Consider the following 66,577-nt stretch of genomic DNA (forward strand, 5'->3'; position numbering starts at 1 on the left):
CATGGAACGGTTGCCAGGGAAAGAAAAGGAGTGTTTGGTGTTGGGCCTGTTGGTGCATACTTTGAAGAACTATGAAACCCAGCCTTGAAGACGCGTACACGAGGAGAGAGTAGACAACACATACGCTGGTGTGACATTCACGATTTTGACATTGACAAATTTGACAATGCTCTGAGCAACGCTTAGGTTGATGGTAGGTTGTGAAGGTATTCAGGTATGTTGACGACTTTTTCATTTTGATAAGCCTGATGAGCCCTGCAGACTTAGAAGTAGTGTCACGTGGTGTTTTTAGCTCTTTTAAAGCCTGTGGAAAAGCGTTAAATTTTACGAAGGAACTCGCTTCACAGAATGAAATAGCGTTTTTAGACTTAAAACTAACCTTTTGTAATACTGCACACGTGTGCTGGATGTACGCTCCCTGCACTAAGAAACAACTTTTACCTTTCGAGTCTTCCCATTACAAGTTAGTCAAGCAGGGCATAGCATCACTGTGTTTTAGCAACGCCCTTAGGAAAAGCTGTCACCATTCAATGAAACAAAGTTTTGGCGAATAAGTTCAGCTTTTAAAACTGCCCGGTTTCCCTGATACTGTTTTGAAGTCGGTAGCCAAAACAAAGTTAAACAAAATGAAAAAAGAAATCGGGCGGGAGGATACATGCACGTGCTTTTGAGGACCATAACAAAGGGGAAGGAATCCCGTACATTCACAAGATATCGCACAATATTAAAAAAGTGGCTGCCAGACATTGGGTATGCGTAGTATTTCCGGCACCATGTGAGCTGGCGAGCCTTTGTCCCATAATTGACAAGCGCAAACCAAAGAACATGTGCACAGGCCGCCATGCCACAAAATTCACGAAATGCGCGACAAGTGTTATCTAACGCATACCGCTCAAGTGCGATAAAGTGTATATTGGGCAGACGGGACGCTGTCTAAACGTTCGTTTAAAACAACATGAAACTTTGGTCACGTTAGGCGAAGGGCCAAACTTGCCTGCCCATTGCCGAGGTTGTGGATGCAACCCCTCTTTGACAAAGCAAATAATTGGTAGGGAACCACAAAGTGTGAGCGGGAGCTTATCGAAACTTATCAAATGCGAAAGCACGGTTTGGATAAGTGCGTGAGTGTTCCCTCACTAACGGTATCAGGCAAAGAAGCTCAATATTTGAAAAAGAGCCAATTTTGAATTGCGTCATCAGCTGACCTTCTTTAGTTTTTACGGCGCACGCCCTAACCTTGCTTTTCATTCGAAATTTTATTCATTAAACTGTTGCTAGTAACACAGCGTGTGTGTTGTCTACTCTCTCCTGGTGTACGCGTCTTCAAGGCTGGGTTTCATCGTTCTTCAAAGGAAAGAAGTTGACCAAAACGATGGGGGGACTGCTGCAGAACTTTGGTTCAGTCACGCCCGGACTAGGCTGAGGGCGAGCGATTTAAAAAAAAACCTTTTTGGTCGGGCCAGTGGTGCCCGGACCCCCATTTGAGAAGCACTTTCCTAGAGTGTCCTTTTTTTCATTTCAAGCCTAATTCGAGGTAGTTGGGTGATTGTGTTTACTCTTGCAATCAATGTGTACTTACTTAAAGGGGTCCTGAAATACCTTCCGCCGATGCATGGATGTACATGTACCCAAATAAAGCAATGTAGTTGCAATCTCCTCCCGCAAGAATTTTGTTAAAGCGATGATTATTAGCTGAGAAATCGTAAATCAAAAACCGCACGTTATCGTCGCTCCGCGTTTCCTCCTCCTTTCGACTTACTCTCCGCTGTTGACGGCGCGCGAGCCTTGCCTCCCATGATGCTGCGCTCCGCAGCGGTGACGTACTTCCGCTATTGCGCTGCTCAGACTGTCGTCTCCTACGGGAAAGCTTTGTTGACACCATGAATCCAGCTGGCGTCGGATAGTATTTTCTTTTTATATAGTAGGGACAACGACGGTGCGGACTACGGACGTCAACGCGGGTGACATCGTGAGTTACTGAAATTCTCTGCATTTAAAACCGCGCTGTGCGTATGCGCCAGCGGCATCCACCCCGCAAATATCCCCTTGTATACAAAAATATAAAACAAAACACCCTTCCTCAGTGCGTGTTGGTAAAACGAGGCTCTAGAAATCCTATAAATGCTACCAAAGAGCGATTGCGGCGCGAAAACAAGAGCAAACTGCACAAAAAACTGCACCGAGCGGCCCGAAGCGTTGCGAGATCGTCTGCTCTGAAGCAGCCAACAAAAATGGCGGAACCGCCGCGGAGATAAAGGGACCGCGGCGCCGCGGGTGAGGAAAAGAAAAAAGAGGAGGGCAGCGGAGAAGGAGGGAGCAGTTGGCGCTACCTTAGTAAAATTAGGAACCTTAACATGATGATGATGATGATGATTAGTGGCTTTCCCTTTGAATCGGGGCGTCGGTTGTCAGCAATCGACTTGCCTGTTTTATTACGTTTACATGCCCTACTCCCAGGTTAACCTATAGATTTGCTTCCTCCCTCCCATTTCTCCCTCTTTGCTGTTTTAAACTCCTGGCCCCCACCCCCCTTTTTTCTCCCCTCGCTGTTCTAAATTCTCGTCCGCATGATTACTCAACCTGCGTACCCATCCCTTCCCTGCTTTTCCTCCACCACCACTCCAGTCGCCTCTTCGCCACCTCTATGGCCTTGAAGTTGAGGTTCCCCCTCGCCCCAAATCCCAAAGCCTCCGCCAGCGTCGTTTCCCCCTCACCCCACGGTGGCCGTATCTCTGTGCAGCTCCTGACAATATGTTCTATAGTTTCTCGATCACTGCCGCAGCATGCACACGTTTCATCCTGCTGCCTGTAGCTACCCGTGTATGCCCGGGTTCTCAGGCACCCTGCCCGTGCCTCGAAGAGCAACGCACTGCCTCTCGTATTGCCATAGAATCCCTCCTTCTTAATTTCCCGTTTCTCTGTCCTATAAGTCTCCAGGGTTTTTTTCGCTTCCATTCTCTCTGCCCACTTCGTCGTCTCTGCTGCCTTTACCTGCTTTTTAACTGTTGTGTAAACCCCGCTTTCCCCTACCGACTTTCCGTACCGCTTGGTCAGCTGTCTGGTCCTCCGTCTCCACCGCGTGTCCACGCTCCTCAAATACAGGTACTTAAACACCCTCGCGGCCCATCTTTCGTCCTCCATGTCACGAAGTCGCTCCTCAAACTTTATCTTGCTCTGCGCCTCCCTCGCCTCGAAAGACGACCAGCCCATATCCCCTTGTACCGCTTCATTTGTAGTTTTACTGTGGGCCCCTAGGGCCAATCTGCCTACCGCCCTCTGATTTACTTCCAGGCCCGCTTGGGTCTCTGACTTCATGCACAGAACCGAATTAGCGAAAGTTAATCCTGGTACCATGACCCCTTTCCAGACTCCCCTTACCACCTCGTATTTGCTGTATCCCCAGAGGGCTCTATGCTTCATTATAGCCGCGTTCCGTCTTCCTTTCGTCTTAAGGTGAGCCTCATGCGCCTGCGTGTAATCTTCGCTGTTGTTCAGCCATACTCCTAAATATTTATACTCTTTCACCAATGGTATTTCTACTTGCTGCACTGATACTGTTTTGTGCTCCTCGCCGTCATTAAAGACCATGATCCCCGATTTTTCTCTGCTAAAGGATAGCCCTAGGTGCGTCGCTTCTTCACCGCATATATCCATCAAGCCCTGCATACTTATCCGGTTGTCCGCCATCAACAATATGTCGTCTGCATACATTAGTCCCGGAACCCGTTGTTCCACCACCTGCCCGTTTTTCATGTAGGATAAGTCGAACCCCATCGTGCTGACTTCTAGCTTCCTTTCTAACCCCGTCATGTAGATCATGAACAGCAGCGGAGAGAGAGGACATCCTTGTTTCAGACCCTTGTAGGTGTATACAGGCCTATTGTATGTTACCCCCTCCCACACTATTTGCACTTGGTTCTCCCGGTATAGCTCCCTGAGTAAGCTAATGAATTCTGCCCCAACTCCCTCGTCCTCCAGGATACTCCAAAGCCGCTCCCTGTCTACATTATCATAAGCCGCTTTAATGTCCAGAAAGGCTAACCACAAAGGTCGGTTTTGCATTTTCGCCACCTCTATGCATTGGCTTACCACGAATAAGTTGTCGTCTAGTCTTCTGTCCTTTCGAAACCCATTTTGAAGCTCCCCTAATATCCTATTTTCTTCCACCCACTGCTCTAGTTCGAACTTCACTGCCTGCATTGCTAACCTGTACAGCTAATGCTAATGCTTACAGCGCCATCTTTCGAATGTTTTGCGAAATGAATCGCCGGCTAATCTGCTAGCGGAGTGCCGGAGTGCTTGGACATTTTACGACTATCCGAACAATTGTAAACAAACGCTTTGCATTGGATGCAACATGGCCATAACACGACGTCAATATTCTCTTACCTGAGTACGTTCCATAAAGAAAGCGTTTAAGCCCCGTGGCACTTTCGTGCAATCGCAGAGAACGCCTTGAACTGAATGCCCTGGTATGACGCACACATTTTAATCAACTTCAAAACAATCCAGAGATTCGTTTCGAACGAACACAACGTCACAACATGCTTTGCAAGTCTGAACCGCGATTGACAGGCGATCGGTTGTTTGCCTCCTCCCGCCCGTCGTGAATTAGGCACTCAACTTGCGCGCGGTTTGGAGACGAACAACAGGTCACTCAACTACGGCGTGCAAGCCGAGAAGGCTTTTAGCCACGCACACTGTACATATCCGATATGAGGTTGAGTAGTGCGTCGCTCGAGAAAGATAATCAAGACCATGGGAAGCACAACGTCGCATTTCATGCAGAAGCACAACGTCGCATTTCATCGCGAAGCGAACGCGTTTACAACACACGCACACGCACACGCACACGCACACGCACGCACGCACGCACGCACGCACACACACACACACACGCACGCAAACACGCACACACGCAAGCACGCACACGTATACGCACACGCACATGCACACGCACACACGCACGCACACACACACACACGCACGCACACGCACACACACACACATGCGCACGCACACGCGCGCACGCTCACACACACAGCTTCGGTCGCTGGCTTGACTGCAAGCTTCATTCGGATCAGCGATGTTACGACGATAGAGAGCTGTGCGAAGGCGACGTGCTAACCACTCGACGTATTTAAAAACGCAGGACCATATAACTAGGTCCATCTGAAACAAATTACTGTCCACAGAAGAGCGGAACCGTGGATGGTTGCCTCGCTACTTGCCGCCATGTTGGAAACGCAGAAGCGGCTTAACGTACGCCGAATGCGCAGTGCGAACTACGCAAAAAATAGCGTTCGCTAACGGTTTGCGTACATCTGCGTACGTTATTCTAAAAATCTCCAATACCTACCTGGTGAGTTGGTAATGTGCGGAGGACAAATGTCACAAGATAAGAACGAGGACTGGGATCGCGGCAAGTCGGTATACTGGGCTGTATAAATGAATCGTACCCTGCAATGTTGGATACACCGTGGGTTTCCTGAAGGAGTATGATAGGTGGAGGGTGTGGGAGGGATTGAAGGTAAAGCTTAAAGCGCAGATTTTACGGCGGAGTCCCCGACACTTACATTGCACTATAAGTGGCGGAGCCATGTCCAGTTAACAGTATTTGTCGAGTCCATAGATTGATCGAAGGTCACGTACCCAGTTCCTGACAGTCTCAGGAACACCAGGTGGGGGTGCGTTGCACGGGAAGGGGTGACGGAGCGGGCAGTGTTACCGCCAGAAGCTGCGGCGGCAGGCAGGTGACCATTCTTGCGATGAATGACTAATTAGCTCTGGACAGTACGGGGAATGCGGCGCTTCAACGTAAAAGCCGCGCGGATGACCTTAGGTAAACGCACCCACCGGCACGTGTGGCGGTTTGGCGGCAAGATAAGCCGCCGAACGATTCCGCGCCGTCGTGCAGTAGCGCCAACAAATTGTAGAAGTTGTACTGTGCCATCCCTTTCTCCCGTCGTCCATCCACGTCTTTGTCGAACCCGCAACAGCGTCGTGTGTACATTGCAGGTGGTCAGTCCTGACGTTCGTGCACGGCGTGTAAGCTCTCCGAAAGTGGCGAGGAAAGGGGTGTTTCTATGTAAAACGCGTATGGCGGCACGTTAGCTCAACGCATCCAGCGGAATGTGTATTGTGGTGGCGGAAGGGCTAGCACGTGGGCCAGGTCCTTGAGCTTTAAAGCATAGAGCGAACGATGCCGCGGCGGCGTTGAACATCCTGTAAGGTAAAGCTGTTGCAGCGTGTCCCCCCTTTTCACCTATTTCCTGCGTTTAGCCGTATACCGGCAAGGGCATTGTGTGTGTGTTTGTCGTGGGTATGCAGACTTGCAGTGCGCCCAAAGCGTATCCCCCTTTTGAGGGTGGTTTCGTGATGTACATATACGTTATAAATCAGCGAGTTCAGCTTGTACAACCCTGCACTACTTCGCACAGGAGCACGATGGCGACCGGCCGTGCTACCGGACCGGCAGGCAGCGCTCGCTACGGTATGTACCATTCTGTACAAATATTATCAGTTCGGTAGGCCTGTTTAGTGTTCCTCTTTTGGACATAGACAATAAGTCACTTATACACGCTAAACTACAAATTCCCTGGAGCATTCACGCAATTTGTGAGCTAATGTGGTCGCCATTTTACATTTAGGTTTTGGAAAGGACACTCTTATCAATTTAGCCACACGTTCCCCTTGATTCGTGAGTCGCAACAGCCTGTTCCGATCTTATGTTTTACTTCCTCCGATCAGCATGTAAAAGCTTCGGCATGTACTTTTAGACCGAATTAACTGCATAAAGATTCGTGAGATACTTTTTTAGAAGCAAGATGCATCCGCGCTAATACCTCGATGGACGTGAACGGAGAACGAATAAAGAAAGTTATGATATAAAGTTCTCATTAAAGAGCATTGCTGGTACCCGGTAAGAAATTGCAAGTTTATTTAGCTAGGTTAGTAATTTTAAATGATGTTTGTTTTCATTTGTTTTGATGATTTAATATTTCGCTTGAAGTAAAAAAGGGGGTTTTGTTGCCTTTTGATCGTAAGTCTTTATCGTAATCTTCTTGCACCTGAGCTGGAATTCTATGGTATCCGAGGTACGGCTTTGAGCCTTATTACACATTATTTTAGTCATCGTTCCAATTTTGTGACAGTAATACAATTGCAAGTCGATCATTCAGAAAATATGTTCGGGTGTTCCCCATGGATGGCAGTATTCTAGGACCGTTCTTATGTAATATTTATATTAATGACATTGTGTAGATAGACCCGCCATTGAAGTTCGTAATTTACGCAGACGACACGAGTTTGTTTATCGCAGAAGTGGCTAGCGAGAGATTACTCCAACGATGTAGTGAGGCCATTGGAAAATTAGTCGTATGGGCTTGTTGCTATGGGTTCTTGAATGACACTGACAAATCTAAGGCAGTTATTTTTCGTGAAAAAGGTAAATATGTCAATAAAAACCAATACTAAGTTTTAAATTGGTGTCCAGCCAGCTTTAAGGCCTTAGGAGTAGTTTTTACCGAACAGACGCTTCGGGAATTGCACGTTGACCAAGTTGTCAACAAACTGTCGAGAATAACCACATTGCTTTACACAAATAGTGACCTACTTCGGACGAATACAAAGCTACTTATTTATTATTGGCTGTTCCTGTCGTGCGTAAACTATTGTTTTCTTCAATAAAAAGAGCGCTAAAAACCTTGACAAAAAAACGAAGAACGACGAGACGGATGCGGATCTGTCTCGTCGTTCTTCGTTTTTTCTGTCTTGGTTTGTAGCGCTCTTTTTTTGAAGCAATATGCTCCAAGTAGCCCAACAGCGTATTTTACTGGAGTATTGTTTTCTTGTTTGGGGCCCAACCAAGGTTACAAACATGCCTAAAATATCTTGGTTGCAAATAAAGCTTTTCGATTTATACCCAACGTTGCAGCAGATATCTTTGTTCAAATCGTTTCGTTTAGTCATCACGAGCAATTACTTTAATTACCGTTTATGGGAGGCGTTGGTTGCTGAGGGAATAAGGCAAACAGTTACTATTTGTACTATGTCCAACCTAACCGTCAAAGAGCATTTATACAACATGAGACGACCTGATTATTGGACACTCCGTCCCAATAGAACAAATTATGGCGACCCCTTGATGCAAAACATTGTCCCGACTTCGGATGTCTTAATGAGCCGTGGAAATCGACTTACATTCAAAGATGGGCTTCATTTATATGTATAGCGTAGTGTTTGTGCGCCATTGTCGCTAATAATGTAGCGTTTGTTTTTAACTGTATTAGCGTTCTTATTCTTTTTTCATTTCCCTTGTTTGCGAGTTCTACATCTCTTATGTAGGGGTTGTACAGGTGTTTGTAGCACGGAAATTTTGGTTTTTCTCGGATGTGAATAGCTCTGCTTGAATTATTTAGGATTTTCACTGTTATACGCCATTTTTTCTCTCCAAGTGTGAGAACTTTAACAGTATACTTTGTCACAGAAGCATCCCGTGATTTTCTCACATATGTTTTTAGGAGAAGGTGGAGGAGGAATAAATTTTATTTCTATATTAGTTTTTGCAGTAGTGGCATTGGGAGGTCTTCTCAGTCCAGAAGACCCGGGGCGTTCGCTGCTAGGCGGGCCCTTTCAACGAGATGAAGCTGATCGTCTGGGTCCGGGCTGGCTAGCATGCCTTCCCACTGCTCATGGATGGGGGAAGGAATAGGGGGGAGGGATGGTGTGTGGGAGCACGCCCAAATCATATGGTAGACTGTGCAGGGTTGGGGAGAGTACTTGCAGGTGGCGGAGTAGGAGGTGGGATGAATGGCGTGGAGGAGGGTGCCATGCGGGTAGGTGTTGGTTTGAAGACGGCGGTAGGAGGTGGCTTCTTCCTTAGTCAACTTGTCGTGGGGTGGGGGAAAGATGCGGCGTTCGAGGCGGTAATGTTCGAGGATGTCTTTGAATTTTTGAAGCACAGAATGGTGGACTTCCGACGGTGATGCTGGAGTGTTGGAGGGGAACGCCCGGTAGATATGCGCGCGGGCGGCAGCATGAGCCGCCTCATTCCCCTCCTGAGACTCATGTCCCGGGGTCCAGAGAATATAGAAGTAAGGAGGGTTAGGGATGGACTGTAGGATGCGGAGGGCTAAGGAAACTATGTGATCGGCGTTTATCTTTTTTAGTACGTTTATTCATGTGGTATAACAACTATGTAGCTGCTGACTTTGTGATCCGGCCGAAGGGGGGGGGGCAATCTCAAGCTACGAACGTTTCTTTTTGCAAACAATAAATAACGTTCTCTGCCGATGTTCATAACGGCCACCACTTTGGGGGTCTCGGGGCCTTTGGGCTGTTTTTCACATTTTTAAATGGACCATAAACTATCCCGAACCCGAATTACCGAATTATAAATACTTCCTTTCTTTCATATTATAAGAGCCACATGCTACTTGACATTTCCTAATTCAAATGCAATTAACGTTCCCATTATTCAAACTGACATAGCCCTCGGATTACGGATCACCGCTTTTCTAGAAGATAAAATATTTTGGCCTTTATATTTTCCTTCGTACTACTCACTAACGGTTACAAACAGAAGAAGAAACATAAAAAGAAGCAGAACAGAGCTCTATCAACGCAGAGCTTTGTTCAGCTCGATCCATGTGGCACTGTTAGTGCGGCTAAACCAAACGAACTGGGTCAATGACCGACGTGTGTTAGGTGTGGGCAGCGTATAAAATCTAATGGCTCTTTTATTTGATACAAGCCCTCACGCAATGCCCGGCTTCCACAGAAGAATCAGTGGTATCTTTCTACAAGATCCAAAGCGTACATGCATTGGTAGCGGAGATTGTCAAGGTATAATATTCCTCAGCTCTTTGTATTTCATCACGAGTTCCATTTGTGTGAATTCCTCCGTTCAACAATTCTGTTTGCTTCATCGTTTTTCTCTGTCGCTAGCAGATACTTCTTCTGAAAGCACGGGACTGTAGTGTGATCGCGCAGAGCAAGGGACAGGCCATGATGGTAATACTTGATATTTCATTGACAAATTTTTGAATTTTAAAAGTGGCATTTTGAGACGTTTAAGGACGGTGGGAATTTTGCAGAAATTGGTCAATCCCGTACCGACAACACGAACTCCGTTGATGCACAACCATCACCTGACGAGAGAACCCGTCCTCGAGACCTGTCACCACTGTCAACTGATCTCTCAGCGGGTAAGTAGTTCCTGTATAATCAAACTAAGCGTCTTGCCTATCTGTTATGCCAATAACACTTTTCTTGTTAGGCATAGGCTAGGAAAAATACTGTAAACTTCATTTCGCACATTTTAAAAACCGAATAGGTACAGAAGAAGCAATGAATGCTTTTTATTTTATTTGTAGAAGCTCAAACACCGCGGCCTTCGAGCCGGACGGCAGAAGCAACCAGCTCGAAAGAAATGAGCGATCCGCATTAGCTCGCCTACAAGAAATCTAGAGAGAGAGAGAGAGAGAGAGAGAAAGAGAGAGAGAGAGAGAGAGAGAGAGAGAGAGAGAGAGAGTGAGGACGAGTCAACGCTGAACGACCATCCATCACTTGTGGCAGAAAAGTAGAGGTTCCCCCCAGAATTTCACCATCTTCCCTGAGGGGAACCCTGAGTAGTATGCGAAGCAGCCATGGGGTCGTCTCAAGTTCCCATTAGTTTTCAGTTCGATCGCGGCGTTGCGGGAGAAGAATGAGGGGAACGGAACGCTCGCGCGCGTCATTTATACCGGGGAGCTACGGTGGCGCCCCCAGCGGAGTATGCAGCGGCTACCGTCGCGTCTATAACCCTAAGCTGCTTCGCATTATCGCGCAGGGAGCCGCAGGTGTTGCCATTCATTGCGCAATCCTGGAGAGGAGAGGAGCTTTGTAGAGGCGAGAAGGAATGTCGGAGAGGAGAGGAGCTTCGGGGAGGAGAGGAGGAATGCCTCGCATACTACTCAGGGTTCCCCAACGGGAAGATGACGACGGTGGTTGAACGCGAAGCTATCTCGTGATGGATTCTTTGGTTGGCCAATTCCTAGGGGCATCCTGCCACAATCATCATCAGCGGTGCCTGGCCAGACATGCGCAGTGGGTGTGCGGATGGTGGACAACGACAGCGACAAGGGAGGGAGGGACACAGCCCCGAGCATGAGATGCTTCGCATCTAATCCAATCCCTGGGGACATCCTGCCACAATCATCATCAGCGGTGCCTGGCCAGACATGGGCAGTGGGTGTGCGGATGGTGGACAACGACAGCGACAAGGGAGGGAGGGACACAGCCCCGAGCATGAGATGCTTCGCATCTAATCCAATCCCTGGGGACATCCTGCCACAATAATCATCAGCGGTGCCTGGCCAGGCATGCGCAGTGGGTGTGCGGACGGTGGACAACAACGACAAGGGAGGGAGGGGCACAGCCCCGAGCATGAGATGCTTCGCATCTAAAAACAAACGAGGGAGATCATCTCAACGTGGCTGCTTTGAGCGATTTTTTTGGCTGTCCTACCAAAGCAAGAGCGACTAGTCTCTTGTTGCGAGTGCCGTCGAGATTTCAAGAAAAAAGGGGAAAACGATAGAAAGGTGGAACTAGGTTTTGTTAAGACTGGTTTAGCAATTGGAAAAAGGCTATCGAAAGGTTCAAATCGCCCTAAAAGAGCCAATTTCACGTTGACTCCGTGAGCATGAACTTGACACACCAGAGGGGCATTCGTGTGGTGCGTCTCTTTTCGCAGCTATGCAACAAACATCCGGAGGATGCCAGGGCAGTACTTCGCGTCATAGTAAGCTCTGTTCGCTATCTCTGCCGCACAGGGCAGCCTCTTAGAGGACAAGGTCAGCTGGGTGGAAATTTTCTCGATTTGCTTCATGAGAGATAGGAGGATGTCCCGATCCTTAAGACGGGGATGGCTAAGAGAGACAAATGTGTGAACGGGGACGTGCAGATTAAGCTTATAGACAATTTCCGAAAGACGCGCCACGCGACGGCCTTTTCCGGAACTAGACTCAGGCGGCCATGTTTGATGAAAGATCGTTCGTGCGATATCGCGCTCCCTGTTTTTTCGCGCGCTGTCCAGCATGCCCGTCAACTGCAGTGTTCCACTGTGCACACAGTACGGTCGGTGCGACAAGTCCGGAAAAAAGGTAAGCACACGGTAAATGCTGTCCGCGCGTAGCGTGTATGCATTGCCTAGCCCTGCCTGAATGCGCGCAGATGCAAAAGATGACAACTTTTTCTTGCGATTTCCCACTTTGTCCTGCGTGGGTGTAGATTGGTTTGGTGCGAGGTCTTTTGGTACAGCACCCCAGCGTGTGTGGCTGGCTCTCTCCTTGTGTACGCGTTATGAAGGCTTGGTTTCGTCTTTTTGTCGAAGTGTAGATGATCCTCAACTCTCAGTACGGCTGCCGGCGTTTGTTTTTTTCCTAGTTAATCGCTCTCAACGGCGTCAGTTGCATATTGCTAGCCCATAAAATAAGGTTAATAGTTTGAAGTGCGCGTTTTTGCAGTGCGTGCACACATCGGTTGGTACAGATTGGCGGAAAACGAGGGCCGTAAGCTGCGCGTGGGAGCACAGTGGCTGTGCAACGCACGCCTTTCGGTTATACATGACTAAATTTAAAGGGTTCTTGCTTTCGTGAACGGGTAAAGCGCGCTTTTAGGTTCTGTCTAGGTTTTATTTAGATGTGTAGCAAAGTGAAAATTGGGCTAGTTTGTGTTTCCTGAACTTCGCGGTGGTTACTACCGCTGAAAAGAAGACGAGCTGCGGGGATGAAAAAGTGAATAAAAACAATATTTGGCCCGTCATATGTAAGCTGCGTGTATATTTTTTGGAGATCATCTGTTAATGAGAGTGTTGTCTCAATCAGAAAAGCGCTAAGTCTAACGTTAGACGTGTAAGCTGTTTGTGGTATTTCAACATTTTCCCCTCTATTAACCTGTTCTGCAACCTGTGCTAAATTTGAACATGTGCCTCACAAATGCAGATCACTTATAACGGATTTCCTGCTGATCCAGTGATCGCAGCCAAGTGGATCGCAGCCATCAAGCGTGATGAAGGGCCACTTTTTACAGTTTCACGTTCTACTAAAGTCTGCTCCCATCACTTCCTAGAAACTGACTTTGTTGCAAACGTTGCCAGTGGTCGTCGGTACCTGCACGAGTCTTGCGTCGCATCGCAATTTTTCTTTCGCCCAAAAAAGCCCCTAAGGAAATCTCCTCGCAAAAGACAAGTGACAGCTCCACCGCCAAAAAAGAAAAGCAGGAATGAAGAAGTCCAGAGAACAAATGCTGAAGCGAGTGCGACTGGTGAGGAAGACACCACGAGACACAGTCCTGCGGAAATGCAGCATGCAATTTCCGACAGCGAGGACCCGGTTCAAACTGCCACCTGTACTGCGTGTTGTGCTTTAAAAGAACAAGTGGTTCTTCTAGAACGCCAACTTACAGAAAGTAAAGCAAGGCAGCTGAAAGTTGAGCGAGAGAATGAGCGGCTGCAGCAGCAGCTCCAAGCGACGACGGCTGAAACTGCTATGCTTCGTGTCGAGCTTTCAAAATCCCAAAAGTGCTTGAATGAACTTGAGGAGTCCATTCCATTTGGTATCAACAAGTTCAAAGAAAATGACGACGAGATGGTGTTTTATACAGGTCTGCCCAGCTACAGTCACTTCTTGTCTCTTCTGCACTTCCTCGACCCTGGACAAAGTGGACAGAATATCCTGCGGACGGAGAGTGCCACCAGCAGCACCCGCAGCGAACAGCTGCTAGGACGACCTCACAAGCTCAGAGTGGAGGACCAACTGTTCCTTGTCCTTGTAAAGCTGCGGCTGGGGTTGTTTCACCAGCACCTTGGCCACCTGTTCTCCATATCAGTGAGCACTCTTTCAAGAATGTTTTCTGTGTGGGTAGACTTCACGTACCTGCAGCTTCAAGAATTGGAAGTGTGGTACTCGCGAGAAGCAGTTGACGAGGCTATGCCTGCTGCTTTCAAAGAGAAGTATGCCTCAACACGTGTGATCTTGGATGCAACTGAGATCAGGTGTGACGTGCCTTCGTCATTTGTGACACAGTCGCGCCTGTACTCCCACTACAAGTCAACGCACACCTTCAAGGGGCTTGTTGGCATAACCCCCAACGGGCTGTTGTCGTTTTGCTCAGACCTGTTTACAGGAAACACCTCTGACAGGGAGTGCGTGCTGAGAAGTTGTTTTTTGGACTTGCTGTTCAACCCTGGGGATGCTGTAATGGCTGATAAAGGGTTCGTGATAGAAGACTTGCTCAAGGAAAAAAATGTCAAGCTAAACATCCCACCATTCCTCAGGTCTAATCAGTTCACAGCAGAGCAAGTGGAAGAAACTCAAGAGATATCGGCAATCAGAATACACGTAGAAAGAAAAATCAAGCGCATCAAAGCATATTACATATTTGACCGTTCCATCCCCATCACTCTTGCACCTTTTGCGAACCAGATGTGGGCAACATGTGCGATGCTGACGGACTACCAGTCGCCACGTATTAACGACATAGACGATGAAGAATAGGATACAGAAAACAAAAAGTATGAAGTTTCAGTTGGCCGCAGCTCTTAACCTGTTTTTGTTCAATTGTGAACATCAGACATGTCAGAGAAATTTCTTAAGATATGTTAAAAAATACTCGATGGAATGCAATCCTGAACTTCTCTGAGGTCCCTGTATTCATGTGTTTTTCAGCGTCGTTTTTTCCTCTGGAGATTTGTTGTACTCAATATTATTTTCTTATACGTGTATAACGTTACACACGTACATTTTCTCGACCTTTCCTAATGGAGTTGCAGTGTTTATTTGGTCTGTTTTTGTGTATACGATATGGGTGAGGATGTACTACCTGTTTTGTAACGACATGTTTACGCACCTTTTCAGTCCATTTTTTTGTAGTTGTTCAATAATGGCTCCTAAGCTGCTTCCAAACTGCAAAAGGAGCCGAGAACTAGTCAGGCCTCGTGGCCTGTTGTCTGAGCTTCCTCTTCAGCTTCAGGAAGAAAAACTTGATTGCCAACTTGCCAACATTGGTTGGTGATGCGTTCATAAATCATTGTGCAGAGTGACCAAGGGCATTCATCAGAAGTCCTCGATGAGATTTAATTCTATTAAATTGTCTTTGAGAACTGCGAAGTCTACAGTGATTTTGTTTTGGTAAGCGATGCCCAAAGCCGTTTTTCCACATTCCAGACAATGCATGATCTTCCTAATAGCGAAAGCAAAAAATCATGCACCCTTTATCTCACGATGATTAAATGAAAGTGAAGCTTCTCCATGAGGGACTCCTTGGTTGGCATCTCGAGTTTGGACTTAGATTGCTTGTCATCTGAGTTTGTACTTGGACTCGCACAGTTTGATTTTTAAATAGCAGCGGCTTTATCACTGACCGTGTTATTTCGCACGAACAAAGCTCCACATTCAGATGTCGTCATTAGACGCAGGGGTGCATTGTTTTTTTATTCAACAGCCTGTAACATCCGGAGGGATGCCAGTTTGGTCATCTCTTTTTTTTTTTGTTCGCTCATGCACCCCTTGTTTCAACCTTGTCAGAAATGGCGCATTTGGATAGATGTCGGCTTCATAACTTTGAGGTTAAGGTTCTATTCCGACCACTGAATGCGTATTTTTTACCTTACTCAGGGTCACCATAATATAAACTTGGCTTTCCTGCAGTGCGTTTTCAATGTGACATATGCCGTTAGTGAAGCATACAAAGCTTCGCTGCATTATTTCGCTTTATGCAAAAATGAAGCGGTGGTGTGCCTAAGGAGGGCCCAAAAACTGGCCCACTGCGCCAATAAAAACAATTACGCGGGTCTGGATAAGCAAAGTAAATTTATTGTGGCCTTCCACTTAGAAGCATCTTAGATACGTATTTGAAGCCTGAAGAAGTAATTTCAGCGTATGCTAGTTACATAAGTGGCAACAATGTTTAGACACATAGTGAAAATGAAGGGGAAAGTAGGCAAACAATCCTCCATGAGTACGCACTGGCACCATAAAGGAGATCACGAAATCAAACAAGATGATGACCCCTAGCAAGAGACCTAGCATTTCCCGTCTCCCCAAGGCTTCATACACACTTATTACTGCACAGCTGGTATCTTCAATTTCTTGTATATGCAATGCTGGTATGGTGATATAATAAAATCAAACACAGATTTTTATCACAGTAAAAGCATTTACTCTACAAAAAACATTAATTGATTCCAAACCGTATACTCTTACGCACGAAAATACAATCACAAACAATATCAGTGGCAGTATAGTTGAAGGTACAGAGCAAACAACTGCCTTTCTATGAACAGAATAACCAGATTGGTTATGATGAAATACTCAGTTGCAAAACCAGTAAGGCTACCGTTGACTTCTATAATCTCATTTGCCAATTGCAAGCTAAATAGCTTCACACCAGAAACTAGCTGTGATATCTTGGGGACTATCACAGAGCTTTGCTTGCATAAGGCATGCTGAATCACAGTGCACAGACCAAAAACTTCAAAATCGGAAGCTATTCCTTTCTTCTCGGGTGTTTTATCCCGGAACTTGACCTGCATAAACACAAGCTAGATCTCACAATTACGCACGCTACACACGATGAAGCAACTCGCGGAAGGCATTTTGATCAGCATCATATCACAGAACACCATTTTATCACAATGCATAACATATGCTTCAATGCAGGACTTTTCCATGCTCATTTCAACACAAAACTTTATACTTGGGGATACAAGGTAAAACTCGCAGCAAAAAGTCTGCTGAAATCTCGCAGCATTGACTAGATATCAGCCTAGACATGCTTCTCTGGAGGCTCATTCTTATTTTGAACAGCTGATCACAGAACATGGTGTCCAAGCACGCAAATGCCTTTTCTGACCATAAACAGTTCCAGTAAACAAAACCCGCTGCAGAAAGTCAAGCTATGATTAAGAGCAGTGTTTTTTTACAACTATTCGCTTAATGCTGTCAAGACAAAAAAACAGTTTATCATAGTAGTTATATGACAGCTGCAACTTCTGCCAACAGCAGTCTCAGGTCCCTGAGCGCATTCCCAACCAAACAAGACTAGTGTTTGAACGAAGTTTCCTATTACCTCCTGTTAGGTGCAACCTCGCTAATTCCTCTGTGTGCACATCACCAGTGGGTTGTAACATTTTTGTTTCCTCGATGCACGTACAATTCGCCACGCTGGTTCAGCGGCTGAGGCATTGTGCTGCTGAGCGCAATGACGTCGGTTCAATACAGGCCATGGCGGTCGCTCTTCAGGTGGAGACAATAAGTGAGGATACCCTTAGTTGAGATTTCAGCGTACATTCCAGATCAGCAGGTAGTCAGAATTAATCTGGAGCCTTCCTTTACATCACCCCTCATAGCCCAGGAGAAGCATTGGCAAGTTAAAGCACTGAAATTTTAAAAACAACTTTACAATTAGCCTACGTGCTGTGCAGGTATGGCAGCAAAGTGCCAAAATAAAAGTCGTCGAAGATGCCCCTTGTGCTCTACCACTTGCCCTGGTCAAACCTCACCCTCTCAATCAGAATGAAATCAAGCCCTTACACAACAAAGTCCCCCCACGTAAGGCCAGACACCCCCATTTGTCCAAGGAGTTGGTAATAGTACGGGTGGTCTGTTTTCAGTTTTGGCTTGTCTTCATCCATTCACAGCAGAAGTCGGCCGCAGCAAGTTGGCTTGGTTTGAGGTCACGTAGTGTATGTGGACACTTTATCTCCAGGACGCCGTAGGAACCTTCCACGGGATCGAACACGATCCAGTCGGGCAATGCCCCCAGCCAGGGAAAATATGGGTTCACAAGGAGCCCGCAGCTGCTCACAGTACGCCGTGGTTGAGGTTGTTCAGCACCTCCTCGTAGCGCTGGGCAGCAAGAGGCTCCGTTGCAATGCCATGTCTGAAACAAACACAACCACAGAATAAAGCAATGTCACCCGAATAACTGCAATTACAAATCAGCCTAGAGGGACAACGGGCTTACTGTGCTATTAGTGCGCAGTGATGCTCAGGAAAAACGTAGCCTGGATAACTCTAGGCTATGTAAGGTTTTACTTAGGCAGAATGTCAGCATACGTGATATTGCTAAAGTGCTGCATCTTAAGATGTTGGAATTGTTACTTATAAATGTATGAAAAAAAATCGTATATTCTTGATTGAGGGAACCCTTGACAGATCCCTTGGTGTTGTTAGGTTCTGCAGCCCTTTCGTCGACCACACCTTCCGAGTCAGTACAGTGCCAAATTTCGATGACGTCAAACGCAGGCGTCTCTCATTCTGCCATGTGGTGCTCGTCGACTGCTTGCGTGTGCCCCTTTCAAGATCTTGTGCTGTTTCCTTTGACACTTGTATGGTCTGGGCAAAGAAAAAACATAACGGCATGTCCCCAAACTTAGGAGGAACACTGAGAAGATGTAAGGCAACTATATTTGCTAAACTAAGTCCATTACACAGTGAAACAAAATTTCACAAGGCGGGACTTGCGAAACAGAATTTTCTGAAATAGCTGCTTTGAATAGCCACGTATAAAAATTGAATTGAAAAGTACAAGTCAATTCTTTATCTGCACAATGTCATCTCCAGCAAGGTGGGGTGGTGGCACCCACGGTTGGCATGATGAGAAAAACTGCAATGTCGGTAAGCTTTGTGCTTGACTTTGAGTGCACAATGCTAAGCCGGATAATTTTACATCAAATCCATGAGGCAGAAGGGACTGCTGATAGCTCAGCGGCGCTAAAATAGACGCAGGGCCATATCTGGTCTCCAGGTGCTGCTGCGACTGTGTCGAGAGCAGTGCCTTCGCGAAGGCATTCTTCGGGTCCAGCGCAAGCAATCCTCTTGCTAGTCTATGTTTTGCGTATTGTTGCTGCTGTACGCTTCGTGGGAAAGCACGGCGCTCTTTGGGACGGGCCAACTTCGGTAGTGCCGATGAGCCGTCTCTCACTCCTCTCCAGTTGAGAGACTGAATTGAGCGGCCCTTGATTTGGTTGCCGCGGGGTACACGCCACTGCTGGGGAAGATCTGTGCAAGACAGCTGCTCAGGGGGTTCCGAAAAGCCCTTCGATTGTAGGTGCATGACGGTTCGAATGGTAGCCATGAGGTGGCTGCACGCGACGTTTCCTGCAGGACAATCGCAGATGCCGTCGACGATGTTTTCTTTCTCCAAGGCAAACATCACCAAATAAGGGCGGGCATTCTTCTTTTTGCTCCTGAAGCAAGCTGCCTTCACGTACACCAAACCATTGCTGCAAGGACGTAAAAATGGCAGTCAGATACTATTCATGGCACAGTACACTAATCCATGTACACAGTAAACTAATCCATGCCCAGGCTTATGTCATACCCAAACTGACCAATCAAACTTTAATAGCCAGCATCATTACAAATTCATCATCACGTGAGCTTGTTTTCATATCAATGAGCCGGTTAGATCAAATTCGATCCCTGCCCTTCAGATTGCTGTAAACCGTCTAATGTAAGCCAATTTAGAAGTAGGTGCACGAACTGCAAAAGATGCGAGCTTAATGTATGATTGTTGTATATTATACATGCGGCCAAGGGTAGGTACCCGCGAAGAAGTAACACGCCGTAGAATATTCACCCCTCCGTCAAACGACGACAATGGTTGAACCCGAAGCTTTCCCGCGACAGATTGTTTGGTTGCCGCCTGAGCTTGGGTTGAGTTTCGCATAACGCGAGGGACCCAGTTTCGATACCGGCCGCGGGAAGTGTCTTTTTCTTTAACTTCACCCGTTTTAGCGTTACAGACATCATCAGTGAGAACACCTAAGCTTGGCTTTAAAATCAATCGGAAGGACGTGGGCATTGCCAACGATGACGCTACTGCCAGTTGCGTTATGCAACTTTCACGTAGACAGCCGCGCTGATAAAACAATGTAAACATACAAGCGCACTAACAATATGAGGCGGACGCTCAAGTCTAGGCACTCAGTAATTAAACCGTAGACATGTAGTACAAAACAAACTCACCTTAGTTGCTTGCTGTTCGTCTGCAGCGACGGTGTCTGAACATACTGCTCCACGTGAAAGTTGTAGCTTCTCTTCAAGCTGCGTGCGGTGCCAGTCCTTCGCGCATAAAATTCTTTCGCGCACTTCTCTGTCAGCGTCGGTATTGCGGACAGATTGGATTCCCAGCCCACGATAGGGAAACTAATTCTATCAGGAGCGTCCGACATATTATTGGCAGTGCATTTACCTTTACCTTAATAGTCGCGGTTCTGCTGCCCCATGCGTTACAACGTGCAGCCGCGCCGGCGTTATCATCAAACATTGTGGCGGACGCACAGTGTTGCCAACATGGTTGCTCACCCCCGGGTATTTTGAAAATTTTCTATAGAAATTATGGCTCATACCGTACAACGAGAGATTGTAGAAGACGGGAAGTCCAGCCTGTTCTACGGTATCATCGCTGATGGAACAACGCACGTGAATGATGACCAGCAGTTCACCTTTTGGATGCGGTGGATGCACAGCAAGACCCTTGAGCTTCGGGAACAGTATATCGGCATGTACAAAGCGTCCGACAGCAGAGCTGAAACCCTCTACTCTGCCATCAAGGACATGATTTTGCGCTGCGGCCTGTACTTTCACTGCGTCCGTGGCCATTGCTTTGATGGGGCGGCAAATTGTTCCGGTCATTTTTAAGGTTTACAAAAAATAATTAGCCATTGGGAGCCGCGTTCTTTGTATGTCCACTGCAGTAATCACTGTTTAGATAGTATACTGCAGGACGCTAACAGGAGTTGCGACATAATTGGGACTCTTAGCACTGCTCAAAACGCTACAGCGTTTTGAGCAGCCGGGCTTGGACCAGCTCGTAAAACTAGAAGGCATCTAAGCCAGCACTGCTGATGGAACTCAGTTTACAGCTGATGAGCTAAAGGCAGCTTTGGGAGCGCACGCAGTAGATTTTGACCTGCGCAGACTCTCGGCGCAGTTTCTGCTTCTCCCAAATCTTCTACACGATGCCGATTCCACTACACCTTTGGGCATTTCGAAGAGGTTGGAAAGCAAACCGGAAAACATTCGCGAGCTGATGGATCAGGTCTTGCGGTATGTTCAGCTTTGGTTGACCATACCGGCGTCGGTCGCTTCAGGGGAGCACCCTTTTAGTGCTCTGCGTCGAGTAAAAACTTTATTTGCGCAACCGCATGGCCCAGAAGAGGTTGTCGCATATTCTGATTTTGCACATGCATAAGGAAAGAACGGTGGCCCTCAGGTTAGAGGACATCATCAAAGAATATGTGAACAGAACAGCGGAGCGAGTAGCAACCTTTGGTCCCCTCCAGCTGTCCGAAATGTCTGCTGTTTGTGTGCATTTTCGACAATCATGTAGAGTCGCAATCACATGAAGTGCGAATACAAAATTATGAACAAGAACACGCAAAATTGAAAAATGCTCGTCCTGTTGCCTTCCTTACGTGTGTCGTCCTTCTGCGCAATTCTCATGGCTTCAGAACAACTAGCCCGTCAGGTATCAGAACAACTAGCCCGTCAACAAATCTTAGAAAATGCTGTTTGTGGAGGTCCGAAAATGGCGCACTGTTGGTATATTTGGAAAGCCACATTTTCCAACTTTGTTAATGTTATTAATCCACGAATCAATGTGACTTGCATTGGATAGAAATCGCAGTATTTGTGTGTTCTGGTTCACATTATCAGCATCGCGTTTCATTTGTCCGTGACTACATGTATTATAGCGTTCTTGTTCGTATTGTTGTATCTCCATTATTTTTATGTCATGTTTATACAGGCGTCAATATACAAACAGAAGCAGACCTAATTTTGGAGGACGGCATTAGAGAACTATGGAGATAGCAGCAAGAAACCTTTGGTTCCACTTCAGCCTCTATAGCAATAACGTAAGCACAACACTGACTGATAACTCTGCTGTTTGTGTGCAATATTGGCAATTGTATGTATGTATTTTAGCGTGGATTTTGTACTGTGGTGTTGCAGTTGTCTCTGTATTACGCTTGTTTTCTGTGCCAGTGTATAACTGTACCAAGCATTGTGTTGCCTAAATGATGTGTCAAATGCGAATAAACATGTGGTAACTGAAAAATCACTCTATTATCTGCTTAATAGTACGCGGTCTATGCTGACTAAGACGGCCGCTCACAACTCATTCTCTTTATTCTCTTTCTTCCCCCCTTCCCAATCCCATTTATTTTTTATTCAATGGTTGTATATTATGCATCATTTAAAGATAAGAATAACCAGAGGGTAAGAAAAAACATTTTTTTCCGTGGTTAATAGAAAAGTCGAGTTTTAGTTCTTAAGAGCGAACCTCTGATTTTAATAGCGTAAAGTACATAGAAAAGAAAAAATCGCTTAAGCCCCCCGCCCCCACCGATAATATAGTTCCGGCGCTCCGCAGCCCTCACACAGCCTCCGCAACCTCAGAGCTCCGAAAGAAATGTGTTGCGCCACGGAAACTAGATTTGACAAAGTAACACAAGCCTTGGTTTGATAACTGGCGAGACAAGAAGATGTTTGTTTGTGCCTTTGACATTACAGAGATCAGAGGCAGCTGTTTAAAATTGTTCTCATGCGGAAATGCGCCGCGCTTCTTGTGGTCGAACTCCTTCCGCCTCTTCACCTCGCCAACCTTAGTGTAACTTAGTTAAGACCTGAAGAAGGGCCCCCCATTTTACATTGTTAAAGGGGCCCTGAAAGGCATTTTGAGTACACTAAATGAACTAGCGCAACCGTTAGATTGGGTCGTCAACGTCCTCTGTGACAAGTATTACTCTTTTACGCGCCGCGGAAAGCTCACACTTTTGTTGCAAAGTTTGTCGTTTTTTTCTCACCCTTCCCTTCGTGTTCTTGGACGCCGCCATCTTCACATGTCTACATCATCGATTCCCAGATGTTCGTCATGAGCTAGACATCCTGCTATTGGGCGGCTTTTTCACGCACTTCCGGCAAAGAGATGAGTCGTCTGCTCAGCGTCGGCTCGCCGGCTGATCTGCCAGCGGAGTGCCGGAGTGCTTGAGCATTTTACGACAAACGAAACAAGTGTAGAACAAACGCTTAACCGTTTGTATTGAATGCAACACGGCCCTAACACGACATGGATATTCTCTTACCTGAGTACGTTCCATAAAGAAAGCGTTGAAGCCCCGTGGCACTTCTTTCGTGCAATCGCAGAGAACGCCCTGAGCCGAATGCCCGGATTTGACGCATACATTTTATTCAACTTCAAAACAATCCAGAGATGAGTTTCTAACGAACACAACGTCACAACATGCGTTGAAAGTCTTAACCACGATTGACAGACGACGGGTTGCCTCCTCCTGCCCGTCGTAAATTCGGCACTCACCTCGCGCGCGGTTTGCGGGGACGAACAGCAAGTCACTTAACTCTGCCGCGCAAGCCGAGATGGCTTTTAGCCACGCACACTGCACATACCCCATGCGAGGTTGAGTCGTACGTCGCTCGAGAAAGATAATCCAGACCATGGGAAGCACTATCCACCCGCAGAAGCACAACGTCGTATTTCATCGCGAAACAAAAGCGCCCACAACACACACACCATCGCCTCCTGTAATGCCAAACGCATCTCGCACTTCCCAATGGGAGTGAGTGGTACGCCTGCAGTGCCCACATGTCGCGAGGTGGGGCGCCGAGCTGAACCGGGATCACGCAACCGTAACTGACTTCTAGAGTGGTTTGTGCCTTGTTGCCAAGGCAACCGATGTTTGAGATTGTCAAAGAAATGGCTCTCGCTCCAGCGCTAGAAAGCTCAGAGCCACGGCGGGGCATGTTTTGCCAACGTTGCCGCTCTCCACCACGCGTCGCCCCAAGCTGAACTGGTCACATGATTGAAGCATTTTGTGCACGGGTTCTGTATCGGTTTAATATAATATGACTTTTTCACATGCCGCCAGCAGGAATTACCACCGCCGCAAAATAAGACCCGGCACCAGCGGGGCCACATCTGATACGGTGCTTTCTGGATAAACAGTGCGCGGTGCATCAAGGGAACGAGCGCACGACCCTCCCCGTGCGGCTGCGATTTCGCCGCCGATAAAACGTCATGTGCAGCCAGCAACGTACACCGCGAAAGCGCAAGGCGAGGCCGCCGTATACATGCGGCCAGATTTTTCGTTCGCTTTTCCAGCCTTGAGCGGAGACAAGTGCAACAACATTAACGTAACGCAAACTACTTAACGTCGTGCGCCCCCGGAAATGCTCTGCATTTGATCGTTCCCCTCGCGAGGGGCATGTTTCACTGCGGCTTCCTACTGGCCAGTACACTCGTCGCCATCTGTCGAATGTTGTGCGAACCCTTTGCGGCTGATGGCGCGCGATTTGAAATTTATGTACACTTTTTTCCAGCGAAATCAGCGGCAACCCCTTTAACAGCTCCGGTGTTTTTACCATAACTGGAACCACGCTTGTAGGGGATCTCTCGGGATGGCTCACAAGCTCACAAAGTTGGCGTGACGGCCGTCTCTGGTAAACGCCTGTGGTGAGAACAGGAGTTATCTCCGGGATTTATTTTTGTTTACGTGTGCGGCATGCAGTAACCCAAGCAGCAGAAATTGCCAAGCCCAAGCATGGCAAATCATCAGTGGCCAATGTGTCCGAGCTTGGCAATACCTCGGCCGCCAATATTGGCTGGTGTTTGGGAAAGGTGACAAGCCAACAATTGGCCAAGCCCTGGAAGGCCAATATTGGACAACGCTTGGCAAAGTATCTTGCCATGATAATGCCAATGGGTGGATCCCACGCTATTTTCATGCACATTTTTGGCTTTGTGGCCAGACCTTATGGACAATGCTTATTTTATGAGTTGCCTCGCGGCCCGATTTCTGCTTTATACATGCCATTATACAGGAAATTATTTAACGAGTGCGCATTAAATAAATAATGCACACTCGTTAAATAATTTCCTGTACAATGGCATGTATAAAACAGAAATGGGACCGCGAGGCACAATAAGCGAACTGCATCAACTTTGCGAAGCAATTATACATACGTGACTTGCCAAAAACAATTCAGCAACACAACACACCGGGTCTCTCTGTGTAGCTTTTTTATTATGCACATCAAATATACGAGAAACCTGGCTTAACAGTGGCAAGAATACGAACACAAACACAACAGTCGAGAAAAAATTTTAAAAAGCGCTGCTCATGAAGCGCGAACCGATTATCATTCGTTTAACTGCTTGAGATGCCTACAAAACAGAAGCATTCAGGTAAATGAAAACAGTACGCTCATTCCCGGTAATTCGCCGACGTGCCAAGATCACAATATGTTGTTGAACAGCACTATTGTAGAATAGCCCAGTTTGGAAAGCTTGTCACTGCTGCATCCGCCACTTGTCCACGGGAAACACCTGTGCGTCGTAGCGCCTGTAATAAGTAAAAAAAAATAGTTCACTATAATGGTCAATTCACGCTGATTACTAAATACAGCACCTATACAAGCCTTACCACATGTCCCAGTGAAAATATTCAGCCTAAAGTTCTAGCTTGTTAACACTCGCTATGAAACATAAAACGTACTGCACTATTCATTTTTCAATACTGCGTTTTACGGGAGCAGTTACTTGGCTCGTTCTTGAGACAACAGTCCAGAATTTCACCGAAAATGGGCTTCACTCGTATTGCAGTCGCGCAAGGTAATATAAAAAGTCCAGTAGACAAAGCAACACGCCAGCGGTTCCGTGAAATTTTGTTGTGCCTTCGCTCACTTCTGCCCCGTCAGACGCGCAAGACGCGAACGGAACCGACGGAGAAGCCCAGCGGTAGTGTAATTACTTTGTCGCTCGACAATACCTTTACGTTGCTCAAGAAAATAATGAAACGAAATCTTCATTAATAGCTAGAGTTTAATTAAGCCAGCTTAATACATCCGCAACTCTTATACTGCACACGCGTCTTGCTTCAACGCTTGCTGAACGTCGTGAACCTGCAGTGGGAGCACGGCTGCTTGTTCGGAAAACACAAAGCCGGAAAAAGGATATCTAGAACTGGCGTCACACAATTGGAAGCACATGTATGTGACCACTTTTTTCTTCGCAAGAACCAACAACACTAAGCAGCACTCGCGAGCGCCAGTTATAAACGACAGCTGAAGTTTTGGCGGGAACGAGTGCGAGCACTCCCGCACCGCGAAAAAATGAAATGGTGACTTACGTTTTCAGCGGCGGCCGTAGCAGGCAAACGATGTTATTACACCAGTCAGGTATACTTCACACAGCCACCGACACCAAAACGCACCTCACAGACACGTACAGGAGTACTACCGCAGTTTCAATGCCACAAAAGAGACGGAGCCGTCGGTGCAACGCGCCCGTCCACCTGACCCGCCGCGGGTTCAAAGAACGCGCAAAGGCACAACGCTGAAGTAGTTCGACGTTCACCGTTGCGTTAGGACACACAAATGACCAATTCCTACTGAACGTTTAACACTCTCTCTCACGCTGTTTTGAATAAGCTGCACTTTAGTTTAAGTACGCTTTGTATCGTGGCACGGTGCTGTGGCTCTTTAGGTAACTACTTTTTGCTGCGTTTTGGCCTGTTCACCGCGCTCTAACCGTCGTAATCCGTCATGTTGGGGAACCGCCGCGGGCAACGACCGCAGTGCTGCCCTCGAGTGGTGCTGCTTGCGCGCCGGGTGCGCATGTACACACGCAAAATAACGCACACGAGTGCTCTACAGTGAGACTTCATGCAACAATATGCAACAACAGGCAAGGCTGTCGGCATTTACACCTGCCAATACTTTTTATTTAAATGTGCTACTTGACACAAGCTTGAAAATGATTTGAAACTACTTTTTTTTTGTTGTGCGCTGCGCGTGAAAACAAATTCAAAAACACGCAAACTTCAGTAATATAGTAATATTTTGAGTGAACTTGAGTGGTCATTCAACTAACAAGAACATGCCAAGACGTGCGCAAAGGCACTCATAAATACCTGCGTCACATATAGGCTACTACTCTTCATAAAATTTTATGATCAAAAATTACGTCTGAATGAGCGCGCTGTCCAGTGTGATTTTTCTGCGCACCGGCCAATGCGTGTCCTCAAGGCCGGTCGTATAGCGCTCGTTGTCCACGAATGGCTTTTGCGTACAGGCCGGCGTCTGGCCAAGCTATCGGCTGTCCAGTGTGATTTTTTGCGCACCGGCCAATGCGTGTCCTCAAGGCCGGTCGTATAGCGCTCGTTGTCCACGAATGGCTTTTGCGTACTATCGCGGTCACACTTAGTGGGAACACGGGAGCGCGTGGCGCTATCTACTACTAGAGTATCCTAACGGCGCCGCGCGGAAACCGCACGCATGCGCGCTGTGAGGGTCCGGAGAATACAGAGCTCATCGCGCGCATCGCGTCACCGGGCGGCAGAGCGTCGTCTGCTACATGCGAGCTGCCGGCGCTAAACGAGCAGCCGTTGCCACCAGCCGTGAGCAGCATTCGCAGGTATATGCAGCAATTTGTTGCTTGAAATCAAGATCAGATCGCCGTTCGTTTCTCAGATACGAACCGCTATTCTGCCGTCTTGGCATTCACAAGCAACAATTGTCACCGCGAGCTGATGAATCTTTGATGCGTGACCACACTGGCTATGCGCGGCCACTGCCCGCTTCGTCTGTGGGGATGTCATCTTTAAGAGAAGTTTTTTTTCTTTGTGGGCGTAAATATGCCCGAAACGCCGGTCATGGTGAAATACGTTTTACGCCACTGATGTCGGGATCCACGGATATATATCGTTTGTGCGTGTTTTTACTTCATCAACAAACTTCGTTCGTCCTTGTTCCTTTCGCGCTTACTTACGCGAAGCTGGCGTGCATGCCAGCTTCGTGTAAGTAAGCCGACCTCAACGTGAAGGGAGCCGACCTCAACGTCATCGAGAATGTTTGGGGTCGCATGAAAGTAGAGGTGAACCGGACCCCCATATATTCAGCCACTAAGACACGAGCTGTTGGCCGCAGTGCTCGCCGATTGGCAGCGGCTGCAAGCGACACCTCACTTGTGACAGCGCTCTACGAATCGCTTCCGTCAAGAAAGTGTGCTGTCGTCGAAGTCAACGGCGACATGACGCACTACTAAGGGCGTCTCAACTGGTTCCTTATTATTTTTAATGGCCCAGACCACCGTATTTCATTAGAAAAGCTTGAAATAAAGTGTTTCCTCGGTCATTTACTTTACAGCACCTTTGTTACTGGCATTACCATGCGAAATAATTTGCGCGCTCGCGTCAGCGATAAGCCCGTCGCTGATACCTTTTCGCCTTGAAAAGCATGCAAAATGTATTAACCTTCAAACAAAGTTCGTAAAGTTATGGTTCTGCCTATTGCGGAGCTCGCGGGGACAATTCTTATCTGCAAAAAAAAATCGTAGACGTCTGCAGTTGTTTATTGCTGCGGTTCACGGCCACTGGCAACGTCTGCTGCTCGTTTAGCGCCGGCAGCTCGCTTGTAGCAGACGACGCGCTGCCGCCCGGTGACGCGATGCGCGCGATGAGCTCGTACCCTCCGGACCCTCACAACGCGCATGCGTGCTGTTTCTGCGCGGCGCCGTTAGGAAGCTCTAGTAGTAGCTCGGGCCACGCGCTCCCGTGTTCCCACTAAGTTTGGCCGCGATAGTACAGGCCGGCGTCTGGCCAAGCTATCGGAAGCCAAAGGGAAGCCAAGGGGCGTCCAATGATTGGCTATCGGCCAATGCTGCTTGGGAACATCTCAGGATAGCTCGTGAATGCGATAGGATCGAGCGTGGACATTTCAAACTGCTCTCTTACGGTAGTTCCGTTCTTGCATTCGCGTGACTGTGGTCGTGCAATCACTGCACAGAGGGCTTGCGCTCGGTCCGAGGCAGTATACATAGCGCTTCATTCGCAAATGCCGTCGTTCGAGTGCTGCGCTGGCGTCCTTGCATTCGCCTTTCTTGCGATGGTTGTGAATCATTAGCGGCGTGCACTCTGCGCCCGTTTTACTAACGACCTATATCCTACCTTAATTCCGTGCAGTTTAGAGTGATTAGCCGTTTTTGTAGAAATGTTTCTGTCGTTATAGGCTGCTGTGAATAATTAAAAAAAATATGCGGCCGTACGTTCATGTGCGAACCGAGTGAAAAACGCAGGCTTGTAATTCTGGGAATAGGCGCCAGCGAAGACTGCGATCAATCGATTGGGTAAACTGAAATTGCAGATTTGTGGCCTCTTATTTCTCATACGAACCAGAGATCGAGTCCCTCTAGGTACAAATTATGTAACTCATTACTACATTCAATTTATCATGCAATACGTTTTTTTACCGGTTGCGGTCATTTACAGCCGTTATTAATGGAGGCACCTGGATAAAATTATTTTGTGCTGGGATATTCTGACATATTTGTACATTGCACTAACACAGGAATACACCCGAAAGAAATTTGAAAGAGAACAAATGTCACAATGATTATCACTGATTGATTGTAGGGTTTAACGCGCCGACGCAACGCAGGCGATGAGGCGCGCCGTAGTGGAGGGCTCCGGATTAATTTTGACCACCTGGGGATCTTTAACGTGCGCCGAAATCTCGTACACACGGACATTTTTGCTCAATGATTATCAAGCGAAAACAATAAGGTATATCACAAAAATGCATTGGTGCCACCAAAGATATTTTATTGGAACAAACGTCCGTAATGAAGTCGTGCAGGTGGCTTGTACTGCTGACGTGGCTTCCTGTGAGAAAAAATGCTGGGAGTGACATTTGGGTTTAGTTTTTACGCCAAGCTTCTCCAATATCCGTTGCTCAAATTGATCCGTGAATTAATCCTATAAAGAAGGGAAAAATGTCACCACAAAGTTTGAGATGCGCCACAAACACTCCCCAAATATAGGCAGTAATTCATTGCAGAAGAGAGTTAGTGACCGTTCTGTCGTAGCATGGTCAAATTCGTGCCCGCGCTTCTGCTCACTGCCGCGTCCACGCTCAACTCGCTTACACTAAACCCGTTTAACAAGCGCTCGGCTGGGCAAAAATAGGTCTGCTGAAAATAATATAGTCGCCCAGTGTGTTTCGGTTCAAATCGCAATGACTGGATACGCTGTGCCGTTTCAGTTCAGTTTTTTTTATACTACTAAGATGAAGCCGCTCGAAGACTACTAAGATGAAATAAGCGCGCGCACTGCAAATGTATGGCATTACGTGTAATGCAAGCGTAATATATAATTAACGGTCCCCTGTGCATACACGGAAGAAAGGGCGTACAGCCGTTGCGGTGCGAATATGCATTTCAAGTGCCCATTCAAACGTGCGCGAATTTAACAAAGCGATAACGGAAATTGGGAATCAAACGTACTATTATGAGCAATATGAAAGGGAACACAGGAACGCATAGAAAACGCCCTCAGACCCAGCTATGCGTGATACGCAGCGGCCGCCGTCGGAAACGAAGTGGAAAGGGGGACGCTGTTCTAACAACTGTTCCCATTTCCGCCGTGCGTCTTATCGGCTGTCGTGCGATACCATATTATCGGCGAAATGACGCAAGCTGTTGCTTTTTTAGAAATCCCAGCGTGGTGGGAGTGCCAACAGTTAGCGGACAAGCGCCCCCCTTTCCCCCTTGATTTTCAAAGCGCCATCCACGTATCGCTCCGAGTGTGTTTCGAGGCTGTTTGCCACGCGTTCCTGTGTTCCCTTTCATATCGCTCATAATAGTAAAGGGGGATCAACAGAAATGCGAACAACGGAGCGCACAGCCTCCGGCTCATGCTGTACCATCTGGCTGCAAAGTCAGTTAATTGCGCGCATGCGCACTTCTTCGAGAGCGTTTGAGAGTGTGGCCTATATTTATGGGCAATGCTTGATCAAGAAGCGACGACGGTCGTTTATTTCAAGACGCCTTTTTATGCTGCGTCGCCACTGAGCAGGATGATCGTTGAAGGGCATCATGCTAGCTGCAATCAGCCGGCAGAGCGCTTGGCTCCCGAATTCAGTAGATAACAGGATGATCAGTGGCGACACATGCGAAAAAATACGCCTCAAAATAAATGACCGGCGTCACTTCTTTATCAAGCATTTCCCCTAACAGTAGGCCACACCATAGAGTTTCTCAGTAAGTATACTAGAGAGGAAACTGCGGCGCGTAAGCCATGTCGTCGTGGGGGTTCATGGGAAGACATCCTTTTTGGCTTCGGCTTGGCATGACAACTGGATTCTTAGGCGGTTTTTGGAATTTGATTTCTTCACTATGCATTCACACGTTTACGAGCTACAAGGAAGCCGAAATCCTTCCGTTTCTGTGGTAGCCGTGTTCAGTGAAACATCAGGCAATGGGTGATCGCACCTGACGTTGCTCATGCCGCAGTCGAAGGACGTATGACTGAGCGGGTAATATGCCGCCGCGAAATTCGTAGCCGACGAAAAGAAGAAAGTAAACGTACTTCGACGAAGACAAGATACGGCAGATACGAGCGCTTGTATGCGTCCTATCTTGTCATCATCCACGACTGTTTAACGCCACGTTTTCATTTTTCTTGTTAACCTAGCTGGCGGTCGCGGTGCACCGGTTCACCACGAAGGCCACGTTTTCATAGGCACGCTCAAAAAACTTTCGAAACTCTTCAAACAACTTATTTTTTGAAATAATGGTAAAATTAATAAAATCACAGTCTCTAATCAGTTACCCCCCAAATAATAACATTGTTTGTAACTACAACCTTGGCCTGCGGAATAGCAGGCACAACCGTTCCAGCAAAAATACTCTTTACTTCTTTTGTTCTTAGTTTTAAAACAGCCTGTTTTTATTTTCCACTTACATAATTGAACACTATTCTTCGCGTTTCTGTGGCACTTTGTTTAAATTTGCGGTCACTAAAACGTTTCAATACAAGCCAATTATGAAATTAAGGCGAGCGCGATGTATAATGGCGGCCCATGACGACACAGACGACCTTGATGTGAGCCGCATAGACGCTAGCGCCAGATTCCTCTCTAGTGTATACTGTAAGAAACTCTATGGGCCACACTCTCAAACGCTCTGACAGAACTGCGCATGCGCGCAGTTTACGGACAGTGCAGGCAGACGGTGCGGCATGCGTTGGAGGCTGTGTGCTCCGTTGTTAGTATTTCTTTTAATCCCCCCCTGTACGTCAACGGCGCGGTAACTAGATTAGCTGGCCTTAAATTGTTTTACCTAGCCGCATTTTTTTTCTCGTAACAGTTTCAATTTGCGCCGAACCGACCAAGCACATATTATGCTGCAAATCACTCCAATGTCATAACAATGGGATTACAATACCACCCGGGTCGCTATGATGATGATGGTTGGATGTTAATGGCGCAAGGCCAACTGGGGCAAAGAGCGCCAAAAAACTGGTTATATATGAGGGGTGAAACCGTAAACACTATGATAAGTCAGAAGAAACACGAGTCAAATCAGAAATCGACAATGAGCATGGCTGGTGTATAGGGCCAGGGAGTGATCATGCGTAGTATGAAATGAGGTCTAAAAAATTTAACTTCTAAATATTTAAAAACACACTTGATAGAAAACATGGGATCTTCAGACAAGAAAAACACTGGGTGTAGTTGGAGTCTGTATAGTTGTGTAAAGTGTTTGCGTCGCGTTGTGGGAAGTGCTGTGCATTGAATGAGTATGTGAACTACGGATAGGGCCTGTAACATTCGCTGAGCCTGCCATGCTCTTTCGTCTGGCTGTCTGATAAGCATGCCTGCTTGCCGCGATATCGGCTCCTCTTTTTTTTTTTTGCCACCTACTGATTGGTTCGACAGCGCACAAAAAGCGCGTCGCTGAGTGAATAAACGGGATTGTCTTCCTGGCACTGCTTGCGTCGTCTGTTCCTCGGCACCCGTCGGTCGTCCAGCCGCCGAATACGTAACAGCTGGTGGCAGCGGTGGCGGCGGTATGGAGCCTGCGTCGGCGGCGGCCCTTGGCGTCGGTTTGATGAGAGCACGGCTTGTTTGACTTCATTGGGAGCATTAACGACGTTTTCTTGGTAGTAGAGGATTTTTGACTTTGCTAGATTTAAGTAGTACGTGTAAGTGTGACACTTTTGTTATCTGCAGCCATGATTCTCACGTCGCTAACGAAACCCAACCTTGTGTTGCTCGCTGAAGAGTTAGGCATCACAGTGCAGAAGTCAATGCGAAGCCTGAAATTATCGAGGCAATATCCAAATGCGGAGCGAAAGATGACGAAGTAGAGGAATGTTGGAAGGCAGTCTCCCTGCAATTGAAAGAGCGAGAGGTAGAACTGAAGTTGAAAGAGATGCAACTGCAGAACCTTGAACGCAATGATAGCTTCGACATGCGCATGATACGAGTGTGTTGCATGGGTGTGCCCTATCCGCAGCATAGCCAAGGTGATTTCCGGGTATCTGTTGCGTGTGACAGTGGTTTATGGTTTCAAACGTGGTTTTATAACGTGTAACTTGTTATCTGTCTGTTCACTCCAGTGTGTTTCCCATGTTCTACGCAAGTGTTGTCTTATGTGTGGCTTGAGGTCTGTATATGGCACGGTTGTTATGTCTACGCTGTTCCTGAGTGCAGTAGCAGCGGCCCTCTCGTCTGCCAACTCGTTCCCAGCGATCCTAGCGTGTCCTGGGACCCAGCAGAGGAACAGCTCATGCTCTTGCGCATACGCAGACATGATATTGTTGAATACAAGATTAGCTATGTGGTTGTTTTTTTTTGGGGGGGGGGGGGGGGAGGCTTGTGCGATGATAGTGCGCGAACAACACTCAAGGAATCTGCTTAGATGATGGAATTGGGATTTTGATTTTCAAGAATGTGTCGTACAATCAGTAAAATTCCATAAACTTCTGCTGAAAAATTTGTTGTGTGCACGCTCATGGTTCTGGCTGCATTGAAATTCGGACCATGAGCAGCGCAGGACACCGTGGTGGAGGTTTTAGAAGCGTCACTGTGAAATTCCGCACATGGGTATTTAAACTGCAAAGACAGAAAGTGCTGCAGTATTGCAGCTCGCGCACATGGGTATTTAAACTGCAAAGACAGAAAGTGCTGCAGTATTGCAGCTCGCGGTACCCGATTTTTGTCAAGTTTTATAAAAGAAAGGTCACAGGACACAGGTTGAACTTTCCAAGGCGGTAAAATGTCTGAAAATGATTATCTGTACACATCTAAAAACGAAGCGCTGAGATCCGAAGCTCGCTCTCCCACTCTAAGTGAAAAGTCCAGAGGAACGGATGGGCGATTTACAAACAGCAGAGATGTGGATGTATCGTTAAAGACAGAATAAAAAGGATGGTTATTCAGTGATGAAATTTTAAAAGCATAAAGCAAGTCCATGTACGTTTGTTGGTTCTCAAGGCTCCACTTATTACACTCGACATACAGACTCTCGACAGGGCTAGTGCGAAAAGCACCCGATGCGAGACGAAGCCCCAAGTGCAGTACTGGGTCAAGCATTCGCAACTCTGTTTCAGTCGCCGACCCATATACCACACTGCCATAGTCTAAACGAGAACCAACCAAAGAAGTATAGAGCCGTAGTAGGAGTTCTTTGTCAGCCCCATAGGATTGCTGGGAGAGTACCTTAATGATATTGTTTTCATACATTTATTCTTAAGTTTTTTTATATGTGGGATGAATGTGAGTTGGTGGTCAAACACCACACCTAAAAACTTGTGCTCCTTGTTCACAGGAAGCGACACGCCATTAAGAGTAATGTCTGGGTCCATATGGACCCCGCGCTTCCTGGAGAACACAACGCAAGAGTTTTTACGGGATTCAATTTAAAACCATTCTTGTCTGCCCAGCCGGCAAGTTTCTTGACGCCGAGTTGGACTTGACGTTCGCATGTTGACAGATTACAGGATTTAAAAGATATCTGCACGTCATCTATATACATGGAATAAGAGTTTGTAGGTGGCAGTGCCTTTCCAAGGCAGTTCATCTTAACTATGAAGAGGGTACACCTCAACACGCTACCTTGCGGTACGCCATTTTCTTGCACGTAAACCTTTGAGAGTGCACAACCAACTCTCACTCGAAACGTTCTTTCTGACAAGTAACTAACAATGGTGTTTAACATCTTACCCGAGACACCGAATGACTTGAGGTCACTAAGGATCCCGTAACGCAAAGCGGTGTCGTAGGCCTTCTCGAGGTCGAAAAACACAGCTACACAATACTGTTTATGAACGAAGGCATCCTTTATATACGATTCAAGAGCTCCGAGTTGATCGTTCGTGAATCGTCCCTCCCTGAGGCCTGCCTGGCAGCTCTCAAGAAGACCGTTGTACTCAAGGAAGTACACGAGCCTGCGATTTATCATCTTCTCTAGAAGCTTGCACAGGCAGCTTGTCAGGGCTATAAGATGGTAGCTTGAGGGGGACAACGGCTCCTTTCCGTCATTCAAGAAAGCTACTACTATGGCCTCCCTCCCAGAGTGTGGAATGTGCCCCGAAAGCCATATTTTATTATATAGTTGTAGAAGTGTTTCAAGTGTGTCTGCGTGTAGGTGTTGTATCACTGTAAATGTGATGTTGTCTGGGCCTGGAGCTGGGGGTTTACACGTGCTCAGAGCAGCCCTAAGCTCATGCAGTGAAAACTCTGACATAAGAAGATGTTGGCCTATTGTTATCTAGTAAAGGCTTCTTTTCGGCCAATGCTTCGTGTTTCATGAAAGTGTTTATGTAGTGTGCTGAACTGGACACGTGTTGGAAGTGTTGTGCGAGGCTGTGTGTTTGTTGTCCTATGAGTTTGCGTATTCGTGTCCATACCTTCCGTGTGTCTGTATAGGAGTTAATTCATGTTATGAATGAACGTCAAATATCGCGTTTTGCCGCACGGCGCACACGTTTCCCCAACGCCTTGGCCCGTTTGAACAAGAGGAGGTTACTCGACGTGGGGTACCGACGAAGGATACCCCACGCCTTGTTTTGGGCCTCTCGCGCCCGCCTACATTCCTCATTCCACCACGGCCTCCGCTGGTTGCGCGGGGCACTAGAGGCGTTCGGAATGGACTTTTCGGCGGCGTCGAGGATTTGCGCCGTGAGTAGTCGGGTTGCCTGCTCTACGTGTAGGTGTGTTATGGACGTGTAGTGGAGTTTAGATGAATGTGTAAATGTATTCCAGTTTGCTATTGCTTCATTAAACCTGTTCTGGGGAGGTGGACTGCTCGGGCCCTTACCTATATATGTTACTAAGGTGGGGAATGGGTCCGTGCCCACACCCCACTCAAGACATGGAAAGAAAACTGCGGAGCTAATAGCCAAGTCAAGATGTGAGTATGTATTGTGTCCTAAGTTATGGTATGTAGGCTGCTTTTTGTTGAAAAGCCATGCTCCGGAGGATGTAAGAAACTTCTCTGCCAGGCGACCTCGGGCATCCGTTCTGGAGGAGCCCCAAAGTGAGTTGTACGCATTAAGGTCGCCTGTTAGGATGTATGGTTCGGGCGGCTGGTCAACCATGCCTCGAAATCGGTGCTCAGAAGTGCAAAATCAGGAGAGTTGTAAATGGAGCATACCCTGACCAACCTATTGAATATTATCGTACGGATCGCTACAGCCTCAAGGACAGTGTTTAAAGAGATAGTGTGGCATGCTGATGATTTCTGGGTGACAATGGCCACACCGCCGGAAGAGTGGGTGCAGCCAACCCTGTCCTTTCTGAATACCATGTACCTATTTAAGAAATTTGCCTCTTTGGAATTGAAGTAAGTTTTTTGGAGACACATGATACTTGGCTGACTGTCATGCAGCATCTTATACACATCGTCAAGATTTCTAAGGGCCCGCCGCGGTGGCTCAGTGGCTAAGGCGTTGCGATGCTGAGCACGAGGTCGCGGGTTCGATTCCCGGCCGCGGAGGCTGCTTTTCTGATGGAGGCGAAAAGCAAAAATGTCCGTGTGTACGAGATTTCGGCGCACGTTAAAGATCCCCAAGTGGTCAAAATTAATCCGGAGCCCTCCACTACGGCGCGCCTCATCGCCTGCGTTGCGTCGGCGCGTTAAACCCTGCAATCAATCAAGATTTCTAAGGAGGCCTCGGCAGTTCCATTGGATGTTTTCTGTTCCCATTATTTACATTTAAGAATGACTTGAGTGTGTGTGTCTCCTCATGGGCCGTCTTTCGGGGCTGTTACTCTGCGATTGGGCTTTTGGGCCTTTCTGTATAGGCTTGGACGTCGGAGGCCGCTCCTTGCGTTGCGTTGCAGGCAGGAACGGCCCGACATCCATCTCTTCGTCAGATGTCAGCGGGGTGCCCGACGGGTCGGGCCCCCTGGACTTGGACCCCATTTGGGGAACCTTCGTTTGAGCCGCCACCGCCGAGGGCGGCGGGGGTGCCAGAGGTGGCACGGGTGGTACGGTGGCGGTGGGAGCCGATGCGGGGCCTCCTGTGTCCATCCCCTCGGCACCCTCTTACGTACTGGAGGACGAGGAGGCAGTGGCGAGAGCGGCATCGGTCCCAACAGAGACGGTTGGCACCACAACCACGGCTGCCTCAGCTAGCGGCGTGGTGACGGGTTGGGTTGCCTGAAGCAACCCAGCGGGAGGTGGGGGAGGGACCAGGTCAGACTCGCTGACCAGGTCAGACGCCGCTACGGCCCCCGGCGAGCTGCGTCGGCGTACCTACCCAGGGGGAAAGAGGCGAACGTCTTCCGCGCCTCTGGGAAGGTGATGGACTCAGTTACCTTGTTGTTTATTAACATTTTTTCCATTTGAAAATTTTCACATTTGCGGGAGTACGCTGCATGCGGCCCCCCGCAGTTCACACAAGTGATGGTGTCAGATGGGCAGTTGTCGCTCGGATCATCATGCGCCGCGCATTTCGCACACGTCGTTCGGCAACGGCAAGAGTTCGTATCGTGCCCGAACCGTTGGCAGTTAAAACAGCGCCGCGGGTTCGGGATGTAGGGACGTATTGAGCACCGGATAAAACCTGCCTTTATATGTTGGGGGAGAACTGTGCGGTCAAAGGTCAAGATGATGTGCTTTGTGGGAATCGCCTTGTCGTATCTGCGAATGATGATGCGTCTCACGGCAGTGACGCCCTGATCCTTCAAGCCGGCAAGGAGATCCGCATCCGTTTCCTTCAGGAGATCTGGCTCGGAATCACACCCTGCGAGCTGTTGAGGCTCCGATGGGGTGTGACCCTGATGTCTAGATCAGCCAGTCTCGTCTGAGCTAGAAGCTTTGTGGACTGCTGCTTGAGGAGTTCACCAGACCTTTGTTTTTTTGCACTTATACGATTTTCCTATCATGGTTGCAAGATATTTTGCAATCAAGAAGACTGACTGAGATTCAAGAGGGTGGGTTGGATTGAGGGATTCCATCACAAGAAATCGAGAAAAATGATCCGGTTCAGGAAAGGTTACCGATAGCAATTGGGGAAAAGATACTTCGGTGCGGCCCCTTTTCAGGGACCGATCACGTTTTGGGGGGCAGGGGGGCTTGAAAATACCATATGGCATAGTATAAAAGCATGGGGCGGGGGTACTTTCTTCGTCAGCCTTACCCTGATAGCTTAAGAGGTCCCGGAGCTCCCTGCCTGGTAAACAGACAGGGAGCCCATCCGCCGGAGCTTGACCTGGGCTCCGACGGCCACCGTTTGTGGTTTCTGCCCTTCACCTTACAACTCGTAGCCACGGGAGATTACAGCAAGAATATGGGGGCTCGGGGTCCGCGGTATCGCCAGTACCGTCACCAAGATTGCTCAAGGTGCCCCGTTCGGGGACCCGGGTCGCTAACACACAAAACATGACTTCACGCCACAAAGCTTACACGCACTCGGAACTCACACGCCACATGGTCAGACGCAAGCTGCCGTCGGCAAAAACAAGCGCGAATCCAGGTGAACAATTCTCGCGTCGCGAAAACCTTACGACAACCGACTGAACATGCTAAGTTAAGCGCACACATGACAAATACACGGCCTCTTATCCAAAGCAAAGCTTACAACGGGACGAACTCGCTGCTGCGTGCAAAATGTCTTCTAAGAACAAAGGGTGGACGACGGTCGCGGAGGGAATACGCATTTCTTCGTAAGTGACCGCTGAAGCTTCCGCTCAAGAGCCAGAACAAGCATTCAGAAACTTACCTCGCGAAAGAGTGATGCGTCGGCCCGAAGTATCCCCGTTCAAATCTATGCAACCAAACTTTTCTCCTTTCTGCGTCGCATTTCCCGGGGGGAATAACGAAGTCTTTTGCCCTCCCCGACGATATTCGCGCTGCTTAAGGCACAACACATCGCCACCGAGAAGCAACATAAAGCGACACCGACGCGACATTTGTTCGGAACGAACAGCTAAATAGCAAAATACACAGGAGGAAAGGAGCTCGGGGGAGGGTGAAAGGCGGCGAGATCATAGAATGGCACTACCTTAGTACTTTTAGGGGCCTTATAGCGTGTGGCTACGCAAAACTGATGAGACGCTCTACTAAAACTCCTCTCGCGGTGTTCACGTAGCGTGACGCAAAAAATTAGCGTTAACTGCACGCAAAGACAACAAACGCTCTACTAAAACTCCCTATTTCCGCATACAACTCGACGACGTCGGAATCGGTCCTTACTCTCACTCAATTTCCTAGATGCTCTGCACCACTAGTTGTCATGAATTCGTATTGGCTTCCTAAGGCGAGACCCGCTTTGGGGTGGGTAGGTAAGCTCCTCCGCTCCTACTGCAATCATGTTGTTTGGGCTGGGGATTTTAACGCCCCACATCCCGATTGGGTCTACACCTACACTTCACCATCAGGTCAACTCTTAAGGCGGGTAACTCAGCAACTCCGATCCCAAACGACAAAGCAATAGTTGCCAAAGAGATACGGTTCCCGATCTTACTTGTGCGATAGGCTTACCTTCGACTATATAGGAAGTCCAAGATAATTCTCTTGGCTGTGATCATCATATTATTCACTCAACTGTACCCTTGAATGGAGTTTCAATTCCGTCACCGCGAAGTGCTCGCCTCACTAATTGGAGTGGTTTCCGGGACTCAATCGATACGGCTGCGATATCTGATTTAAGTACCTAGAATTCAGAAATTCTTGACGCTCCTCGACACCACACCAAGCTTATTGCTCTCTCTGACACACGTCCGGCAGTTGATGCACATCTCTTACGCTTTTGGGACCAGCGTCATGCGCTTATGAGCCGATAGAAGCGGAATAATAAGCGCAATCACTCCCTCAAAGCACGCATCGATGCCCTCAAAATGGAGGCTCTAGAATATGCGCGCTCTCTTGAAACATTCAACTGGCTGTATTTCTGTGATTCTCTGAGTGGACAATTGCATACAACTCGAATTTGTCAGCTTATCCGTTCTATGTCTGGACAGGCACGACGATCCACGCACATCACATCGCTGCGGCTGCAGACAGGTCTTACCTTGGCTGATTTGGCTGGCAAACTTCAAGCGTCTTTCTTTCCTTTTCCTTCTTTGCCTCCGCCCCCACCTCCTGTCACTTGTTCCTCTCAAGAACCTATTGACGCAGAAGTTACGTTTGCTGAACTACGAGCAGCACTCACCGATTGCAAACGACACACAACACCAGGACCGGACATGATTACATACTCCCACTTAAAGAACCTTCCGGACTCCGCTCTAGAAATTCTTCTACATTTCATTAATGAAGCATGGTGAACCGCCTCTATCACCCCTGAGTGGAAGACTGCTTACATCCGCCCCATCCCAAAACCAGAAAAATCACTTGCTTTGAACAGTCTACGCCCAATTTCACTTACGTCCTGTGTTTGAAAACTGATGGAATGTATGGTCCTGCATCAACTCACTTGGCTTCTCGAACATAGCCATTTCATTGACTGGACTATGACTGGGTTCCGCGCTCACAGGTGAACACAGGATACAATGCTGCGAATCCAAGAAGAGGCGTGCGCATATCCGAGTGCAGCCAAACTTAGAGCAATCGTGAGTTTAGACTTCCAAAAGGCGTTTGATGCAGTTTATCACTATGCCATTCTGGAGCAAATCCGGATACTTACGCCTAGCTCCCGATTGTACAACTACATTCACAATTTTCTGACGACACGATTTTACTCTCTGGTATAAGGGGACTACCGCCAAACCCCCTGGACTCCTACCAGGGGCGTTCCTCGGGGATCTGTCCTTTCCCTACACTTTTCAATTTACCACTTCGCTCCCTGCCTCGTCTCCTTCATTCCATTCGTAATCTCTCCTTTGTACTGTACGCTAACGAAATAGCCCTGTGGTGTTCTACAGGCAGCCCAGCTGAACTGTCCGACACACATCAGGTTGGCATTGATGCTGTCCACTCTTTCGGGTCAAGCGTAGCTCTGACACTATCTCCGCAGAAATCTGGGTATTTAGTGGTCACTGACGAGCGTCTGCGGGCTAAAGCTAGCGACCAACGTTCTCAAATAGAACTCACGATTGATGCCCCCCTCTTACACGTAAGGCCTGGATGCGCGTCCTCGGCTTTGACCTTGACCTGCAGGATGATGGGAAGCTCTCACAGTGGCTCAATCAATGTAAGGTTCAAATTACCCAACTCACTCACATAATCGGCCGGCTGACCCGATGTCGCCAAGGCCTACGAGAACACGATATTACGCGAATTGTGAACTCTCTAATATATACTCGCATTATTTACGCCCTGCCATACGTAAAAATAACGTCATCACAGCGATCCCAGCTTGAGAGGCCCCTCAGGCCGGCCACCCAACTGGCTCTAGGGGTACCTAGATACGCCCCTCTGGCTAAATTGCAGGCTGCTCAGCCGTTCGCGTCATTGTCAGATCAAGTAGATCTTCATTTGGCGGCCCAGCACCCTCGTCTCCAGCTTACTTGGCATGGCCGTCTTCTTCTAGCCTCACTTCATTACGAGGTATCGTCCTTACCCGACATTACATGGACATACCCCCCTTGGTATCCTCTCCCTCGCGTAACAGTTCCTATCATTCCAATCAACGTGACCGCAACCTCACATCCAGGACGTCGTCGAGCTCGAATATGCACTCTTCGCTACCGCTACGGTGAATTATCAACAGTTACGTACACAGATGGCTCCTTCTCCACAAAAGACGCACGCGGGGTCACAGTAGTTGTTCGTCCTGCCCACCCGGCCTTGCTTGAAAGATACTCGGGCGTTCCGTCCGTCCTGTCTCTCGACCCTCAAGCAATCACTGACGCCATCTTATCCTTAGACACTCCCGGTAACCACGTGATTCTCAGCGACAGTCAGGATGCTCTCGGCTAGTTCCAGGAGCAGTTGCTTCCTATCAATATGGTGCGTACACTCTACACTCATCTGGCCAAACACAGGTGAACTAGTTACGTGCTGGACTGGGTACTTGGTCACGCAGGCGTCCCGGTCAACGAGCTGGCGCATCAGCTCTCCCGTGCTCCGTCCCAACCAGGATACTCGGAGACGCCCTGGCCAACCCCTTTCGACCCACCAGCGCAGGCGCGACAAGCCCGTCTACATCGACACCAGACTGTACACAAATTAGTCAGAAACAGGCAGACTCTACCGTCGCCCTCTCAGCTGTTACCTCGGGCAGATGCTTTTCTTATCCGGCAAGCGCAAACGGACAGCCTTCCAACCCCACACATACTACATCGATTAGAAGGCCATCGCAGCCATCCACGGTGCTCTAAGTGTTCTGCTTTGCCAATACGCCGCATGTTTTGGGGGGATGTTCTGCTTTGCAACCATCACTATCAACTCATCTTAAATCCATTTCACCTCCTCCTTCTCACCAAGACTGGCTCGCGCCGCCGGAGAGACCGCACCGAGCGGCCTGGTGGCGAGCTCTGGTGGCTCACGTTCGTCAGGTCCTCCCGTCTGTATAGAGAATTTTTTTTCTTTCAGAACCCCGGACTTGGGGGTCTTTTCTGTGTGCGTGCGTGCGTGCGTGCGTGTGCGTGTGCGTGTGCGTGTGTGTGTGTGTGTGTGTGTGTGTGCGTGCGTGCGTGCGTGCGTGCGCGCGCGCGCGTGTGTGTGTGTGTGTGTGTGTGTGTGTGTGTGTGTGTGTGTGTGTGTGTGTGTGTGTGTGTGTGTGTGTGTGTGTGTGTCAATAAAGGTGATCAACAACAAATACGAAATTCTGCTCACCGGTTTTTCTTCAGTTTCACCCATGAATAGCAGGTGTATCTCGTTTGCCGCCGTCACCGACAAGCATTACTGCCAAGGCCGACAAAGCTCGCCGTCGCCTTTGAGCCTCGTAAGCACTCCTCACGGATCAATAGCAGTCGTTTCTATAGTTTGTCACCTCCACTCACTCTCAAGCCCTGCTTCACCAATTACAATACCTATTGTAACCCCGCACAAGAAAATTCGGTGACCGCAGGCCTATGTAGATGAGAAAAAAGCTCGCGCGTTCCTTTACCTCAGCGCAAGTTGCCCCCACGCAGACCAGCGTCAGCGTGTCGGTTGGATAATCCGTGACTGTTGTCATGGCTGTGAGTTTTATAACGCAAAATTGGCTACTCTGACGTCAGGAACGAAGGCAAATTTATACAAACTTAGAGATTGTAAGTTGCGCAACAAAATGTCAATGTGGCAGGATGGGGGGGGGGGGGGGGCGAGCCCGGACATAAAAATTCTTGGGGGGATCTGGCCCCTCCGACCCCCCCCACACCCAACTCCGCGATCCCGGCGTCCCTGGAAGATGATGACAGCAACAAGCTGTGAGAGGCACGGTTCGATCGCCGAAAAGTAGGTAAAAATGTGGTCTCTCCTGCCCTCTTTAGATGTGCCGTGTGCATCCTTGGTACACAAAAAGAGGTGTAGGAACAAATAATCCCGGAACAAATGGTCCCGGAACAAACGGCCCTGAACGTATGGTCCCGGAACTTATTTTCCGGGAACAAATGGTCCCAACTGGAAAGTAGGAACAAATGGTCCCGGAACTAATATTCCTGGAACTTATGGTCCCGAAACAAATGGTCCCGCAACAAATTGCCCCAGGCACCTCTTCGGGCAAAATGATTCTATAAAACTTCACGTGGGTTCTCTGTTTAAATTTGTTGTATCCTGCTGGAGTGCTGTTTTTTATTTCTTTAGTTTCCTTATTTTTGATTTCTCTGTTTTTTTTTTCAGATTTCGTTAAACCAGTCATCTCAGTTTATTAGAGCGAATTAACACGGTATTTCTGCCAACCATGCATTTTTGTGCAAGTGGAGGGCATTGCATGATTGGCCCGTTCTGGATTTCTTTATTCGTATTTCCCCCATTTCTTCTCGTGCCTTTTTTATTTGGTATTCACGTTTTTTGTACGTTCATGACGAATAATTTTATTTATTACTTCTCTCTCTGTCGTTATTTTATTTTTGTAATATTTTATTTTTTGTTTTGTTTTCGACCTTTTTATTGATCCTAAATATCGTTATTCCAATTATCGGCCTTGTCACTATATAACGAAAGAATGGGCTACTTGCAAACACAGGGAAAAAAATAAACCACGTGAGAAACAGGCGGTTCCATGATCTACAGAATACGTAAGGCATGCCTCAGAAAGAAGCGCCATCAGTCTACTGTGAGCAAGTACTTCACGGGTGCGTGCGTAGTGAGTTCTCTTCCCCCTTCGGAAGTTTTCTCAGGCGCCGCAATTATTTGCAGACACGACCAGACCTAACGCTCCCTTCCCATTTAAGAAGATAGTTTGTGAGTCCGGTAGTGTTCCAGGAAGCCGCAGTGTCGCGAGACGCCGCTAGTAAGCGAGGTTGCCGACAGGCACAGCCTCAAGACATGATGACGTCTTATCGCGAGGTCCAAAACCTTGATTAGTGTCGCTTCGCTAGATTTGAACTGCAGATATCGAAGCTTTTCAGGTGGTGAGCTCAGTAAGGCAGCTTAGCTAACGCAATAAACGAGAAAAGTTCCTTTTTGAAATAGCGACAAATGGGGGAGCGCAATGCACCAGTACAGATCTATGTTGACTGATGGTCAGCAGTACCGGCCCACTAACATGTTTGATACTTTACATAACCTAAATTATACAATCACTGGAAATAGGCTCAACGCACTGGCTCAAGCGGGACTCGTTTCTCAAGCATTAACAAAATTCTGTATCGTTGCGACTATTGCACGTCAGCCAGCTTAATTTAAACAACCGCTGTGTTGCTCCGCTTCATAAGAAAAGTGCATTCATGAAGAAAATTATGGCGGCCCGTTATTGTATTCGCTCTAAACGCCGGCCGAGGACTGTCAAGTACACGCTGATTTTGATTGAAATGTCTGCCACTGGTTTGCCTGGTATTCTGAATAACAAAAAAAGTCGAGCAGAGGAAGCACGCTAGGGTGTACACGTGCGACAAAAAATTTGTATACCGCTTTTAACTCGGGTAAATTCAGCTTTAGCAAATATATTATATATGAACAGATGCAAAATATGTTGCACACAAATACATACATATAAAAATAAATACATTGACCCCGCTTCCTTCCCTCATACAGGCGCTCATGCATAGGTGCAGCAGGGGTGGGGCCATTTTTTCCTAATTTGAAGCTGGGACCATTTGTTCTGGTACGATTAGTTCCGGAACCATTTGTTCCGGAGCCATTTGTTCCAGGAACACTTTATCCACGACCGAAAAAAAGAGATATCCTGGTTGAGCGAGCATTTGGCTTCCACCGGACTAGCAGGTTACGACTGCTATTATACCATTAGGAACTGTTGGCCCGAGCGGCCAGAGCGGCTCAAATGAGCTGGAAGTTGGCCGTGGAAGACTCGCCAGATAACCGAATCAATGTCGACACGCCGACGGCACAAGATGCAAAGTTCTATATATGTGAAATAAGGAAATAACCCAAAATATTCCCCCCCCCCTTTTAGTATATCGAAATTGTGAAGAGGGAGCCAGAAAAACCAACCGGTACGAGCTAGAGCCTGGAAGCGTTATGGGCGCGTGCGATTCACGCATGAGATTCCCCCACTCACCCTCATCCACACCCTCATGAGATTCACGTACGCGCAGATTCATGTTCGCACGACTCTGCCCGTCCTAGATGTCCCTGCTCCCACCCACCCCCCACAACGCCCCGAGAAATTTCGGAGGAGAGTGATTTATATAACTTAACTTAGATAATTTAGATAACTTAAACGCTGTACTTTTGTTCAGACTTGTTACGCTTCTGACAGTGTTACTTTGAGCGTTTTAATAACGTTAAATTTCTTACGTTACTTTAACGTTACGCCTTGGACAGTGCAATAATGTTGCAATGAAGATGTTACCTACGTTGCCTTGCGGTTATGTCCTAACTTATAATAATGTTTACATCTTTACGCCCCACTAATGTTCTGTCCTGAACATTACCTGAATGTTGTTATAATATTTGTATATTTACATTATTTTAATGTTTAATTGTGAGCACTGTAATAACGTTGGCATTTCTATCGTTGGTTCTAGGTTGTTTCCTGAAGTTGCCCTGAACATTATTATAATATTTGTATATGTAAAGTACATTTCAATTCAATTCAATTCAATTTTTATTCAGGAATGTATACATATTTACATATGGGTTGTAATACAGACGGAGGTCCCAAGACCGAAGCCGTACACGGGACCTCCGATGACGATACACAAAATATTACGAGCGACGTTAAAAAAAATAAAAAGGTATAAAGAACTATTGAACCATAAAGAACTACATATACAAAGCCAAACTATAAAACTATACAGAACTATTGAACAATACATAACTATGTATTCAGAGACAAAATATAAAACTAAATAGAACTTCAGATACAGTTATAACAAGTAGTAGATTTCAAGCAAAATATAAACAACGAGATACAATAAAAAAATGGAACATTAATATACCACAAGAAATTTAAATGTCAAGCAGGTAGTTCCCAAGTACAGTTTTGAACTTATAGAAATAATTTGTTTTAATACAGCTGGGTAAAGAATTCCAAAAAGACATCCCGGAAACAGTATTGTATGCTTACCATAATTAGTTCGAATCTTAGGAAGCAAGAAATTGTTTTGACTCGAAAAACGTACGTAAGGCCTTCAATGTTAATATTGAGTCCTGAGCATTGTAAAAACGTTAGCATTTCTAACATTGGTTTTAGGTTGTTTCCTGAACGCTAAATAAATGTTCGGAACAAAACGTGAACCTACATGTTTCTTTTCAATGTAAAAACGTTTTTGACATGACCTAAACATTCAACGTTTTTTTGAACGTTACATTAACATTGCCATGTAACACTTCGCGTTATTTAACTTTCGAAACTTCCAGATAACATTGTTCTAATGTTCTGTGCTACTTGTGATATTCCGCAGGAAATTTCGAACAACCTGCTGGGGGCAATTTACTGTTGAGAAAGTCAAAATGAAGTGCATGTATTAGAATGCATCCCTTGTGAATCTATGCCGACCTTCAAACATTTCCTCCAGCATGACAAACTTGCGTAGCATAGGCCACTTCGACTTTTTAAGCTCAGTTAATCTGCAGTGTCACCGGGTAATATGCAACAGCGTACGTTTCTTGCGTGCGCTCAGTCTGCCTTCGTGTTGGACAGAAACCTCCTTCAGCTCCTTGGGACAAATGCAGGATCTCGGCACGTGTGTTTACACAGACTTCCTCATCCACTATAGAGCACAAATACCCAAACGTCACACCCTCGTGGCCCCGAGTGAAAACCCTCGCTTCCTGGAGGAAGACCCGCCCAGCAGGAATCTAACGGGGCAGCGTGGCGCGTAAACTTCCGGCACACTGGTGGAGACCGGAAGCAGGTCTTCGTTATCGTCGCTTCACGAGCCATCCGGAGTGACGACAGCCCGGGGTATCTCGGGGAGTGGCTCGTCTTGCGGGAAGACGGCGCGCGATCCGGTAGAGGTTTCTACAAAGCATCATTTCAACCCTACTCAGTCACTGCAGAGCAACTAGCGAACGAACCACAGCAGTTGGAAAATGAACGCCACCGTGACCACCATGTCGCGTTCTTTCGCCACCCCCGTGACGACCATTTCGCATTCTTTCACCACCACCGTGACGACCCTGTTGCCTTTTTTGGCCACCGAAGTTGTTCAGACCACCACCGAAGTTCAGACTACAGTAGGAATCGAACTTACCACAGGGAGCGCGAATGACAACACCTCCGCGGTGCTACGATTCGAGGACTACCCGAGGCCGGTGTTGACCGGCGGCTTCGTTGCCCTCGTCATCATGGCCTTCTTCGGCGTGATCTCCAACGCCGTGTCCATCGCCGCACTGCTCCGGTCCTCGAAGCTGCTGAAGAACGCCACCACGGCGCTCGTGATCAACCTGTGCTTCACCGACCTGCTCTTCTCCGCGCTGAGCACACCGCTGGCTGCGACCGTGTTCTGGAACGCCGGCTGGGTGTACAGCGACGGCCTGTGCGTCGCGTATGGTGTGAGCCGCTTCTTCAACACGGGAGCCTCGATCTTCACAGTCATGGCCATCAGCATCAACCGGTACGTGGCGATCGTCAAGCCGGGCCTCTATGCTCGGGCCTTCACCGAGGGCAACAACCTGCTGGTGGTGACCGGGACGTGGCTGCTGACTCTGTCGCTGCTCTTCTGGCCAACGGCAGGCGTGTGGGGCCAGTTCGGCTGGGACGGCGACATCGGCACGTGCAGCGTGGTGCCCAAGAACGGGCGCAGCAGCAAGGCGTTCCTCTTTATGGTGGCCTACTTCGTACCGGCCACGTCGTTCGTGATCTGCTACAGCCGCATCTACTGGATCGTGCGCAAGACGCAGCGCAATCTGCGCCAGTACAGCACCAGCCACAAGTCCGCCGCCTTCGTGGCGCGCTTCTTCGCCCAGCGCCAGGACGGGGGCGCCGTGTCCGCGGAGAAGGTGCAGCGCCAGCAGCGGCGCATCGCCAAAGACTGGCGCCTGCTGAAGACGGTGTTCGTCATCTTCGCCGTCTTCACGCTCTGCTACCTGCCGCTGCTCGTGCTCAAGGCCTTCCGCCTGCTGGACGACTACCCGGGCGTCCAGGTGTTCGCGTACCTCACCTTCTACTTTTCGGGATGCGTTAACCCGGTCATCTACATCTGCATGAGCCGCGAGTACCGGCAGGCCTACAAGGAGCTCTGGCCCTGCGCCAAGAGCGCCGTCCTGTCCGACAGCACGGGAAGCCAAGAGACGCCCGTGTGATGATGATCCTTTTTTTTTCGGTGTTGCTCCGCATTATCGCTACCACTTTCCAGACGACGCCAGGGCGTCTGAACCATGCTGAACATGTCCTTCCGCGCACTTGCAATCCATGCTACACGGACCTACAATTTTCCCACAAAGGGGTTACAACTTTCAGAACGCGGTCCGAACTTCCGAACTGCACGTAGCGTGATGACAACGTGGGTTTTTCCCCATTTACTTCTAGAGGCAGATGTCAAAAAAATTATTCGAGATTTTACGCCGGCACATGATTAACGAATTCGGTAATTGTCCGTATTTCGTGCCGGTTCAGAGTCACCAGAGCTGCGACGTGTGTACGCGATCATTCGCTTGCCTGATGATTCAAAACACATTCTGTGTTGAACGTTCAGCTAGCGGACAAGCCGAAGTTGTCGTACTCTAAATTACGGTTTGGGAGAATCACTAGTATCTCCTTGTTCATGTACTCTTCATGTGTTCATCTACTCTGTATTTTTTTATTTATTTATTTGTTTATTCGACTTTCGCAGCTTTCCACTGTACTTGATTCTTCTGCATATATACAGTCATATCTGTTATCTGCAACTGACGTCCACACGTTTTTCTTGCCTCTGTGGCGTTTCTGTTTTTATTTTGTCCTATTTTACCATACTGCTCGTACAGCCGTTACGGCGCAGTATACTTGTTTGTTTATTGCGTTCACGTCTTTTTAGACCGGCATCTCGCAAAGTTATGCATAGTTATTCGGCTAATCTGCTCACTTCACGTGTATATGCGCTTGCCGCCCCACTCCACACTCCTTGTAGAGTAGCTGGAAAAACGCTTGCATGTCAGTCCTCTCATTTGTAAATAAACACGTCCAAGTACTTATAAGTTCACGAAACGAACGCTTCATTCAAAAAGAATGGAGACAGAGAGAGAGAGAGAGAGAGAGAGAGAGAGAGCTCTTTTTTACAGGAAAGCAGGAGCTCTGCCAGCATGTTGTCGCATATATGCTAGTCTTCGAGAAAGGGAGATGTAAAAAGTTTAACATGAAGCTCGGCGTGAATGGCGTAAAAGTACCGATGCTGTAGTTCTAGATTATCTATGTGCCACCGATGTCGTGTAGATGATGAAATAATGCAACCAGCACTTTTCTCTGAGTTGATGGAGACCGCCGGGGTCCGAGAAGAGCTTTTAGAGATATAAATCCGTACTTGAGTCACTCCATCGTCTATACGAAGAATGGACGCAGGAGATGAAGCAATTGACTGTTTGTAAGTAAGATGCTTTTTTACAGCGAACGCATTTTTGTTCCTGTGTGCTACAAGTTCTTGACATCCCTAAAGTTCGTCATTTACTCGCTGAGCCTTAAAAAGTACTTTCTCTCCAGAAATCGTTTTATGGCGCCGAAAAAAAAAAAGAAATACTACTGTGTAATAATTGACTTCTACCAAACAAATGAAAATGAAACAAGCGACGAAGCCTTAATCGTTGCGCATATGAGCGCTTCAAAAACCTTCACTTCAGAAGCCCTGGCAATCTGCGCACAGCCTCTGTATACCTCTTTTCGGCTACTGTAAATGCATGAAACAAACGTCTATCCATATGCACCGGACAGGCAATTTACGGGGGGCGATAAACAAAATGGTGCACTGTGCTCATTGATTTCTGATTAAATGATGGTCCAGTGATGCTTACCGTCATTTCGTCGCGGGGCTGCGAGAATTCAATCTACAAATAATTTATAGTGACCATCAGCCTGCCCCACACAACATCATTCCGCTCGCGCGAAAAAGGACACATTGAGGAGTGCGCCTCAATTTTTTGTTGTTGGCGACGGATACGAAAGAATGCGGAAAAGCGACACTGACTACTCCGCTGTCAAATACGTGTCGCGAGGAAGAGACTCCGGCAGGCGGGCACAGTTCGCGGACCCACTCAAAAGGTACCGCAGTAACGGCAACATCACTGATAACCTGGGCAGCAACCTTGCGAATAAATTATTTTAGGCCATAAGATGGTGGTTCCGCATGCATAGTGTACTTAAACAATTTGTACGGAACATGCACGCCCCACTTACACAAAAGAAGAAATCCACGCGATGCTTTTCGTAAATCTTATCTAAATGCAGAATACCCCAAAAACTTTCGGCGTCAAGCAATATTCTGTAAGAAAGAAGAAAAAAAAAGAAAAAACCGTGGCGAAAACTAGACGGGGCAAAGAAAACAAGGTAAGACATACAAAGGCGCCAACTTCCAACTGTTTATTTAAAGGAAACCTCACGAATTGATGCATGATTTATCTAAACAGAAACAACAACAAAAATCAACCAAGGTATAATCATGCTAACAAGTGTAAAAGGTGGTGACAATAGCTAAAAATGAATTAGTACAACACTGCTGAAAGAATGACAACAAATCTAATTCAGCCCCAAGAGTAATCAAGATGGTCCAATAGCGCGTGCGTGCATTCCAGGCGCAGACCAAACCGAAAAGAGGGAAGGACAACTGCACGTGCAAAACTACACGCTGTGGTTTAAAAACGACATTTCTTTTTCACTGAACGCTAGTGACGGCGTGCTGACACACTTGTCTCCGGCTCTTTTGATAAAAACCGCCTCGATCACCTTCGTTTCCGTTTTGTTTCTTGCTCTCCTCAGAAAGGTCGTCTCATCCAGGAGTGGCCCACACCCACAGCGCTTGCAGTGGTCTTCAAGGTGCCCTCCCAAGTTGCTGTTGACGGCCAACCGGTGTTCCTGGCACGTTCGTTGAAGCAACGTCCAGTCTGACCAATATACACCCTTTCGCACTTCAAGGGGATGCTGTAAATGACGTTGCTAACACACTCGGTGTATCGCGTTGCGTGCTTCTTTGAGCATGACTCCGGTATCTTATTGGCCATCATAGGGCACACTTCAGCCAGTTTGCACGGGGCGGAACACAGAACTCGCACTTTATACCTGCATGCGACCTTCTTGACGTTGTGCGAAAGCCTGTGGATGTACGGTATTACGTGCATTTTCATTTTTTTCTTCTCTCCCTGCGCTTTTTACCGTGTTTCGTCTTCTGGAGGATGCTTTCACACACACTTGTGATAATGGTGGGAGGAAATCGGGCGGCTTCCAAGCGGCTGATCTGATTGCGAGAAGTTGCAATCAGATTGTGCTCGCAAGATTTCGTTAAGGCCGAATTAAGTCATGTAGTGGCTATTCCCCTCTTTATCAGCTTGGAATGCGCGCTGTCGTATGGAAGAAGGCTTTTTTTCGTTCTTGGGTGGTACATCCAACACGTGTGGTCCTTTGCAAAGGTAAGTTTTAGATCCAAAAATTGTATCGTATTCCCCTGAGGCACCCCTCTGGTGAAGTCTAGCCCACCAGATCCGCCACGGCAACGTCAAGGTTAGAATCAGTCAAATTTAAAAGCACCAGGTAGTCGTGCACATATCTAAAAATTCTAACCACATTAAAATTAAAATTGGTGATTTTCGCGGCAATGCGCTTGTCAATGTATGCTAGGTAAATGTCACACAAAACCGGAGCAACAGATGAACCAATGCAAATACCATCTTTTTGAACATAGAAAGAATCATTAAAACACACGATGGTGGACTTGAGGTACACTCCAATCTCTAAAAACTGCTCTGTGCTCATGCCAGCATTGTCCTGGAACTCAAATTCACCCGACGACTCTAATGTTCCACGCACTGCTCTAAACAAGCCCTGCTGGGGTACAGAATAAAACAGATCTCACACACCAATTGAAAAACCATTGTTTACAGACGCCAACTCGCCTTCCGCAAGAGCTTGCACAAGTTCGGTCGAGCTACGCACCAAGAAAGGGTCCTGCAGGGTAAGCTTGGTAAGAATGCGCTGAAGATACTACGTGCCGACCTCGTTTTGCCAGTATCCTCTCTCAGATACACAAGCGTCTTGCCCGTAAAGAAAAAGAGGGGATTAGCCTCTGATAAAGAGAGGAATAGCCACTACATGCCTTAATTCGGCCTCAACGAAATCTTGCGAGCACAATCTGATTGCAAGTTTTCGCAATCAGATCAGCCGCTTGGAAGCCGCCCGATTTCCTCCCACCATTATCACAAGTGTGTGTGAAAGCATCCTCCAGAAGACGAAACACGGTAAAAAGGGCAGGAAGAGAAGGAAAAAATGAAAACGCACGTAATACCGTACATCCACAGGCTTTCGCACAACGTCAAGAAGGTCGCATGCAGGTATAAAGTGCGACTTCTGTGTTCCGCCCCGTGCAAACTGGCTGAAGTGTGCCCTATGATGACCAATAAGATACCGGAGTCATGCTCAAAGAAGCACGCAACACGATACACCGAGTGTGTTAGCAGCGTCATTTACAGCATCCCCTTGAAGTGCGAAAGGGTGTATATTGGTCAGACTGGACATTGCTTCAACGAACGTGCCAGAGAACACCGGTTGGCCGTAAACAGCAACTTGGGAGGGCTGCATTGCCTGTTCTATAAATCACTTGCTTTTTGATGCGTATTAAGAAGCGTATTTCCAGTAATACAGTTATTTTGCCAGATTCTGGCCCCTCTGAATAATTTGAAGCTGTATCCCGCACAAGTATGCAACAGACGAGGAGAGAGAGACCAACTTTCTTCAGAGCATCGTTCACATGATCGTGTGTGACTCGTCCTTTCTAGGTTATTTGTCACGTTCAGTGCTCAGAGCTCCTCGATAAGCGTTCCAAATGCGTAGGCTTCCCTAAAGTATTCTTGAGATGCTCTTATGGAGACTCAACAGTCTAACGCTACACACTAGGCAGCGGGTCCCTACACGCGCATCCCACAGCAGGAAATAAAACGGCTGTCTTCTATTTTTTTCGTTGTTGTTGACTTGTATCAGATGAATGTTGTTGTTGTTTTTTTCTGTGCCCAACGCAGTAATTTTCTGCACCATCACAAACGTCTTATTAGGAGGTTTGGGGGTATTCGGGAGGCTCACAAAGTTCGTGTGGATATTTTCTTCGGGTTATAAGGCATACAGTACCTTCTTCAGAAATTGTCTCCGTGATGGCTGCATACAAAAAGGCGCATATCCGCAGAGTGCGTTGTTTATTCACATGTAAATTCAATGAGGTTTGTACTACGCCACTGCGAAACGGCACCGACAACGTTGTCTAGAGTACTCAAAGGGGGCTTTTGTGCCATGAATTTCCATCGCAACCATCGTTATCGTAACGAACTGAATCTCAACCCGAAAGTTATGACACCATTACGGTGTTCAAGGGTTCATATACTGGCTAATGAACGCTATAAATAGCATACGTGCCTGTTTTCAGCATAACAATAATCGAAACCCATGAATACGTCCAAGTGGCTCTTTATTATATTTTCCAACCCCAGAAACCACCACGGGAGCGAGTCTTCGTGCGACCGCTCGCAGTCGCAGCTCTCGACAAACTCACTGAGGCATGCGCAAGCAAAGCCGCCTCCCCACAGCAGCGCACATGCCAATTAGGTGAAGGAAAGTTTGACATCCACCTAAATGCAGCCATACGGCTACAAAGGAAAGCTATACAGCTTTCTCGGAAACTTCGCAGTGGAAGAAAAATTCGTCCTGGTCCAGGATTCGAACCCGGGACCACTGCTTTCTTCCACTGCGAAGTTTCCGAGAAAGCTGTATAGCTTTCCTTTGTAGCCGTATGGCTGCATTTAGGTGGATGTCAAACTTTCCTTCACAGAAACTTACTCCACCGTGGGGATTTCTCCTAAATCTGGTCGATTAGCATCGGTGCCAATTAGGGTTTTGACCTCCGCTCCCCCCCTGTCCGTCCCCGAAGGTCAGGAGGACAGGAAAACCTTCCCCGACGCCGCGTAAAAAGCCGCCGGCGAGGCCCATACAAAGGATTGCGACTCGCTAGCGTCTGCGGAGGCCGCCCATCGCTTCTGCCCAAGGAGGGGGACACAAAAAGGCCACAAGAGGGGAGGGGGGTCATCGTCCTGACGGGGCTCATGGGCGCTGTCATCATTACACAACCCCTTCAGACGTAATGAACAAATACTCGTGATGATGTTCCATGAAAGAAAGAAAAGTACTCACTCTCTTGTCCTGGACTAAGGAGCCCGCCCACTAACCAGCTTGATTTTAGTGTTAAGTTTTCTCCTCCACTTCTTCCTCCTCTAACGAATATCTGAATATTGGGAAGATATGGGTGTGGGAAATGTACCAAAATATCTCTCCACGTCTGAACGAACATGGTGTTACTGTATTTTTACCATGCACGTCACTTGTTCTTCCCAATAAGCCTCCACACTTGTTAAAAGCCCGGTCAAAAAGCAGCACACGTGCCTATACAGACAGTAAGTTATTTGGAACTCAACCTAAATTTTTTGTGCCCCATAGTGCATGTTGGCATACTTTCATGCCATGACACCGTAAAGTGATGTGATACAGTACTTTCGAGCATTCGGCAAGGTCGCAAAAGCGGTTTTACCTTAAATACGATTACAGGAATCGTAATGCCTTGCGGCAAAGCCGACAGCCCTGAAGGCCAGGAATTTGGTTTGGTGTTGCATTTTAGCTGTTGTCGGTTATTAGATTATGGCTGTTCCCTTTGTTCGAAAGATTGTTGAACAGAGAACCTGACACCAAGCGCCGACTCTTCGCGCTCCGCACAGTACCGGCTTCGCACGAATGGCGCGACACCGGCAATTTTTGTTGTTGTTGTTGTTGTTGTTGAGCGGTATCAAAAACTACACCCTAAATCACGCCTTGGGCTAGTTTATGCGATTTTACGTCTTTTATTACGATTAAAAGTTCCGCATTCGCAAAAAATGGTGCTGACAAGCATCAAAAGTCAACCGAGCGCAAAAAGACAGCAGAGAGAGCGAGCTCCAGTGAAGCAGACGACAAATGCGAGAATCCTTAATTAAGCCGACGTCACGGAGACGCGCTCCGCAGCGCCGCCCGTGGTTGCGCTCACCGCCAATAGTCAATGAAGGCTGGAGGTGCACCACCAGGAATGCTCCTCCACAAATACCCCGCTTACGGCGTCTGCTTCAATCTGAAATGAAGAGCCGACGACGTGCTCGGGAACTCTTTCCTCAGCGCAGACTCCTCAGTGAAGGGAGTCTTTCTTATCCAGCCGACTGCTGCATACGTCTCTTCACTCCTCGCAGCTTCTACAGCGCTCTCCGAATTCAGAGAAGAGTATTGATTGATCCAGCAAGCTATGTACCAGTCGGATGACAGTAACCGCAGCCCAGGTTAATTTATTAGCCGAGTTGGTAGCCTGCAGGTATATACTTCCACGTCCAGTCTGCCTAGCTGGGCACTGTATACGTGAAGGGGTGCAAAAATGCGCGGCACTAGAGATAGCTTAGTTAGCGATTTTACTAAAGCCACTAGACCAGGTTAAGTGCAGCTTATATAGTGGTTCTACGCGCCACTATTTTAAATTGTTCTGGATGCAGGCAGGCATGGAGGCGGTGGCGATACCCGGCTTGAAAACATCACACACGTGTAACGACGCAAGCTTGGACAAGGGCGCAGCCAGATATTTTGTTCCGGGGCGGGGGGTGCTGAGATTGCAGTCTGAACTCCTCTCTACGACTTTTCAGGGGATTAAAATATGAATAATAAATTCATAAGTATTAACTTATTATATACGTTTAACTAGTAACTGAAACTATTCACTGAAAATAAATATTTGTCAACAAGGAAAATAAAAGATATCATCAAAAATTAATCGCGTCTTCCTAGAATTGCGGCAGAATTGCTATCACTGCTTGCAATTTTATGCTTGGTTTACACAAGAAGAAATAGCACTTAAATATGGAAATGTAGAACAAATATCAACATATGGGGTGTTTCTTTTTCAAAATTAGACGGATCCACCTAAAGCGAATTCGAGAAAAAAAGCGAAAGTTTGTCAGCGGACCTATACGCAAAGCTGTCAAAGCTATCACAGTTAAACCTGGATGTAACGAAGTCGACAAAAAATTCGCAATTTTCCGTTACCTGCAGGCAGGGGCGGATTCAGAGAGGCTTCCAAGGGGGGGGGGGGGGTCCCACAGTATTAAAAAAAAAAGGTGTGTGTGCGCATGCATGTGTTTGTGTGTGTATGTGTGCGTGGGGCCACGGGCGGGGGGGGGGCAGGCTGGTTGTTAGCTTTTTGGATTAGACCACTCCACACCTCAATGTTTTGGAGTGGTCTCAGTAGAGTGGTCTCAGAGAACGAAAATACACGGGTGAAACAATACACAAAAGCGGCGTAATGTCACTAAACTTTTCAGAAGAAATAGCTTTATGCGGTCAGCTCAGCGTGTCTAAAAAAGTGTCAATAAAATTGTGGGAGCAAACTAAACGCAGTGGGGGTATGCCATAGCGGAGAACCGATAATTAATTTAAACAACCTTCAACATACAACTTTAAACCACCTTCAACATACAACTAAAATATCAGTTGCCTAGTACTTATCACGGCTGCGGATATTGGTCACTGCGTAGGTAATAAGAATTGACAGTACTTTTTCTTGAAAGAAGTTTGAAACATGGGGGAAACATCTCGCAGAGCTACATCAAACAAGAAAGCAGTCGTTTTTTATGCTTCTTTATTTATTTTGCATCATAACATAAAAAATCGCGTCGGTCCGTACACTTCCAACAAGAACCACGGAGGGCTATCATAATTGTTATAGCGGCATCACACTGCTACTTTGAGGATGTCATACAATTCACTCAAATGAAGAAAAAACATATATGATGCACTCATGAACTTCAAATGAGAGACATTATTTTATTTACACAAGTGAAGTTCTGCGCATATTTATAAGATAGAGGTATGAAAAGACAAGTGCTGACACCATACATCAACATATTTGAAAATAAAGGCATGTTTATAACCGGACACCTTTCACTTAACATAAAAAAAATCTAACTGGAGAGGTTTTGTTCAACTTTTAGAAGTCACTGTCACATTCACATAGAAAATAGCAGCCTGCGCTTCCCACCGTGGGCAAAACGTTCGATGACTCGGCTAATGTCAAGAGAAATGTCCCGATGAGTCGCCAGCAAAGCTAGACCTAGCAGCCGCTCCTCGCGCATGGTCGATCGGATCCAAATTTTCAGCCTACGTAGCGTAGAGAAGCTTCTTTCGGCTGTCGCCACGCTGATTGGTAGCGTCGCGAACACTTGCAGAAGAACGTGAAGTGTCGGAAACATATCCTCGTCGCAAGAGTTGAAGGCTTCGAGAGCCGTCGACGGAATACGCGTCCCACTATTTTCCTCTCGGATCCATTTTGCAGCCCAGACCTGATATTCAGCTCCAAGCGCCTTTTCTGCACTAGTTCCTTCCGCACCGATGACTGAGCTGTACTTGTTCGCAAGGCTGCTACAAACTAAGCGATCCAGTGCGGTGTTGGTGGCATTTACCGAAGCAGGCAGCAAAGCAAACAGTTGAAATATATCGAGCGTCGCAGATGGAAATCTTTCAACGATGTCGGAAAGGACGTTATCCAAGAGGGGTACGTAGACAGTTTGTCTGAAGTAGGCTTCAATATCGCTTGCGGGCAGGCTTTGGCAGTGGGCTTGTCTTTTTGGCACACGTTGCAAGCGAAATTCAGTTCCGAGCTCTTCAGCAAGAGTTGTGGCCTCGAGGAAAAGGTCACCAAATCCGCTTTGGCTAGTCCTGCGCTTCTCGCTCAGCACAGATAGAGTGTCTCGCACGGCACCCTGGGCCGTCTGAAGATCTATTGAAGTCTTCTGAAATGCTTTGCTTAGTGGATAGGTGTGTGCCAATAAATTAGCTAACACCACCAGAGCTACTATGAAGTGACTGTCCGAAATCGCAGTTAGGAGTGTCATAGCCTTAGATGCGCTTTGCCGCTCCCTCCAGTGGCTGATCTTTTCCAGTGCTTCGGCAATCTTTGGGAGAGCTGCGTGGAACTCCTGAACACTTTGATGAAGCTCGACCCATCGGGTTTCACAGAGGCCTGGGAGCTGCTTACCCAGTGTTGGCTTGAGAACTAGATTTCTTTTGGAGGACGCCGCGAAGAAAGCAGTGGCTTCCTTGATTACACCGACAGCATTCCTTACGGCTTGTACTTCGTTCGACTTAGCAATCGATAAGTTCAGCGCGGGGTTGTAACAGGGGCATCTTACAGCATTCGTCGCTTCTTTCCGAACCTCCGTCACTGCTCTCTTTGCTTCAGACACCATTGTACTGCAGCCATCGGTACCGATTCCGACGCAATTTTTCGGATTCAAACCGTGACTTCTGAGGATGGCTAGAACGGTGCGCCCTACATCTTCACCTGTGACGGTAGGCTCGCTCACCGTTTCTTGATCACTTTCTTCGGGGCGTTTGTTGGTTGCTTGTCGCAGAGATACGAACTGGAGGAAGTCCTCACGAAGCATTCCATCATGCACATAGCGCAGTACGAGTGCCAGTTGTGACTCGTGGGCGACGTCTGTAGTTTCATTAAACATAATGCTGTACAGGATCGAGTCTTGCACCCTTTTAATAATGATAGCGGTTATTTCCGCTCCGCAGCAGGATATATCAGCTCATTTTGAGTTGTCTTACTAACGTAAATTTCGCGGGAAGAGGAACCAGAGAGGTGTTCTTCGAGCTCCTTGTCTCCGCTCTCCATCCGGAAACGCAAGAGCTCTCTGAAATTGCCTTCGTTCACGACGGTGGAGGAGGTACGAATCTCGGTGTCGTGCATCAACGTGCCGTCATCTCTGTGACCGCGCAGGGGGATGTTTTGTCGCCCCAAGAAAATGATCGACTTGATGACTGGCTCCAGTTTTTTTCTTATTTGCATTCACTAATGCCAAGCGATGGGCGCTAACCTGATTCTCAACACTCTTTTCTGGGGCGGTGATACGCTGCAAAAACTCCTTCCCAGAGCTCATGGCAGCTACGTGATAGCCTTTTTCAGCGTGCGCTGTCAGACTACCATCTTTTCCCAGGAGATTCTTGAACTGTGTTAAAGGCGTTGACACAAGCTGCTGAAGTGATACCTTCTTTTGTTTACCTCCTACGTGTCCTGGGACAAAGAGAGAACAATACTTGCAGCTCTTTCCCATTCTTTTTGTGAAGCGAAAAAGGAAATGCATAGTCTTTTGGGGGCATCCAGTGATTCTGCAGCAACAACTTCCTTGTATAGTCATCAATGGGCTTGCCAATATAGCTGCCGAGATCGTTAAGCGCCCCTTGGTTTTTCGCCGCCATCTGAACGACAGGAGATGTTGCAGCCAGTTCGGCAATATCATTGTCGCAAGCAGCCGGAGAACAGGGGCACCGCAATGTAGAGTCATTATCAAAGTCTATATGTCTAACTGAGGAAACAACACAGCATGGCGAAGAAACAATGGGCTGTGAACTTATCCCGCTAGGTTCATGCACATTTTGCATAGGCGTCGCATGCTGTGGTGCGCAATCCACGCTGTCGGAAGCACCAATGCGATGACTTGGTGTCACCGGTAGAGAAGGTTGGCCCGCAACTTCATCAGATGTTTTAGCCATCCGCTTAAAAAAGTTCTCGATCGTTTTCGGCGCTGCTCTTTTCTTCCCTTGAGGAGGAGTACCATCTGCCTGTTGAGAAAGCGCGAGCACATTTTAAAAATACGGATTGTAGGATTGCTCGTATTATTTCCCCTATCAGAAATATTGGCCAGCTGGTAAATGTAGGATGCCTTCACTAAGAAACATATTCGGGTAGTGTTTATAAAGTGTGACGACTACTATTGCAAGTTGTCATATGTAAGGTAAGATGAGCGTGTCCGACCAACACTTCTAGCTTGTTCACAATTTTCTACGTTAATGTCGTTTTTGAGTGGGAGGGATTCACTGTCAGTGCGGTTCGTTGTAACTGGAATTCGTGCTGTATACATTTCACCTTGGTACAAGCAAGAATAAGGGCATCTACCGCTAACCAACTAGATTCTTTCTAAAAAAAGGAAAACAACCGACGCACAGATACGTATGACAGTATTGCAAATAGGGTTATGTGTGTTCTAAAAAAATATAAACATCAAAAGCGTTCCGCTCTCTAGAAACATTTCTCTCAATTTGGATTTATACCATGAACTCCGATTTTCATTTGCCCAAGAAAAAAAAAACGCAATGCATATTCTACCTTAGTCTACATTCCCTTTCCTCCTAAGCTGAGACTGCAGTGGGAGCTGCGTGCCCGCCGGACCAATCAGCCGCCTCCCTCTCATCACCAGACCCGTGAACAAAGTGAAGAAAAATCCATAAAGGCTTTGCTTAGGTTGCAAGGTACACGGTAAAAGGTCCAAGAGCCGATGGTAATGCGGAAAGTGCGAAGTTGCGCTTCACATGCCTGTGTGTTTCAAGGCTTTTCACACACGCAAATCCTACCGCTAAAGTGGTTGCGGTGAAGCATTGCGAACAAAATAAAGCAAGTTTTGTTTTTCTATGACGTTTTGTGCGTTCGTTATTGCGATTTATATACACCGCCCCATGCCTCCTGCGGGCGGAAAACTTTTGCCGCGGAATACTAGGCAGGAACGGCCCGCAGCGCGTGGAAGCCAAGGGGCTAAAAAAGTGTTTTTTCTCAACCACAGATCCGCTTTAGTTTCCCTTTCAAAGTTTGTCAGAAGCGAATACGCGGACAGGGCTTGTTCTGTTAAATTAACCGCTTATTTCGTTATCTCAACGGTTCTAGCGGGTGTTCATAAAGACAGGCTAAAATCAGTGTAATATCAACATAAGAATGCTTACCATTTTCGCTGCGCTCTTTGTGCTGGGATGTGTCGCGATCGAGTCAATCCCGATCGAGCTCAGTCCGGATCGGGCGCTGCTACACGGTGTTACAGGCGGGGAGGCGACCCTGCGTCCACCTCCGCGTCGTACGTGGTAGCGTAACCGGCGAGTGGTGGGGTTGCCCGAGGTGAATTAGGAGTCGGAGGCCTCTGGCCTCCGATCACGTTTAGACCGATCTTTGCAGTGGGTGGTATGGTATCCATCCAGTGACTGGAGAATGAACAAAGATACGCGTTTTTTCGCAAGGCCACCTCGGGAGCGGAGAAGTGAAAGCGGTGAGGGAGGGGGGGGGGGGCGAGCCTCTACGCCCCCCCCCCCCCCCCCCCCCTTGGATCCGCCAGTGCCTGCAGGTTTTTGTTACGTGCAGGTTTCGAGTTGAGGCTCCAGTAAATGAAGCAGAAACTAAATCAAAATGCTAGGCCTTCAGGGATAGCGAACTGTTTAAGAACTTATTTCACAGGGAAAAAAATGCGCGCTTTGCGCCTCCTGTTTTCCCACAGTTATTCAGGATACGCGGCACTCCAAAGAATCAGGTCACTTACCCTTGTATCCGCAAACGTAACTTAAGTATCACTTTTGCCTTTCAACACTCTTCGCTGCCCTAACCAGTTTCAATGAGCAAACGTATTCTGAAAGGGCGCCTTTTCGCGAACTTGATGCTCTTTGCCGCACTCAAACCTTTTGAGAGGGTGCTATACTCGGTGACAACTTAAGAACGGCACCGGAGTTGCCTCTGTGCCTTATCACCGTAGCCGGATGTTTCTCCGCGCGGCGCAAGTAGGGCGTTACTGGGAATATTTTGAGCCTGGCGTGAGCCGTTCCCGTGATTTTTGGACTCAATATGCTTATAAATGACTCCAGTGACGACAAAAAAAAAACTGCGTGAGACAAGGCAGACGATATCACGCATTCATAGCAAACCCCTTTCAAAACGCGCGCGCACTGACGTCACGGGTCCGGCGTTTTGGCGGAGTGATACACTACATGAGGTGGTGCCGTTCTTGAGTTGTAACCGAGTATAGCTAAGATACTGCACCGGACCACCACGTTGATCCTTCTCGCCGGCCGATCGACGACATCTGAAACTGTGAGCTTGTCTTCAAATTCAAGTTCAAGTTTTATGATTTCCAAAAATAGGTTGTTACAAAATCTAGGATATACAGACGAGGGTCCCACAGCCAAAGACTTTAGTGGGACCCTCGGTTCGTCGATACAAAATGACGGTAAAATTTATACAGAGCAACTGAAAATTCTTACAAAATACGGACATGAAAATACACTTTTACATCAGAAATCAAGCCAAAAACACGCAACATGGTATAAAAGGAATCGAAGAACCAACATGTCGAACAGGTAAACCATCACAAGTATGGTTATTCGAGAAAATGTTTTTTGACAGACTTTTTGAACAAAGGAAATGAAGTGCAACACTTAATACTAGAAGGTAACGCATTCCAAAAGGATATCGCACTGAAGGCGGAAGTTTCTTTCCCATAATTAGTATGAGCGGGAGGTAACAGGTAATTTTTATTAGCTGCAAACCTGGTCACATTATTATTCTGTAGAAGATCAGATGCAATCAATGGGAATGCCAGTTGATTATGCAGCAATTTGTGGTATAAGGTCACGAGATTCAACCGGAACAAAATATTTACGGGCAAGATATTGTAAAAGCGTATTAATGTGTAGGCGTTCGATTACGAAAAACTAGAAGTGACAATGCGTATTGACTGATTTTGAATGTGCTGTATTGATGATAAGTGACAAGCATAAGTGCTGCCCCATGAGACTATACCGCAAGTAATATGACTATGAATGAACGCAAAATACAGCGCCAGTAGAGCTTCACGGGAAAAGAAAGGGCGAGCTTTGATTAATGCGCGGATACCAAACGCCGTCTTCTGCTTAAGATGGTTTAAAGTGACTGCAAAAGGAAAGGCATGGTTTAAGATGTATGCCAAGAAAGACGACATCAGAACAAGCAGAAATGGAATGAATACCAAGTTATATTACGGGAATAGTATCTATGTGACCTCTGAGCACTTTTTTAACACCATAAATTTAGTTTTTGTGGGGTTGATAACTAAGTGATCACTGCTGCACCAAGTCATAAGGGCACCTAATGCAAGATTTAACTTTGAGATAAGAGCACCAATGTTTTTATCAGATAAAGATATCGTTGTGTCATCTGCGTATAAAAGACAGTGACCACAGTCAAAAGAGCTAAGAACATCAGGAAGATCATTCATATATAAAATAAATAGCAAAGGACCCAATACTGAGCCCTGCGGTACTCCTTGGTTAACATATTTTATTGCAGAGAAGGTATTTGCGGCGTGTACTGTGTACTGTCGGTCAAGTAGGTAATTTTTTAAGAATGTAAGCGCAGGGCCAGTTATGCCATAGGACTGAAGTTTATGCAATAAGACTTGGTGATTTACTGTATCAAATACTTTTGTGAGATCTAAAAAAACCGAACCCACTACATTTCCCGAATCGATACTTTTCTTTATGTAATCAGTTAGAGACAGCACAGCTAGATTTCTTGACCTACCTGGACGGAAACCAAATTGGCTGTCTTTACGCAACTTAAATTTAAATAAATAGCCATTGAGACGTTTAACAAACAATTTTTCGACTAGTTTTCTAAGGCAGGAAAGAATTGAAATAGGACGGTAGTTCGTAACTGTATGCTTATTGCCTTTTTTAAAAACTGGAATTACTTTAGCTTTTTTTAAGAATGAAGGAAATAAACCCTGTTTAAACATAAGGTTGATAATATGACAGAGCTTGTCGGAAACTAAATGTGCAACCAGTTTTAAATGCCTTACACAAATGTCATCTAACCCAGGCCCTGTATTTTTAAGATTAGCAATGGTGGAAAAGACTTCCTGTGGTGTTGTTGGGAAAAGAAAGAATGACTGAGTGGTACGTCCCAGAGAAGTATACGACTGCGCATGGGGACGGTGGTTAGTATAGACGGTTAGTATAGTTAGCATAGTATATTTAGTATATAGAGAGACAAAACTTTTCGTTTTCTCGCAGAAGAACTCGTCACCGACGAACCTACACCTCAGAAAGACTGCGCAACGACAGGCGGGCCTAGCACCTAATCGACTTCACACTCACTCTGGGAAGGCACTGTAGTTTATGGTGAGGACAAAGTTCGCTAAATTAGTGCAATTTCCAGCCTATTTTTCAGAAATAGCGCAAAAAACAATGGCTCATCGGCGTAGCGAATTCGTTACATCAAGGTCATCCGTAGCCATGTCTTCGTTACATAGCGGTCGCTAACACATCGGTTTTAATGGGGCTGGCAATGGGAAATTGAAAAACTTTGTTAAATCCAGGAATTCGTTACATAGAGGTTCGCTGCATCCAGGTTTAACTATATATGATATGTTTTACATGTCAGCTATAGGGGAAGTAAATGGCCACAAGTACTTAAAAACTATGCGGTGAATTTGAGCAATACTGGGCTTCTAAGCTTGCATTTGGCTCATATTGAAGTGAAGCACTCGAGTTGATGCGGCATTCTTATGAAAACATTATTTAAAAGGACTTTCAAGGATGGCGATATAGAGTTTTTTGGAAAAAAAAGCATTAAACCACGGCCGGGCTAGAGCGGCGGTGCGCGCGATGTTTACCAACGCGCGCACGCCGCCGCTCTAGCCTTGCAGTGAATAAACATATGCAAAAGGGCTTTAAGAACAGTAGAACTATTCATTAAGAGTCCTCTTGGCACCATTAGCAGCTCCTTCCGAATTCCTTCGCAGGGAAACTTTCTTGGGCACGCCTGAACGCACTCACGAAGTAAGCAAGCTCTTCATTGCCTTGCCATGAATTTCCAAAACACTTCACAAGAAGGATATTCATATCTTCTTCTTTACCTTAATAAAGGGGTTCCTATCCTCAAAGGGAGAGAGAGAGAGAGAGAGAGAGAGAGAGAGAGAGAGAGAGAGAGAGAGAGAGAGAGAGAGAGAGAGAGATTTGCAAGGCCTTGTAAGCGGCGGCTATTTAGTTAAGTACTAAAAAGGTAAATATGGGAGTAAAAAATAAATATAACCACAGTTACTCCGTAGGGATCAGGGAGACGAGATGAAGTGATTGTTTCACATTTCGTTCACTTCTTATGCCGTTCACTTTGTCGTCTACGTCTGGCGACAGATCGTTCGCCGATCTAATCGTCGTCTGATTAGATTATAAGCCAGCTCCGAAAACAATAAATAAATAAATAAATAAAATAAACACCAGCGAAAGTCCAAACAGTCAAACCAAACGCAAACTCCAATTGGGAAAATAGATTTGGCTCATCTTGATCTGTGAAACAGCAAGATCTGACTCATTTTCAATATGAACTATGATCTGCGTACACGTTTGCAGCGTGTTATCTCACCTACTTTCCTGACACCTCTTTTTTCGGGGAAAGTTGGCGAGTTTTTCTAGTCACTGCAGTTTTATCTGACTTAGTTTCGGTTTGCGCATCCGGCTCACTTCGAAAAAAAAAAAAAGAACCCACCTCGTATAAGCTTAACCATGGCCTCCGCGATCGGCTGCCGGCACCGCCGGCGGCCGATCGCAGAGGCCATGGCTTAACAAACGTGGAAGCAAAAAAAAATTTAGAAGCTAATTTAGTTAAACAAACAAAATACGCAGCGGATATTATAAACGTGAAAGCACGAAACAACGTGTGGGTGGAGAGAGAGAATTAGTTTATTGATGTAAGGAGGCCAGATGCGCCGGGGG

The 66,577-nt window shown here is 47.2% G+C and overlaps 1 protein-coding gene across 1 annotated transcript; it reads left to right on the forward strand.

Annotated features, from left to right (window-relative positions):
• The first annotated feature begins 47,666 nt into the window (after positions 1-47,666).
• On the forward strand, positions 47,667-51,139 carry LOC144165809 (G-protein coupled receptor moody-like). Its single transcript, XM_077695589.1, has one exon. It carries the CDS (start codon positions 47,878-47,880, stop codon positions 49,087-49,089), a length of 1,212 nt encoding a protein of 403 aa, XP_077551715.1. The 5' UTR covers positions 47,667-47,877; the 3' UTR covers positions 49,090-51,139.
• The last annotated feature ends 15,438 nt before the right edge of the window (positions 51,140-66,577 follow it).

Source organism: Haemaphysalis longicornis, unplaced genomic scaffold, assembly GCF_048455015.1.
Source record: "Haemaphysalis longicornis isolate Haplotype H1 unplaced genomic scaffold, Haemaphysalis longicornis Haplotype H1 scaffold_15, whole genome shotgun sequence".
In the NCBI taxonomy this organism is placed as follows: domain Eukaryota; kingdom Metazoa; phylum Arthropoda; class Arachnida; order Ixodida; family Ixodidae; genus Haemaphysalis; species Haemaphysalis longicornis.

Coding starts and splice junctions, on each gene's coding strand:
- LOC144165809 (XM_077695589.1), top strand. CDS start 47,878: ATGAACGCCACCGTGACCACCATGTCGCGTTCTTTCGCCACCCCCGTG.